The sequence below is a fragment of the Castanea sativa genome, chromosome 1 (assembly GCF_040712315.1).
Source record: "Castanea sativa cultivar Marrone di Chiusa Pesio chromosome 1, ASM4071231v1".
Lineage (NCBI taxonomy): Eukaryota > Viridiplantae > Streptophyta > Magnoliopsida > Fagales > Fagaceae > Castanea > Castanea sativa.
The window spans coordinates 61228817-61290801 of NC_134013.1; the positions used below are offsets into that span (position 1 = coordinate 61228817).

The 61985-nt window shown below is 34.2% G+C and overlaps 5 protein-coding genes across 10 annotated transcripts; 2 read left to right on the forward strand and 3 right to left on the reverse strand.

The window, feature by feature from the left end:
• The first annotated feature begins 644 nt into the window (after positions 1–644).
• LOC142627988 (rRNA-processing protein utp23) lies at positions 645–4931 on the forward strand. 3 transcript variants are annotated; one of them, XM_075801943.1, is made up of 7 exons: positions 645–1056; positions 1600–1828; positions 1928–2008; positions 2532–2652; positions 2842–3144; positions 4255–4320; positions 4548–4931. In XM_075801943.1, the coding sequence occupies exons 2-7, from the start codon at positions 1638–1640 to the stop codon at positions 4635–4637; spliced, it is 852 nt and encodes a 283-aa protein (XP_075658058.1). In that variant the 5' UTR covers positions 645–1056; positions 1600–1637; the 3' UTR covers positions 4638–4931. The 3 variants fall into 3 exon arrangements, with proteins under 3 accessions (XP_075658058.1, XP_075658211.1, XP_075658128.1); XM_075802096.1 differs by having other exon boundaries at positions 853–1056; positions 4529–4622; XM_075802013.1 differs by having other exon boundaries at positions 918–1056; positions 1603–1828.
• A 13079-nt stretch (positions 4932–18010) lies between these two features.
• LOC142622445 (LRR receptor-like serine/threonine-protein kinase RPK2) lies at positions 18011–22315 on the forward strand. Its single transcript, XM_075795908.1, has 3 exons — positions 18011–21513; positions 21867–21934; positions 22053–22315. Exon 1 carries the CDS (start codon positions 18250–18252, stop codon positions 21430–21432), a length of 3183 nt encoding a protein of 1060 aa, XP_075652023.1. The 5' UTR covers positions 18011–18249; the 3' UTR covers positions 21433–21513; positions 21867–21934; positions 22053–22315.
• Positions 22316–22536: 221 nt separating this feature from the next.
• Positions 22537–29773, reverse strand: LOC142622446 (uncharacterized). 2 transcript variants are annotated; one of them, XR_012841911.1, is made up of 15 exons: positions 29415–29773; positions 28637–28731; positions 28442–28555; positions 28114–28218; positions 27872–27943; positions 26932–27044; positions 26420–26554; positions 25903–25974; positions 25431–25518; positions 25264–25335; positions 25072–25172; positions 24554–24671; positions 23914–23973; positions 23694–23807; positions 22537–23014 (listed from the first exon to the last, which is right to left on the reverse strand). XR_012841911.1 is itself a non-coding variant. In XM_075795909.1 (15 exons), exons 1-15 carry the CDS (start codon positions 29509–29511, stop codon positions 22904–22906), a joined length of 1464 nt encoding a protein of 487 aa, XP_075652024.1. In that variant the 5' UTR covers positions 29512–29773; the 3' UTR covers positions 22537–22903. The 2 variants fall into 2 exon arrangements, 1 of the variants encoding a protein (XP_075652024.1); XM_075795909.1 differs by having other exon boundaries at positions 23694–23804.
• A 3010-nt stretch (positions 29774–32783) lies between these two features.
• Positions 32784–44932, reverse strand: LOC142621705 (uncharacterized). 2 transcript variants are annotated; one of them, XM_075795049.1, is made up of 16 exons: positions 44540–44932; positions 43850–43944; positions 43629–43742; positions 42350–42454; positions 42092–42163; positions 40136–40248; positions 39624–39755; positions 38921–38989; positions 38298–38385; positions 38110–38181; positions 37930–38030; positions 37390–37507; positions 33923–33982; positions 33695–33805; positions 33241–33334; positions 32784–33138 (listed from the first exon to the last, which is right to left on the reverse strand). In XM_075795049.1, the coding sequence occupies exons 1-16, from the start codon at positions 44634–44636 to the stop codon at positions 33095–33097; spliced, it is 1485 nt and encodes a 494-aa protein (XP_075651164.1). In that variant the 5' UTR covers positions 44637–44932; the 3' UTR covers positions 32784–33094. The 2 variants fall into 2 exon arrangements, with proteins under 2 accessions (XP_075651164.1, XP_075651165.1); XM_075795050.1 differs by having other exon boundaries at positions 33208–33334.
• Positions 44933–47471: 2539 nt separating this feature from the next.
• On the reverse strand, positions 47472–59002 carry LOC142612432 (uncharacterized). Of its 2 annotated transcripts, none has more exons than XM_075784532.1 (10): positions 58615–59002; positions 56443–56861; positions 56225–56361; positions 55403–55516; positions 55216–55299; positions 54263–54439; positions 50790–50946; positions 49917–50077; positions 49706–49832; positions 47472–49387 (listed from the first exon to the last, which is right to left on the reverse strand). In XM_075784532.1, exons 2-10 carry the CDS (start codon positions 56758–56760, stop codon positions 47768–47770), a joined length of 2895 nt encoding a protein of 964 aa, XP_075640647.1. In that variant the 5' UTR covers positions 56761–56861; positions 58615–59002; the 3' UTR covers positions 47472–47767. The 2 variants fall into 2 exon arrangements, with proteins under 2 accessions (XP_075640647.1, XP_075640652.1); XM_075784537.1 differs by lacking the exon at positions 58615–59002 and adding an exon at positions 57309–57442.
• Positions 59003–61985: the final 2983 nt, after the last annotated feature.

Sequence of the window (61985 nt, forward strand, 5' to 3'; positions counted from 1 at the left end):
TAAATTTTTTTCGAAGAGTTATTCTTAATGAGCAACTAAAAAAGTGCCCCAATTAGATTGATTTTTTAAAATATTTGTTATTATTCTTTTTAAATAGTTTTGAAAATAAAATAGGGGTATAATAAAAATATTATTAAATTAATGATTTTTATTTTTAAAAATAAGGTAATATTTTGGGACATCTTAAAATGAAATAGAGAATAAATAAATTGAGATAAAAAGAGTGTATATATTACCTTATAAAAACAATCCTATAAAAATATTATTTAATTGTTTAAATATAGACAAGTTGAGTATAGGGGAAAATGTTAATCCCTATTCCCATACCATTTGCTATGCAAAGCGGGTAAAACCGATTCAATAAGAGCAGGTGAGACAGGTACCTAAGGGCAGGTTTAAGTTGTCAACCTATTGAAAGAAAGGTAATTTCAACCAAGGGTTCAAATCCTCCCAATTATTGAAATATATTTGAAATAAAAATATATATATTAAAAAAAAAAAACCTAAGGGGCCGTTTCACACATTTCAAAGGCCCACTCATACAATTTGGATTTCAAAGTTGAAAAAAAAAAAAAAAAACCCCAAAAGCCCTTAAACCCTAAGAAAATCAGAACTTTAGTAGAACACACCCACCGCCTCGCGAAGCGGCTGGTCCTCTTCTCAATCCAAGAAACGACGTCGTTGAAGCGAAAACCTCAACACCATAGTTTTAAAAACCGGAAACCAGCCTTCAATCCGGTCCGATTATGGTAAAAAACCGAAAATAGCTTAAAAACCGGCCGGTTTTGGGCTAACTCCTAAAAACCAACCCTAAACTAAAACTCTTACTCTCGCACTCTCATCTCACGCGGCGCCTCAACCTCAGAGCGAGCTCTCTGCCTCTCTGCTCACTCTCACGGTCTGCACGCCTCTGAAATTTCTTTTTCCTCATCATCCTCTCGGCGTCTGAACTGTGGTGTTCTGGTTTTTTATTTTTTCCTCATCATCCTCTTGGCTTCTGAAATTTCGGTCTCGCCCTCTTCCTCGGAGCTCTGCTCTCTGCTCGGGCTTCATCAGGTAATAATATTCTTTTCTTTTGATTTTGATTTTGATCATTTTCTTTTTTCGGTTCCTTTTTCTTTTTTTCTTTCATTTCTCTCGGCTTCATCTCAGGTTCTCCGTTCCGTGACTTCATCTCATGCTCTCCTTTCAATTATTAGTTTACAGAGTATGCTGTGGATTTTGTGTATGCTGTGGATTTGATTTACAGTGTATTATTCTTTGTGAAATATAGTTTAGATAGTATGTACAGAGCATTATTGTTTGTAAATGTAATAATTAATGAAATTATTTATTTTGTTTTGTTAGAAGTTTATTATGTAAAGATGATTGTTTTGTAACGTTATTAGGTTAAATTTTTTTAAAATGATGTTATATAATTTTTTTTTTTGTGTGAGTCCCTCACCTGGAGACTTAAACCTGAACCCGGCTCTTGCCCTCACCCACAAGCACTTATTTATGACGTGGACCATTGGTCGGAACCGGTCTGACCATAAAACCAATAATTAGCTTCTTTTTTGTTCTTTCAAAAGTTAAACTTGAATTTCATTCAATTCACAGAAGACAGATAGCCTCCTCGAATTTGAAAAAAGAGAAAGATGAGAGTGAAAAAGCAGAAGCGACATAGGAAGAGTGTGAGGTTCTACACAGCATGCTTTGGGTTTAGACAGCCATTCAAGGTCTTATGTGACGGTACTTTTGTGCACCACCTTGTGTCCCATGCCATTAAACCTGCTGACAATGCCCTCTCCAACATTCTATCTGCCCCTGTCAAACTCTTCACTACCAAGTATTTCTTTTCTCTCTCTCTCTCTCTCTCTCTCTCTCCATTTCTTTAATGCTTGGTTTTTGATTATTTCATTTAAACCACTTTTTTTTTTTTACTTAGGTGTGTTATTGCTGAATTAAAAGGACTTGGTACCTCGTACTCTGAATCTCTTCAGGCTGCTCATCTCCTTGCTCCTGCCAGGTCACCTCCCTCTCTCTCTCTCTCTCTCTCTCTCTTCTAGACAAATGACTATAAATGTGGCCAACTTTGATTAATCTGCTGAGGATTTGTAGCCGACCCCTGAAAAATTTGGGACTAAGGTTTTGTTGTTGTATTTAATGGCTTAAAGAACAAATGACTTTGGATAGTATAGAATTGAAGAAAATAATAAATGTGGCACTCTGACTAATCTGTTGAGGATTCTTAGCCGACCCCAAATAATTTGGATTAAGGTTTTCTGTTGTTGTTGTTGTTGTTGTATCTAATGGCTTAAAAAACAAATGACTTGGATAGTATAGAATGGAGGAAAATAATAAATGTGGCACTTTGACTAAACTGTTGAGGATTGATAGCTGACCCCAAATAATTTGGGACTAAGATTTTTTTGCTGTTGTTGTTGTTGTTGTTGTTTTTATTGCTTAAACTTAGTTTGTCATGGTTCTATAAGGACTTTTTTTCTTTTTTTTTTTGGTTTTTCTTATTTGGAATCAAACTTGTATGACAGATGTGATCATGAGAATAGTACAAGTGCGGATGCTTGCATCAAGGATATTATTGGACAAAATAATTCCGAGCACTTCTTTGTTGCTTCTCAAGACGTTGATCTGCGGAAGAGTTTGCAGGAGGTTAGTCTGTTTTGTTTTCTGTTTGACGTGATAGCTTGTTTGATGTTTTAATTTATTGTTATTGATTTATTATCTATTTGAATTCTTATGCTTTTTTTTTTTGTTGATGCACACAATGCAAGTATGCAACACGTATAGAAATGTGCTCTTTATATGCATTGATTTATCACATTGTCTATTCAATTGCAGATTCCAGGTGTTCCAGTCATATATGGTTTAAGAAAAGCCCTTTTCTTAGAGCCTCCATCTTCATTTCAACGCGAGTTTGTCAAAAACTCTGAAGAAAAACGCATGCATATGACTGAGTTGGAATATAAGATGTTACGGAAGAGGAAGAATAGGCCGGCTGATGAGGAAACAAATGATTCTTTCGATGAAAATGATGATTCAGAGGATGACAACAATGGGATGGGGATTGTAACAAAGCCAAAAACTGCAAGAAAAGGAATAGATGTGAAGGATAAAGTTCAATTTAAGAGAAAGAGGGCAAAGGTTATCATCCACGCTCATTTCCTTTTTGTTTTTCTTGATTGCTTCAAGCTTGTTTCTTGTTGATTAATATCCCTTACATCCTCACTTGTCTGTACATCTTAAACTTGATTTGAAATGTTAAAATTCTTGTAGACATAGAACTTTCAAAACCTAGAGTTGGCATGGAGGTTCTAAAGAAGGATAGGAAGTTTATCATAGGGCATTCATGGTGTTAATATGAAGAGTCTTGTTGAGTGCTTCAACTAGAGATAGACCTTTTGATAAACTGGTGTTTGAAAAATATTTGTCAAGCCAAAATCATAATGGTACCTTAAATTATTACTGGGGTGAATAATTTCTAGAACTTTATGTAGCTATAATGGGGGTATATATCTTGATTGTACCTTACTAGCAGCTACTATCCTTGATTATTCAGAGTGAAGATACTTGTACTTGTATCTGATGTGTGGTATAATTTAATTTAGCTAATCATATAACAATGATATACTTTGCAGTTTGATTTATCAAAAAAAAAAAAAAAACAATATACTTTGCAGTTTGTGCTAAAAGATGCATAGCTGAGCTGGAAGTGCATAAAAACCTTATATAACCATGCTCAAGTACAAAGCTCAAATTAACAACACGATTGTTGAGAAATGATATTATTATAAAGCATTGTCAATTTTTGAGCATATTGTCATGATAAGCTAGCCGATGCCAAAGTTTTGGGACTAAGGCTTTGTTGTTGGTGGTGTCATGATAAAGCCAATTTCTACTTGTTCTAATGCACTGCTCTACCTACGTAGGTCATCAATGTCTCACTATCTCTCAAATTTTGAAAGGTATTTAGGATTAAAAATAGCAAGAAATTATTTGCTTATTTTGGGATAGAAAATGAACAGTGCTTGTAGAAGATCATTTAATTAGAAGCATGTAACAGGATATTTGAGACCAGGTTTATAGAGAATTGTTTCAATTTTCTAATATCACCATTAAATCTTACAACTCAATCTGTTTGACATTAATTATGTCAGAAAAAATTGAATTGATTGTAGTGTTTTGAATGTTGCTATAAAATGGACCTTTTCTTTTTCATAAGTGTCACTGATGCTAATGTCTTGAAAATTGCAGGGCCCAAACCCACTTTCATGCAAGAAGAAGAAGAGCCAAGACAAACCAAATCTTGTTCCAGTGAGGGTGAGCTTTGCATTATGATTTTTTAATACTTCTACACTTTATTTTTAACATTTTTGTGTAAAAAAAAAAAAATCTTTATTCTCTTTTTGTGCTTAAACTCTTGTTTATGATAGGTAAAGAAATATTGAGCTTCCACTATTTGATCTTGCTAGGCTGAAGTAAAATACTACTATCTTGATTTTTTTTTTACTCACTCTTGTGATTGAAGCATTGAAGTTTCAATACAGGAAAAGACAGATGGCGAAAATTCTATGAGATCCAGGAGCAGGCAAAGGAAGAGAACACGCAAAGCAAAAAAGAAAGATGGGTTAGTGTAAATACTTTCAACGGCGGATCTCCCTTATGGCCAAGGGGGGCCATGTTTGTTGTCCCCACTAAGTTTTGAAAATATGCTTTATCCTTACAAGGGACAAGGGTCCCTCTTTCTATATTTATAGGTTGGCTCTCCAAGATTCATAGAGAACTTACAATTGGCTCTAAAGCTACACATATCCTTCTCTTATGATTACTATTTTTTAAATGAAACATAGAAATGTTGGGTAACTTTGAGATTAAGTTCTTGTCAGAGTATGAATCTTACTCACAAGGTTAAATGTTTGTGGATTTTAGTCTATTTTTCCCCTCTTTCCTTTAAAGCTTCCTTAAGTAATTTTAATGAAAACTTATGCCTTTGTCACTATTGCCTTAGCCTCTTTTTCTTGAAGGGGTTATTCAAACCACTTACATTCCACATCATGAAATTCATAGAGAAATATTTGGGGATGGTGAGAACTCACTCCTTTCCTTGATGATTCACCTCTCTCCCTCGTATTGCTCCTTTTCTTCGTCGTAACACTCAATTTAGGTACTACTTATAGAGCCTCCTCAATAATAATTTGGTACAGTGTCAGTTTTAAGCCTTGATGGGGCTTGCAACAATCCGCACCATTGGTTTCTTACTTTCTTCTTTTCTCTGCAATATCTTCATCCAGAGTGGGGCTTGTAATTGCTTACCTTTTTATGACTTGAGGTGTTTCCACAAACCACAATCTTCTCTGCAATATGTTTATTTTAGTCTCTGCATTTGGATTTACAGTGGAAACTACTTTGTTATCATGATTCTTTGGACTCCATACCTTCCTCTTTTCTTACTCTGTATCTTACCCACATTTACTTACAGAGTGGCCTAGATTCCATAAATTGTTAGCATAGAGATTAAAGAGGCCTACTCACCCCACTGGCAACATGACTGAAATGGGTTGGGTCCAGTATGCAATTGGGAGTCTCTTGATCTTGATTTAGATTGGTATTTTGCTCAAAAATATCAAGTAGCTGCATTCCTGATTGCCGTTTACATAAGATCAAACGTTTTTTTGCAATGTGCCAGATCCGTGCTCTGACAACATTATCCTTGCATCTCAAATCACCAAATTTAATAAGATATATGCCATTCTCAAGAGAGAATTCCTCCACTGAACCATATGGACTCCATAGTGCCACAGTGGTTTTCTTGACCAGTGTAGAAGGAAGGGGTTAACCTTGAAATTGGCCTACTTGACTGGCTTCCCACTTATATGTGCTCTCCTCAACTGCCTCCTTTGGTGGTCTGACTACCATAGTTCCTTTGATCTTCTATGGAGCATGGTACTCCAGCTGCAAGATTTCTCCCTGTTCTGTCTGGACTAAGGTTCTCCAATCCTGTATGTATGGGCATTGTATCCTAGCCATCTACCTCTACATTTATATAATCTCCATCCATAACAAATCTTTCCGAGCTTCCAGACCTGATGATTCCAAGGCCTCACCTTCTTTAACGTTTCCCCTTGATGCTTCTCCAATGGAGAATTTCACATGATATTTGTCATTCCGAACTGCTTCCATCTCATTCTTTTTTTTCAATGGAATATCTTTTATTTCTTGAGCTGTGATGAGTCTTGAGATGGGTTCCTGGACTGTCCATGTCCCCTTCCATGACTTCCCTCCTCGTCATGTCACATGCAAGAAAGCTTAATCTTCAAAAATCAAAAGATGCCAGACTAACCTAGAGGGAAATCGAAAGCAATTGTCTTACTTCAGTTGCGTTATTTTTTATTCTCTGTTGAAGAGATCTCGAAAAGTTACAAAGAAATCTTCAATGAAATGCAATTCACATATAATATCTAGGTATTGTAATTCAAGCTCGCTCTCTCTTAGATATGCCTTTACTCTTGCACATCCATATTCTACAGTTTGTCGTGTTCTCTCTACTATCCTTCGAACCTTTGAGGTTAGAGGCCTTCAATTCTATGAAGACAATGTGTGAGATGCAAGTTTATTCAACATCCACCATTCTCACCATTATGATATGGGATATTGTTCTATAACATACACATACAAGATTGTTCATATTTTCTCCAAAAGAAAGGACTTATTGGAGGCTAAACTTTGCACTTTGAGCAAAACATGAAGGCGAGAGGTATAGTTCCATATAGAACTTTCTACTGAAGGAAGCACAAAGAGAACAATAGGTTATATCACCAAGAAAGTGGTATTTTGCCGAACTCCTCAACCCAACTTCGGACAGCAAAGATTATTGGTTTATATTAACCACAATGATTGAGATCTGGGCAAAATAACACGCAAGAGAATATGGGGTTGTGGAACTTATGAAACCAATCATAAATAATTTTTTTGGGTTGGTGCTGCACTGTTGCTTACTATTTTTGCAATCATCTTTGCATGATCTGTAATTCTGTATAGCTACAATCTAAACTGATGTTCTGAGTTGTGACTCATTTGTCTTCCTAGTTATAGTGGGAGCCTAACTTCTCTCAAGAATTATGACGATTTGGTCATTCTCAAAAATTATGATGATTTGATCAGGAAAGAAGTGAGTTTTCCATATTCTTTCGACTTCAAGACGGAGAGACTGGTGGTGAAGTAACATCCATCTTTATATTAGGAGTTATTCCAAGACCAACATTTACCATACAGTGGCAGACTGTAACTAGTTACTTATCACTTTAATGCTCACAATATGCCACATCAGAATTGTAGCAAAGTTGTGACACAAAAGGTCGTAATACTAGATTTTCTCTTATATTAGTAAATTATATTATAGACTAACACCCCCATTTTATTCCAAGCGGGCCCTTTCCTGGACCTTGATTTTGCAATGAGCTGTTTTTGCTGTACTTAGAGCATCCACAACAGTGGAGCTAAAAATTTAACTATTTAGCTCCACAAAAAGTTACTTTATCTATTTTACTTACTCACTTTACAAAACATACTGCAGCAGTGGATCTATTTTAGCTTTTAACACAATAAAATAATATAAACATCGCAATAAAATAATATATTTACTACAATAAATAACAATCACAACCACTTGCAACTGCTACCGCTGCCACAAACAAAAAATTCCCAATACATTCCAATACAAATACATTCTATCCATTCATGGGTCTGAGCTGATCGGTGGCTTAGGACGGCAGTGAAACAGAGAGGTGAGAGTTTGAAAGAGTGGGTCAGTGACGTTGAGAGAGTTTGAGAACTTGGGACGGCGTGGGCCTGAGGCTGAGAGAGTTGATCGGCAGTGGGTCTGAGCTGATCGGGGACTTGGGACGGCAGTGAAACAGAGAGGTGAGAGTTTAAGAGAGTGGGTCGGTGACGTTGAGAGAGTTTGAGAGCTTGGGACGACTGGTGGGTCTGAGGCTGAGAGAGTTGATCGGTGGCTTAGGACGACGGTGAAATAGAGAGGTGAGAGTTTGAGAGAGTGGGTCGATGACGTTGAGAGAGTTTGAGAGCTTTATGAGATGAGAGTGACACTGAGAGAGAGGCGTGAGAATAAAAGAATGAAAAAAGATAAACCAACCTATATTATTTTAATCTGGGACTGAATAATTTTTTTTTTTTTTAGCTCTTAGCTAAAGTGCACATGTATCTATAGATGTGCACTGTAGCAATGAAGCTAAAAAAAATAGCTTTAGCTCCATTGCTAGATGGTGGTTTTTTGTATTTTGATGGAGCTAAAATAACTATATAGCTATTTAGCTCAACTACTGCAAGTGCTCTTATTAGTCCTTAAGCCTATTATTACCGCAATTGGAAGTGACATGTTTTGCCTAGTATATTCAGCTAATTGATATTTGGATTTTAATGTTAGTATTTGTGTTAAAAATTGTGAAGTGTCATCTTTATAACGGATAATTATTTATCAAAATCTGGCAAGTCTTCCATCAAAAATAAAAAATAAAAAATCTTGCAAGTCTTGCCTTCACTTTTTGGCCTCCAATCGCAGCTGCTCACATTTATATTACCACTCTGTTCTAGCTAGTGCCCGTTTGGCATTGTTGTAAGAACTAATTATGAACTTTTAATGAAAATCTCTTAGGGTTTTGAGTGTTTGACCAATTATAGTGAACAGTGTTTTAAAGTTTTACATTGTGACACCCTTTGTGGTACCTGTCATGCCTGATGTTTGTGGATCCAACCTCCCTTTCCCCATCTAATCTATCAATCAAGAAAGAAAATTTTTGGATTTACTCCAAATTTTATAGCCTTTTAAAGTTGTTTTCAGCTTTAAGGATCCCCTTAATTTTATTTAAGAATTGCCATTTCAACTTAAGAGCTTAACCCTTGAGCACTTTTCTACCCCTCATTCCTCACCAACTTCAAAAGTTCTGAAATACATGACAATCAGATGATATATTGGATTCACTTTTTCCTCCCTACTTTTGACTGTTGCACCACTTCCTTTTGTATGCAATACCATGTCAACCAACTATAGGTCTATAAACAACTATTAAATAGACATGGTTGACTTCTTTTTCTTCTTCTTTCTCCTTTATTTTAGGGTTTGTAGTGACTAGTGAGTACCAATAGGGTTGACTTCACCTCTACCTTGGCCAAGAGTTTTTAGTCTTGCTACTTTTTGGTGGGGTTTTTGACTGTTTTTGCCTTTGCACAAGGAAAAGATGATGCAATGGTAGGACATTCTTCTTCCATGTGGAAAACCATCGCAGATGTGAACACGGAATATAGATAGTGACATGCACCAAAGCCCTATTTTTCATTGTTGTTTTAGGAACCTTATTTACTTACATTCCCTAATATTTAGTGCTTTCATTCATCATGCTTGTCACACTACTGACCCCACCCACCCATCTCTATCATGGATGTACGGCAGCCAAATAAATCTTTCATGTCTTTCATGGCTCATTGCCCTTAATGTTGATAATATCCTGTGAATATAAAGCGTGTTAGGGAGCATTAATGGTTAGTCCCATTTAGAGACAACCCTCAAAATCTTATTTTAGCATGAAAAAGGAGATGCAAATGTTATTAGTATTTAGTAAGTATGGTCCATCCATGTCAATTTTGATCCATTCAAAACCATTTAAAATTGACTACTTGTCCAACCCAAACCAACCCCACACCCCCAATTTTTTCAGACACTCTCATAGGTACACAAGATTAGTGGCCTACTCCTTCCCTGATTCCATTTTCTTTCTTCGAAGTACCAAATTCATAACACATCCCTTCAAAAAGATTACGTATAACACTTGGCATATACAGGCTCTGGTCTGTATGAGTAAGTTTACTACCACAATAATTTTCACAATTTTTACCACGACTTACTTACGTGGTGAGTTGTAAATAGTGGAAATAAAATGGTGGGTCTATGATTCCACAACTCACGAGTCGCCACATGGTAAAGTTGTAAAACTAGGTGCAGTACTAGGCTTACTTGGTCTGTATTCATCTAGCATTTTTAAGATGAAAAAACAAAAAAGGTGGTCTAGTTGCATTTTGCGTATTTTTTTCAGTTAACAAATGGAAATTGGAGAAAAGTAATACGAAATTTTATGTGAGTTTCAAGCAGAATGGATGGTTCTTGCCCAGTTTTTGATGAGCCTGAAGCAAACAGGCCCCATTCGATAAGTATGTGAAGGCCAATTTATAAATATTACCAGTTTTTTTTTAAACAAAGGATAAAGCACCTGTAGAACTTGGGCCTTCTTTAATTTTATCGAATGTTTATTAGTCATGGTATGCTACTCCTTTCTGTAAATATTTTCGAGAATTCATAAAAGAAACTAATGAAATGGAAAAGATTCAAATATTCATCTCTCTTTTATTTGAATGTTTGGAAAGAGAAATGAAATGGAAAGTAACATTTTTTGGGAGTTGAATGGAAAGGAATGAAAATCAATTATTTTAGTACTCTCATTTTTTTTTCAAGCATTTAAGAAAGAAAATGAGGGTATTATGGGGACTTCAATAAAATTCATTCCCTCTATATCCTTACAGCTTGTTTTGGATTAAAGGAATAGGAGGGGATGAAATGGAAAATAATATTTAATTCTCTTATTTGGAAGTTTAAAAATAGGATATTTTATTCCGTCCTCTTATAAGCTAATATTTTAAAAAAAAAATAAATGGCATAATAGTAATGTTTAGGTTTGTGCATCAACCCACTCAATTCACCAAATTCGTTTGAGCCGCTCTATCTTGCACCCACCCGCATGAATATGACATTAATTTTCAAGTAGGTTGGGTGAGTTCAACTATTAAAACGAACTAGTGGATGTCCCGCGCGATGCGCGTGTTCGTTATTAGTTATTTTATAATACTCATGTGTATTATAATGTTTGAAAAATTAATTTCGATTATGTATTATACATCACTAAAATAATGAATGAAAAAAAATTGTAACACAATATATACATAAGTAACAATAATTAATTAAACTCTAAAAATGTCACTACATACCATTTTTTGTTTGATCACATGTACATGTATATAGTTCTTACATTTGACTGTTTCCAATATAAAAATTTTTATTATTTCATTTTCTTTTTTTAGAAGTTTTTTTTTTTTTTTTTTAAGAAAACACATGAACTTTTGAATTCTAAACATCTAAGATTTAAGGTTTCTAATTCTTAAAACTAAATATACATGTGAAGAGATTAAAAAAAAACAATAATTGAACAGGAAAATATAAACTTATACTATTTCGTATTTTAAGTTTAAATTTACTTACATCTGAGTACCTTAATCACTTACAAAGATTAAACACTTTCCAAAAATATAAATAAAAACAAAAAACACATACCTTTTAGAAACCCCATATGTTGTGAAAGTATTGTATTAAGCTTTGATAATGTTGTTAAGGAGTTTAGAGCATATGCACCTGAAACCAAAAGCAATTTCATACTCTTTTGAGACTAATTTCTCTCTTTGTCTCTCTATCTCTCCAGTCCTATTTTTCTTTTGGCCTTTTGATATTTTGTGAAACTGGAATATATAAAAGAACATAAAAACTAACATTGAATGGAGAAAACCTTTCATTTATTAAATTAATGAAATTAAAAGTGGAGGAGTTCAAGAAGTTAAAAAAGGGAGTAGAACCAAATCTTTTAATTTTCTACATTTATGGCTTAAACTAATCATTGATAAGAAGATGAGAGGTGAAAAACTAAATGAAAAAGTACTCATACAAAACGCCACGTGGCAGAACCTCATGCACTTCTGCATGAGGTCTCTGCTTTTATATATATATTGATGATACTTTCACAACATATACAATGAGAGATGGGTATGGTATTCATACATTTTTTTTTTCTTTTAAGAAAAAAGTTAGAAAGTACTCATAGCTTAAGACATGTGTTCTTTGATTTATGGGAAAGTGAATTATGATTTTCTACAAATGGTTTCTAGAATTTAGAGGAAATATAACTTCTTAAATTTATCTAAATGGTAAAATACTTGTACAACACATAACTAAAGCTAACTTGTACAATCCATTAAGTTGAAATCTTCCAAATTTTCAACCGAATAGTCGTTTTTGAAGGTTGGTAGGTCTACAACGGTTTAATTTTTCTAACCTACCAATGGTAGATTGATTTAAAAATTTCCCTCATCCTACCTAAATTCGTCCTAGACACAATCCTAATGATGTTAGAAAATTATTCATTTCCTTTCGACTCCTAAGTTAGTGTGTGTTTGGCTCTAAATTAAGTATGTGTTTGGCTCCAAATTAAAAAACCAACTTATTTAACTATTCAGCTTATTTTTTGTGCTATTTATGGGCCCTACTACACTTTTTGGTACAGTTTATGGGTCTCACTGTACTATTTCAACTAACTTTTATCTTTATTTATAGTATTTTCAGCAAAATGTTTTCATTTTCAGCAAAATAAGCGGATCTCAAACAGATCCTAAAAAGCCAGTTTATTTTACTATTCAACTTATTTTTTGTACTATTCATGGGCCCTACAATACTGTTTCAGCTAACTTTTATCTTTATTTACAATACTTTCAACAAAAAGTTTTCAATTTATTTCATTGATAATTTCAAACAATTTTTTTAAAAAAGAAATCAATATTTAATTTTATCCTATTCCTTTTTCTTTTTTTTTATAACTCCTATCATAGTATTAGAAGGATAAATAAAAAATTTGATTAATGGGTTCCATTCCTTTTCCTCCTACTTAACTATCATAAAAAGGTTCAAACATTAAAATTTTGGGTTTTTTAGATGACTCATTAAAATAAAATAAAGGTTTGGATTTTTTTTTTTTGGAAGAAAATAAAAGTTCGGATTTTATACAAAGGAAATGGGTCAAACCGCCAAAGGCATGTGACAGCACATTTCTTTCTCACTATGTATCAGATTTTCACTATAAAATACTAACAATACACGCCAACGAGCTGTTGTCCGTCTGACAATTTCCAACGACTTTAGAATTGGATCAAGCAGACGTGATCAATTATAAACTCATAATGACCAACAAAAGATCCCAGGAAATCCAATCACATAGATATTTCATATTAGGATGCTTCAAAAGAGTAAGAAATGAGAGTAAATAATTACCTACCATTTCTATAAAAGGAAATTTTGAGGAAAAAAAAACCCTTGAAAATTTCATTGTTCCTACAATAAAACCAATCAAACTATTAGATTAAATTATCAAATTATTTATTTTTTAACAATTTAAGTTTTTTGGACAATTATACTCCATTTAAGAAGGGCAGCCCAGGCGGTCCACACGTGAAGGAGGAGTGTAGATTAAATGATTATATTCATTATTTTCAAATAACTTAAACTTTTTGGACAATTAGTAATTGAATGAAAGAAAAAAAAAATCTTTTTATTTGAATTAAGTTAAAAAATATGAGGGAGTCTAAATAAATTTCACCCAAAAATTAAAATTTTCAAAACAAATGAAAAAAAAAAGAGTCAGCATATTTGACTAAAACATCGCAAAATTTTAAAAACTAAAAAAATAGAAAGCTAGCCTAGTTGCTGTTGTCACACATCAAATCCACCATCTATTGAGAGTGAGAGACTGATAGTGGTGGGAGTGGTTCTTGAAGGATTTAGAAGCATTAGAAATTTGAAGACTTGGAAGATCAATAGAGAGATTTAAGGATTTGGTGGAGAGAGAGAGATAGAAAAAGTCCAGATTGTGATTAAAACGATATCATTTTTTAAAATTTATATTATTTCAATTTTTTATATATAAAAACAACATCATTTTACTATACTTGTCATATAATTAATAAAGATTTGTTGGTTTTGTGTTAGTGGTTTTTTGCAGACCCTCGGATTGATAATCACATTGGTCAACAATCCGTAGGCATTTCAACCACCAAACCACACCGTCTCAACCATTAGAAGTTGCTTGAATATACTTGTTATATACATAATAAAGATTGGTTGGTTATGTTTAAGTGGTTTTTGCACCCTTTGACTGACAACCGCATTAGTCAACAATAAGTAGGTATTTCAAACAACCAAACCACACCGTCTCAAGCATTAAAAAGTTGCTTGAGGCAGTCGGTTCGGTGCAAAATGAGTTTCTCAATCAATGCTATTGATTTTCTTTTTCTTTTTTTTAGATAACTATTTATTATCTTTTTTTAGGGGATATTTATTATCTATTTAGTTCTAAGATATGTTGAAAAAAATTATCAATATTTTATCTACTAATCTTTTTAAGGTGACAATATTTTAAAACATCTAAAAATAAAATAAGAGACCAATAATAACAAAATATAGAAAAATAAATTATTAAATTATTTATGATATTATGGTGGGATCAATCTCATCAAAAGTTGATAATAAGTCTAGATACACATTTTTTTTTCACAACCGAATGTGGCATATTATAATTGATGTATAAAAAAAATAATGTTAATGATGGTTCCATTTAAATGTGATGTTACACTAATTACAATTTGTCACTTCAAATATTATGAAAAAAAGTTGTGAAATTTGAAATGTATGTAGCATTATTAAAATTAAAAACCATCAAACCAATGCCTTTCCCAAATCTCATTTTTAGTCTTAAACAACAAACTCCAGCTTCAAGCCTTCAATATAGTATGCACCTCTTGGTATTAAAATATAAGTTTATAAGTCTTATGATTAATATACCATAAAAGTAATACATGGTCGAATGTGAAATTAATGTTGACCATCATTTACCATCTTAGATATTGTTGTGGATAAAAAATAAGTGATCACTCACTTGTTATTTTTTCTCTTATAGAAAAAAGAAAGAAAAAAAAAAGTAATGAATGTCTTTAAAGTAATTGATTTAGATAATATTTTTAAAAATATTATATATAAAAAGAAAAAATAAATAATTATTTTGATGGCCTTTTATAATATAAAAAATTTTAAAAATAATTTATTAGTTAAAAAATAAAAATAAAAACCTAAACTGAGCTCTTGACAAAGTCCTTAATCTTAAGGGGGGGATTTCCAACGGATCCGTGAGTCCATCGGATCAAAGCACTGTCTCCCATTATTGGTCATTTATTATTGTTGTCGTTTTCTATGACAACCTGTTTTTCATTATTTTTGTTTATAACATTTCCATTGACTCAAAGGTCCTTGAAGTTAGAGTCACGGCCTAATGCAAATCCTTATTTAGTACATTTTTTAAGCATCTCATCCAATCTCTTAAATTCTTTCTTCCAAAGTTCATCCAAAAAAAAAAATCTTTCTTCCAAATGGCGCTGTGAATATTTTTTATTAATCACAAGTATCACAGTAAAGTGTAGTTCCTTAATTTCTCCCTTCAGTTAGTTAAAAGTCTATGCCAACTGCCAAATTATGTTTTCTAATACATATCAGGTCAGGGTCCCTTTCACTCCCCAAGTTTTAAAATCCTTGTAAAATTGGATTGGCGTGAAAATTCCAAAAAGAAAGTTACAGGTCAAGTGGTCAATGATTCAATTTATTTTAGTCAGGAGGGGATGCACTGAAGAAAAGGCCAATCTTTGAGGGGCCTATATTAGTAGGTGAAAGATTCTTATTTCTTTTTCCAACTTTTTTTTTTTCATTATTTTTTAAATCAGATTTCTTTTTCTTTTTCTTTTTTTCCCTTTTTTTGAATTAATACTAAGAAACTGGCAGCTGACAAACATTCAGCTCGATTCTTGGCTCATGGTCTCTTGTGTCCCCAAGGAAAGGTTCAGCCTCCCTTGGCCTTGGGTTTGGGTTCCTCTCATTTCGATTATTGTAATCTACCATTTCACACAAATCCAAACAAAACCTCTCCCATTTTTTTTTTTTTTGGACCTAGAAAAATGAATGCCTATCATGCAATATTATGGCTCATGCATGTCTGTTGCAGCAAAAAAAGAAGAACAAAATTGATGATGAAATCTATATCCAGGTGACACACATTGATTATTAGATTTTATCATCATGTATGCAATGGTGTAAGTTGCAATGCATGCTTCTGGGGGAGTGTATGGCATTCGTGCATAATGCACGCAAGCATTTTATATACAATAAGGGTCCAGCAAAATCAATCAGATAGAAAGTATATACAGTCATTTGATTTTGGAAGACAGGTTACAAAGGGATTGGAATGGTCACCTTTTATCGAAAAGTGAAGGAACTTTTTTGATATGGTTGTTTATATGTGCATCTTGGGAAATAGAGGCTTCCATTATTATTTTGCTTATTCACACAGTGGGTCATGTGAGCCTTCTAAGCAAGAAGCAGGAAATCCACCCAATCCTTTATGACAATCAGCAAGTTGCGCTGCCTTTTGCTTGAACTCCAGGATATTTCTTGTGTTGACATCCAGGCCATTAAAACTACATGAAACCCCTAGACATGTAACTAAATGAGCAAGCTCATAATAGTTTACAAAAAAAAAAAAGAAGTAAAAGAGTGAGTAGGGAATCCCTAAATTAATATTATCACTTTTTTGGGGAAGGGGGTTTCATGGTAAATCCCTTTGATCACCGGCTCAAGAATGTAATAAACCACTTGAGATCATTCACACTAGGTTAGACGAGCCCTAAAAAAGATTCACATCACTCTATGTACCTATCAGCTTATACATGCCTAGATTAATATTATCATTGTTAGGGGTAGAGGGGGTTAATGGTAAATCCCTTCAATTACCAGTCCATGAATGTAATAAACTACTTGAGAACATTCACACTAGGTTAGATGAGCCCAAATATACGTATAATAAACCCTAAAAAAAACTCACATTGGCTTATGCACCCATTAAGCAAAATAAAATTTTGCTACAATACTTCTCAAAAAATAGAGAACATTGTAGCTTCTCTACATGAATATTTTATTTATTCATTCATTCACTCCCCCCCCCCCCTCTCTCTCTCTCTCTCTCTCTCTCTCACATCTTGAAGCTTTGAAGGACATGATGGGAAAAACAAAAGATCAAAACCTCACCGACATTCGACGTTAGATATGATGGTTTCAACAAAGATGGCAGCAGTGGCTCTAATTTTAAGGCAATATTTAAGCCATTCATCTTTTAGGTAGTATCTGTGAGTTTCTTTATCAGCAACATGATTTTTTGCAGAATTTTACTAACCCAGACCATACTTCTGATTACATTTTGCACTCTAAAATTTTTAAATGCACATTTTACACCCTAAACTATGATCCTTGTTATACTTTGCACGCTGACATCAAATTTATTGTAAACTTGGATGGAAAAATATAGTACCACATGAAAATACCTAATTGTCTATCTTCTCATTTCTTCTCATCTCTTAAAAACAAAGGAAAAATTATATTTTACTATCTTAAGTTATAATCTTGATTACACTTTGCATCTTAAACTTTGAATTTTCATCCAAGTTACGTAGCAAACTTAAAGTCAAGAGTGCAAAGTATAACAACAGTCATATTTTAAGATATATATTGCGCATTAAAAAAGTTTAGGGTACAAAGTGTAATATGAAGTATAGATTATAGTGGTAAAATATTATTTCCCTTAATTTATCCGTGGGTTTGGTTTGTGTCACGACATGTGGGCTTGATTTGGGCATAGATTTATTTTAGACTAAGGTTCTATTTGTTTGCAAATGAGGCAGAGGAAAATTGAAGGGAAAAAAAATAATGAATGTTAAAAAAATATGAATATTCAAAAATAAAATTTAGAAGTGTTTTGAAAAATAATTAATTAAATTATAAAAATAGGTTCGAGAGAAAATGTAACATAAACCAATGTGAATGCAACCTAACTTTTATACTTTCTAGTTTCTGGTAGTATTATTTTAAGTTTGAATTTGAAATATTAAAAGGAAAAAAAGAAAAAAAAGGGGGGTCGTGCATGTGAGACAAACAACGTTCTGTACAACTTCCCGGTCCTTTCGCCGGCAATTCTTTGTCTTGTTGCACATTAGCCTCTGCTAAAAAGTGCTTATCCCAACTTTAACTTCTTTCTCTCTCTCTATCTCTCTGGACACAATCTCTTTCTACACTTGCAAAACTTTACTCAACACACTAGCAAACACAGCAACACCAAAGAAACAAGAAACAAATCTTACTATAATCTCTTTCTTTCTTTCAAACAAAGCTTTACAGCTTCCCCACTTTGCTCTCTTACTCACAACAAGGAAGCACTTGCTGACATTTGCTGCAACACAACTTTCTTTCTTTCTTTTTTGACAACAATAATTACAATGCCTCTTCCATGGCTTCTAATATTTTTTTTCTCTTCCTTCACCAACCCACCTCTCATCACTTCTTCAATCCTCTTTCCCAGTGACGCATTGTCCCTCCTGAGCTTCAAAAACTCCATCACTCTTGACCCTTCTAACCTCCTCTCCACATGGACCCCATCCACCAACCACTGCCACTGGTATGGCATCACTTGCCACAGAGACAGAGTCATCTCCTTAAACCTCACTAACACTTTGGCCAAAGACTCTGCTCTCTCTGGAACACTCTCAGCTTCCATTGCAAACCTCACCCAGCTCAGAACTTTGTCCATTCCCAACAACATGTTCTTTGGTGAAATCCCAGGTAGCAGCATCGGAAAGCTTCAGTCTTTGGAGGTTCTTGAGCTTCAAGGTAACAACTTTTCAGGAAATATTCCGACCCAGATAACTCGTCTTTACTATCTTACCTTGGTAAATTTGTCCCATAATTCACTTTCGGGTCCCATACCCAATAGACTGATTGGTTTGAGAAATTTACGAGTTGTTGATTTGTCCCATAATCAGCTTTCTGATAGGATTAAAATTAGTGTAGATAGTTTGGGTAAATGTGAGTTGTTGAATCATTTGAGGCTTTCCCACAACTTTCTGACTGATTCTATTCCACCTGAGATTGGAAATTGTTGGAATTTGAGGACCCTTTTGCTTGATGGGAACATATTTGAAGGCCGGATCCCGGCCAAGATTGGCCAGATTTCTGAGCTCCGGGTTCTAGATGTTTCTAGAAATAGCCTTACTGATAGGATCCCACAAGAGCTTGGCAATTGCAGGAAGTTGTCTGTTCTTGTGTTGACTAAGGTTGACTCTGGGCCTGGTCACAATGAGGATAGCTTGGTGGATAGTTATAGAGTTGAATTCAATGCCTTTTTTGGGGGTGTTCCTTCTGAGGTCTTGTTGCTTCCCAGCTTAAAGGTTTTGTGGGCACCTAGAGCGAATCTTGGTGGCCAGTTACCTGGTAATTGGAGTGATTCTTGCTCGCTGAGAGTCCTCAATTTGGGGCAGAATTATATCACTGGTGTGGTACCTGAAAGTCTGGGGTTGTGTAAGAATCTCAGTTTCTTGGATTTGAGTTCAAACACTTTGCTGGGATACCTCCCTACTCAAATGCGGGTTCCATGTATGGTGTACTTCAATGTCAGCCGGAACAACATATCTGGTTTTCTTCCAAGGTTTGAGAATGGCAGTTGTGATGCTACCATGATGATCTCTTATGGGCAATATCCTAATAACCTAGATAAGAAAGATATTCAGAATGCCTACTTTAACATTCCTGTTTGGAGTTCTCAGAAGAATACCTTTTATGGACTGGGGTTGGGAGAGAATAATGAAATCATTCATGATTTTAGTTGGAATAGCCTCACTGGTTCACTACCTTTGTTCTCTCTGGGAGAAGGGTTGTTGGCAACCAATTTAAAGTTCACCTACAAATTGTTACTGAATGATAACAGGTTCAATGGGAAACTTCCTGGCCAGATAGTTTCAAACTGTAATGATCTGGATAGCTTTTTGGTTAACTTGAGTGCAAATCAACTATCTGGTGAACTTCATCAAGCACTTCTTCTTGACTGTCTACAGCTGAAAGAGTTTGAAGCAGCACACAATCAGATCGGTGGATCAATTAGCCCTGGTATTGGTGGCTCTATGATGCTTCAACGTATTGACTTAAGTGGAAATAAACTGTCTGGACCTCTTCCTTATCAATTGGGGAATCTGAAAAATCTGAGATGGATGCTTCTAGGAGGAAACAAGTTAACAGGAGGAATCCCTTTTCAATTAGGTAAATTGACTTCTCTTATGGTTTTGGACTTATCTCGAAATGCTCTAACAGGAACTATCCCTGCAAGTTTGACAAATGCCTTTAGTCTTAAAACCGTGTTGCTCGATCACAATGGGCTTTATGGGGACATACCTTCATCTTTCTCAACACTAACTAATCTTACCAAACTGGATGTTTCTTTCAACAACCTTTCTGGTCATATCCCACATCTTCAGCCCCTGAGTGATTGTGATTCCTTCCGAGGGAATAGATATCTGCATTCTTGCCCAGATTTATACTCTGCCCCACTTGCTGGGCTTCCGGTTTCACCTGAAGTTCAAAATTTGCCCAAACAAAGAAAATTAAAGTCTTCCATAATTGCTGCTGTAACCTCTGCTTCTGTTGTACTATGTATACTCCTAGTAATAGTTCTTGTCATTATTTTTGGGAGGAGAAAGCTTGGTAGACTCGCTAGCTTGAGAAGGAAAGTAGTAGTGACCTTTGCAGATTCTCCAACTGAACTGAATTATGATAATGTGATTAGAGCTACTGGGAATTTCAGCATGCAGAATCTTATAGGTGCAGGTGGCTTTGGGTCAACTTACAAGGCAGAATTGGTCCCAGGTTTCCTTGTAGCTGTGAAGAAGCTCTCTATAGGTAGGTTTCAAGGCATTCAACAATTTGATGCAGAGATAAGAACATTAGGAAGAATTCGACACAAGCACCTTGTAACTCTTATTGGATATTATGGGGGAGAGGCTGAAATGTTCCTAATTTACAATTATCTTTCTGGTGGAAACCTTGAAACCTTCATACACAACAGGTCGGCCAATAATGTACAGTGGCCAGTTGTCTACAAGATCGCAATTCACATAGCACAGGCTCTTGCTTTCCTTCACTACTCCTGTGTTCCTCGGATAGTTCATCGGGACATAAAACCTAGCAACATCCTGCTTGATGAGGAGCTTAATGCCTATCTGTCGGACTTTGGGTTGGCTAGGCTCCTTGAAGTATCTGAGACCCATGCCACTACAGATGTTGCAGGCACCTTTGGGTATGTAGCACCAGAATATGCAACCACATGCAGGGTTTCTGACAAATCAGATGTTTATAGCTTTGGTGTTGTTCTGTTGGAACTGATCTCGGGAAAAAAGTCACTTGACCCATCATTTTCTGAGTATGGGAATGGGTTCAATATTGTGGCATGGGCCAAGTTGTTGATCAGTGAAAGTCGTTCTTCTGAGCTTTTCTCTCCTGAATTATGGGAAACAGGGCCTAAGGAGAGCCTGTTAGGACTCTTGATGATTGCATCAACTTGCACAGCAGAGACACTTTCTGCTCGGCCATCAATGAAGCAGGTTCTTGATAAATTGAGACAGTTGAAAAATTAAAAAACGACACACATTAACTAGCACTGGATTGTGATGGGAAGGTGAAGTTGCCCATGTCTACAGGATATTCCTTTCATTGAGGTGATCAACCTCATCTAGAAGCTCGTTTTAGAAAATGCTTATGTCATAATGCAATATTTGCGCACGCACACACACTTGCATGCATACATACACATTATATACATGAAGATAAACTAGAAAATTTTTATATAACAAATTTCACGTGAATAATGACATCGGATACCTTTAAGTATTCTGCTTATTTTCTCACTTCAAATCAGTATAATAAATGCACATGTAATCTTGTTCATGTTTCATTATATACAATCTGTTGGTGTGCGTGCTTGCACAATGTTCACTTCTTATGTTAAAGTTGGGATATATTGACAGGGCAATGAGATGTGACTTTGTAAATTTTCTGGGATTGTTTATAGGTAAGATTCCAGTGGAATTGTGGCTGCCAGGACTCATGTCTTCATAATCCAGCTTGCCCACCATTAAGGTTGTAAATGGTTTCCATGAACTTTCTTTTAAGTCTTTAATCTTAGTTTGTACTATGATGATTTTCTTAAGCCTCGTTATTAAAACTTTTTACCCCTTTTCTGCGAAATCAATTGCAGGTTATTGCAGCAGTAGAGCTTATGAAATCTTCACCTGAAATTTGTGGTGTACAAATCAGTCTTTGAGACTCAATATAACCATTGCAGTGGGCCTATTTATTTCATTGCAGTGGACCTAATCACAGGAATCAACAATTTTGAACTTTAAACATGTAAGTACTCATTGTATATAGAAAATCTCTTTGTAATTACTTTCCCTAATGAAATATCACTCCATTCAATTTCTTACCCCAAGTCAGCTTTAAAATGGCTGAGTTAAGATCAATGTGCATGGCTTTGGTTTACTTAAGTAGATTATCTGCATCATATGCACAACAAGTGATAGTTTTGTTTCTCTTTTCTTGGTTGTCTGATCAAATCTATAATGTGGCAACCATTATAAAGAGATCTGGGGCCAGCAATATTATCCAATCTGAAGCCATTAAGGTGTTAGTGTGCTACATTTCTTTAATAAATGAAGAATGAAACTCAGCCAAATATCATCTTTTCAAACAAATAGATTTTAGCATTGCTGATAGAATCAAAATTCTGGGAACTTTAGACTGATGTGCTACAAAACATGTTACATTTCAAATGAACAATGAAACTTTGTACATATAGACTCATGAAAATTGAACTTCCAGTCCCTGGGGCACTGGCTTGGCAGTTGGCGGTAGGTTAGATGGGTTAAGCAAGGTCTTAGATTCAATCTCACCAAGCAAAAAAAAAAAAAAAGAAAAAGAAGAAGAGTACAAAAAACTTTATACATTCTTTGTCTGTATTGGGGTGCTTGAAAGCAGAATATCGCCTCTAGACCATCAGACTCTACGCTAAAGCAGAAGAGGAAAAAGAAAGAAGCCTTCCAGACAGCATCAAAGAGTGCTGTCACCCTGTTTAGCAGTAAGTACAACCTCCTCCGTGGTGGTGCCGATTATCTCATTAGCACGCTTCAAATCTACGCATACATAGCTTCCCTTAGAATCCTAAGATCAATTACTCTCCAAGTTAGAAGAGGCACGAAGCCCACAACACAAACACACGAACAAGCAGAGAAGGAGATGCATTACAAAGAATAGAGTGGAGAGAATTAAATCCTCTGGTTGGGACCATTATTCCTTTTGTAGATTTTAATTTAATAATGAGTAATAGTTTAAGGGGTCATTGTCTGGTATGATGTTGAAAGTCCTGGGCTGTCAAGCGCTAGTGCCCAAGTTGGTTGTTGAGAAAAGGCCTTATGTAGATATGTTAAAACTGTTGTGAAAAGGCCTTAATGTAAATATGTTAGAACTGCAGCTAGACGTTCCCTCCTACAATCTTGTTTTGGCAGGACCAAAATTGGGTAATGGCCTATTAAGTAAAATATAGGCACACACTGAAAGGAGGAATAGACTATAAAGTATACACTTCCATTGAGAAAAGTACAAAAGAAAAATGGATTAGCCCCTCCTTATTTCCATTGCTTATAAAATCACTTTAAATGAAAATCAAACGTCCAAATATATGAGATCTTTGAGAAATTCATTAAATCAATGAATATTTATTGCATGTAGAAGACAGGCTCAACGTACTGATGGTAACATTGCACTGAAATTGTCAAATTGATAAAAATAAAATAAAAAATAAAAAAGTAAAAGAAAAATAAGAAAGGAAAGAAAATCTCACCTGAGCAACAATTCCTAATTTCTCTAACTTTTGAACAGCATCATCCACATCAAAATTACAGCTTTCATTAAATTCTTTCTTAATAAGTTCCTCACACCACACATCAAGATCCTACTTAAGAAATCCACAAAGTTACAAATCAGCAATGCCTTAAAGAACCTAAATTTCCTCTAGGAATCATGAATTGAAAAAAAAAAATCAGCATCAAAGCTATGCTTACCTGTCTAGTAGCTTTTCCCCACTTCATCAGCATAAAGAATGAAAGGATTACCTCTTTGACCTGGACATACAAATGAGCTAGTGTAAGCATTTGGAGGTTGTTTTTTATCAAGTTTGAGAAACAAGTAATAGACTCGGTGGCTTTGAGAAAAAATATCACAAAAAATGCTTTTGGAATTTATTTATCACTATAACTTAAATTTGAAACACAGCTAAAAGATCAAATGTTTAGAGCGTGTTTCCCAAGCGCAGAATATGATCATTCTCACAAATTAGTTTTGACCCTTTACATAAGGAAATTATAACCCTGTTGCCTAAAATTCACTGTAAATTGAACAAAAATAAAATAAAATTGGTCTGTAATCAAAATTTGCTGTGAACAATAGGTTTACAAACACAGTGTAGAGCAATTGACTCTCAAGTCTTGGCTTTGCCATTTTTATCTTAGTTCTCCATTTCTTTTCTTCCATATGCATGTGCTTGGCCTTGGTGTAAGCTTGATATACATTGCCAGGACTGTTTCATAATAACTTGTGTTTTTGGAAAAATTGGTTTCCTGAATTTAGTGATATTATATACAAATTATAAGATTTTTTTTTTTTGTATATTGAATGGCAAAAAAATTCTAGCGTACTACTTACTTCCTGTTGAATCACCTCATCGCACAAGTGAAGAAGAGTTCCCCTTCCACTATCTAGTTGTTTGTCATACACAGACTGTGTGATTAGGCTCTGATATGTAATTAAGTTTTGCTGAAACCTGCAGGCAATATTGAAAATTAGCCTGTTAAATAGGTAGGAAGTTGAAGAAAGATTATTTTAACAAGAGCAAACTAGAGTATACAAGTAGAGGTATGTATCAATTATAGCAAGGCATATAACAGAAAAACTAGGAAATATTAGCAGAATCCCTGTCCCAAACATGATTTAGAGTAATGTCCAACCAAGGAGAAATCCTCCTCAGCAAGTTACTCTGATCTAGTTGTACGCATCTAACATACAGAAAAGGTCCAGCTGACTGTATTTTCTGAGCAGTCCCATTCGATGTCAGATGTGATCAACACCCATAATCTATGCCATATATCCATAGCATCCAGATCCAGAAACACAATCACTGACATGCACACATTTAAACACATAGGAAGAGGAAGATAATTTACGAGAAATATGTTTTGACACAGTAACCGATCACTGCTGAGAGGATAGCAAATATGACCCGGATATCTGCTTTGGGCATGCTAAGTGAACTAATAACAGTAACCTGATAGAAAAGATTATGCATGTTAGCAAGAAGAACAAAAAAAATAACAACCATGAAGTACATTAAATTTCATGGATATGCAATAACTGACCAGTCCTATTACTGCAGAAACAAGGAATTTGACCCAGTCCATCGGAGTTAAACTTGGATTTCTCTTTTCTGGCTGTTAAAGGATAAACTTCCCACACCAGGTTAGAGAGAGAGAAGTGCAGGGGGGCAGAGAGAGAGCAAGAGAAGAGAATAAAACTAAAAACTCACAAGTACAATTTCCAAATCAGCCATTGGAATGTTCTTGAAATGCTTCACATATATACCCCGTTTATTTTCCTTTTTGGTATTTGCCCGCCTACAGATTTACATTTCCATTAGAAAATGGTGATTTATTTTTCATGATATTTTAAAAATTAGAATTGCATATCATAGACGAAGAGCTGGTTAGTTTGAAGGAAATAAGAATGAATTCCAGCCCTCATGACTGAATCATCTATAAAAGTATCTCTGTTACGCAACAAGTCCTTCTCAAAGTGCCTTTATTTGGAACAGAGTGAAAATACAAAATTCTCAAAATAAGAGACAACCATAAATATGCTTTCGATAATTTTTTTGACAACCACAAGTTTATTGCTCAATTGTTCAATAAGGAACTTGATTTGAGTGAGATAAATATATGCTTCCATACAGCCATCTAAAACCACTAACTCAAGAAAAATTACATAAAAAAAGCCTATACCTGTAGACAACAATAATTCTATCAAATGTGGGTTCTTGAATTGTAATCTTGCTCAGCAGCTTTGAAAAAATACTGGGACAGACAGAAGAAAGACATCATAATTTATAAGAAATCCTAGTTAAGTAACTCCAACAACACATATGTCCATTTTTAGGTTGATAAACCAGATTGCTGAAATCATGCCGGGCTAGACTATATATGTATATAAGTACCAATGGAAGGATTTAAATTTCTGCAATCTTCCATGAAAAAATTGCAGTTTAGCCTTTGAAAAAATCTCAGCAAAATTGATGTATAACCACATATAATCATCAAATAAAATTTGAACACAAGTGTAAACTATTTCTAAGTAAGCCAATTCTTTCAATTGGAAATTTTCCATGTTGGCATTTCTTTATCACTTTTTTCTTTCCTGGTTGGTAAGTTTTAAACCTAAGACCTACCCCAATCCTTTAACACTTCAGCCAAAATCAGACCATAAATAACTAAATCTGAATTATCAAGTTGCCATTTGAACCTGAGTTTCATATTTTCAACACGGATCCGTTCAACATATAAGTCATCTTGCTCTGCTTCAGTGCTAATTTCAATAGATTCTTTTTTATCATTTTTAAAATGTGGCCTTGACTTTCTGAACAAAACTCTTTTCAACCTGCCACAAAAAAAGAAACAGAATAATTAAAGCAATTCACATAATAAATACAGAAGGATGAGAGCTCAGATTTATATTGAAACAGTTCACATACTAAATGCAAAAAAAAAAAAAGAGAGCTCAGACTTATAGTGAAAGCAGATTCACATACTAAATACAACTCTCAAATCAGGTAAGTTCAGATTTCAACAACAAACATTGATCACTAATTTCCCTAGGTCGATGTAATAGCTCAATAACACAAACAATTGAATATTAATAATAACATTCCAGTGTATCTAAATGTATGAAATAAGCAATATTGCAGACCATTTAGGTTATTGTATTGCAATCCAATAGAAGCAGTCACTTTCAGACACATCAATATAAGTACGTACCCAGTCACTTTCAGAAAACATCTCCACGCACGCACAATAATGGTATTTACTTTGGATTTGAAAAAGTAACCAGTTGTATGATCAATCCCAATGCCACGTCTGAAGATTATGTACTAGAAGGAAAAAGATGGATCGCATCAGTTCTATGAGGGAGAGAGAGAGAGAGAGAGAGAGAGTACCCTTGACTTCAAACAAGTATATAAGGTAAAAAAGGAGAATGGTATTCCATTACTACATTCATTACAACTATTGTGCCTCAAATTATCTGGGGGCCAACCATAGTACATTTGCAATTACTAATAAAGAAAATTGCATTCAACAAAGAACTATATAGTCCCTTTTTATTATATATTTAAGTAAAAGTTTTCTTAAAAAAAGAGGAGAGACTTCATGTGCACATTAATAAGATTCTAGTCACCAACATGCCAAACTTGATTGCATGACTTTCATCTCTCGTCTGGCAATAAGCTTTTATCTTGTAAAGATGGCATTTGAGTATTTGACACATCACAGCTTTTATTGTAGTTTGATATCATACAAAAATTGAAATGATGACCTCAAAATCAATTCTTTGAGGAAATTCATAGAGTTACTTTATTTCGAAAGGTGGTTATTGTCTTAGAAGTGCAGAAAAATAGTAGATGATGGTCTGGAGGAGTTTAAGGTCGGTTTTATTAGTTCATCAAACTAAGATCATTTTGCATTATTGACGTGATTTTGTGATAATCAGGTTTTCTGAGTTATATTTGCTCACCAACTTAAGCCAACACAAACTCTCCCACCACCTCTCAAACAAAATAAAATCCAATGAATTATTAATTTCCATACAGATTTTTTTTAAGGGGGGTGGGGGGTGACAAAGATCAATTCCCACAAAAATAGTCACCCAAAAGGCACATCAATCAAGTTGCAATATCTTAAACTGGATTGAAAGCAATACCTTATCAGCGAAGTATGGAAGGTTGTCATGAGGATGCTTCATAAAATACGTTGTCAAAAGCCTTTTATCAAGCTATATTCAGCCATAATAGAAAATGAAATCAGAAATGCAAAGAAAAGTGACAATTCCCAAATAAACATATTTACAGATGCTTGACTATACTGTGCATGATGTTTCAAAATGTTGAACTGTGTCTATAATGTAATGGGTGGCTCAATAGACATGTTAAAGTAGTTTCGCACCATAGATTCATCAACTACAATAGGCAGATTTAGGCGATATTGTGCAGAAAGAGCAACCTCAATCTCATCATCTGTTGTTATCCTGAAATTGCTCTTATCCATCACCTGTATAGAAGGGAAATGTTGGAAAGTTTAAATGAAAGCCAAGTGGACTCAGATTGAAACTCGAAACAATATATTATTGTAATTTTTTATGATGCCTGAAATGGTTCATTACTGGTACATAGACAACCTAATCTTTTTTCAAATTATGAACAATAGTTTCAAACAAAGAGCAAATAAGAAGACACCTTAAGAATTTCACAAGAACTTGCAGCAGCCACATTACCTGAAATAAGTACATCAGGAATTTGATTTCAAATTCATCAACTTCTTCAGGAGTTAGGTTCTGTTGCTCCAATTTCTGGGCCCCATGGATTGGGTCAAATAACGTGTATAATTGCTGCAACATAATTAATCTGATTAAGAGTTCTGAAAATAGATAAAACTTTCGATCAATGAGGCCTTGAAAAAATGACAATACCATCATATCCTCAAACTGTAGAAGATACCAAGCTCGAATTGTGTATTCAATTCTCTGGCAGAGTTTTAAAAAATTGGCTCGGTCAGAAGTTTGTTCTGCACAACATATGGAACTCAATTTCAGTTATACAATAAATAGGATATCATAAATTAATATTGAAAAAAAAATTGCAACTTGGCATGGCATAAGCGAAGATATAATTGAACCTTGTTGCTCTTGGAATCATTTAGTGTTTTCCTATACAAAGGCATAATCAAGTTAAGTAAATAGCATCTACCTTAGTTCTATACTGTCAAAACAATCTTACATCCCACGTTTTAAAAACATTTAAGAATCAATTTTGCAGCTAAGAAAACCAAAAAAATATTCATCCTTGGAAACTGAAAAGGGAGTTCAGGTATCAAAAAAAAAAAACATGTTAATATGTCTAGGTCGGTTGAGCCCAATAGCCTGTTGTACCTCGCACTAGTATTGCTTTTACCTTGTACTACCTTAACTGATAAACCTATCTAGCCAGATTATATAAAGCTGATTGTGTACAATAACTATTCCCAAATTTTCTAACTTGGTAAAACAGACAATACCCATTTATCAGATGATTCGGAAAAGAAAAAAAAAAGCAATTAATTCCAGCCACCCACAAAAAAGATCACAACACCCATTTAAAGATGGTGAAGAACAGTCCCGTGCATGTGAATATATGTATATAAATGTATGTAGGAATTCGAATGGTAAGTATGTAGTTATGAATGTAGTGTTAAAGATTTGTAGTAAATACCTAAGAGGTTGGCCAAGGAGCTTATAATCTTTGGCTTCTGGATTGGAATCACTGATTCCCTCTCCAACCGTATGATATCCTTCTTCTTTTTTCCCATCTTGTTGTTTTATTACACCATAAACATGCATAACCCACAACCTTAATTGATAAAAGCTCTCTCTCTCTCTCTCTCTCTTCAACCACCTTGAGAAAAGGAAGAAGAAGAAGAAGAAGAAGCCAAGTAGGCATTGTCTAAGAGAGACAGCCACTCTTTTCGGCGGGAAATTCTTCTCGGTAGTTGCTAATTGTTACATAGTAATGAACGAACTGGACTGCCACGTGTCTTCCTGCGGGTTCGAACACTCTCAACTCACTCCCCCAACGGTAGTTTGTTGCTGTTACTCACTTTCAAAGGCGTCTTTTGCTCTAAAACTAAAAAAGCTTCCACATATTAACAAATTCTCTTTTACAAATTTCCCATAATAAATTTATCAAATTGATGTGTCAATTTTTAAACACAAAATTATAAAAATAATTCAAAATTTTACTTATTGTCACATTTACGTTTGTAGTTGCACTCTCTTAAAAAATTTTCAGTTATGTAGTATTCCCGCCTTGCAAATAAATAGTTAATCCCACCCCAGGACTTTATTTAGCGTGACTACTATTAGCATATGAGAGGAAGGAGAACTACGAAATTACACCTCAAGGTGTTGAATAATTACTCTCGCACTTGTATTTATGCCCCAAGGCAATTGCCACTTGTTTTGCTTCTATACATAGAAGACGAGGGATTTTGCAGGTTACAACAGTGGGAGGAAAAAATATAATAAGTTAACATACGGTTGGAAGAATTGTGGAAACTTGCATCTCGAGTTTTTAAAACTCGAGATCGATGATAAAAATTGAGGATTTCAAACTCGAGTTCTACTGCTGCCGTGGAGCAATTTAGCCACATAGATCTCGAGTCTATAAAACTTGAGTTCTAAAAAGCAAAACCAAGTCTTTGAAACTCGATTTTTGTTGGACTTGAACAAGAACATACCTGAAGACGCAGCGCTGAAGAAGACGATCTGGTTGGAGATCCACAGCGCTAAAGAAGACGATCTGGTACTGGGTGGGCGATCTGGTTGGAGAAGAACGCTAGTGGACGATCTGATTTTCAGCGACTGGGTGGACGAACAAACGCAACTGGGTGAACGATGAAGAAGGAATAGACGCGAGGAAGAACAAGGAAGGGAAAATAAAATGGTGGAACTCGAGTCTTAAAAACTCAAGTTCCACGTGAATATTTTTTCCACATCAACCCCCTTAGCTTACAAATCGAGACTTATAAACTCGAGTTTTATCTTGGAACTCGAGTTTTAGAGACTCGAGATGCTAGTTTTTCAGATTATTTTGAAACATGACAGCTAACAAAATTATTTAATATTTAAGGTTAACTAGTAAGTTGCCCGTGCCATGCACGGATAATATTATAATGTTTTATGTAAGATAAGTTTGGAGAATGTTGTACATATATTATATCATAATTGCTATAGAACTTTGTTAGTAATGAATTCATTATAAAAAGTAACAAAAGCTAAACAAAATAATGAAATAGAGATGAAATTTAGAATTTTTTTAAATAAAAAAAACCTTAATGAACCAAATGCTAAAATCCTCAATTCATACATTATTGAAATTCATAGAAAAGAAAGCACACACATCATATAGAATTATACAATCATCATTAAACCAAAAAAAAAAAAAAAAACCCATTAACCCAAAACTCAATTCATTGTAGGAAAAAAGTCAATTTGTATTTCTTTATTGAAATATCAAGAAACTTACTCGAGAAAGAAGCTTTGGAGTCTAATGCAGATTGAATAGCCGTGTTGTTTTTTCTCTGCAAATTCAATTGCCATTGACTAAATCCTCTTCATCGTACCACCGTACACCCTTGGTATGATGGTCACTCCATAAGTATTAGTACTTGTGGGGTGGGATATGATGTATGGGGGCAAGGGCCGGGATCAAAGTCTCCAAGAGAAAGCTTCACACACATATACACTTAAATTTGGCTAGAGTAGAATTTTTATTTTGTATAAAAAAAATAAAAAAATAAAAAATAAAAAAAAACCTAGATGATAACTGCTTGATCCCTATAATCCAATTTATGATTTACAACATGTTTAGCTTTTGTTTATTTTGAAAAGACCAGCCTACTCAAGTCATATGCTAAGATTAAACAATCTTGAAAGGACAATGACAATGACAATGACAATGAGACTTTTACACTAAATAAACAATTATCAACTTCTCAGTTCTAGACTTCAAGCATCTTTTGGAAATCGATATACACAATAACACAACCTACAAAAGAAATAGCAAAACACAGAATTTCACGATCTTAACCCTACCGATTGTAAGTGAAGAAATGAATTTTTGAAAGTAACAAAAGATAACTTGAACTCATACATGTCAAGGCCACTTAATGTGCGATGGTTAGCCACTGGCTACAACAAAAGATCACAAGAGCAATAGGTTTCTTCCATTGACCTGGTGTTTTAAAAAATTATAAGTATGGAAACAAAATTTGAGAGTAGCAGTAGTTTAGGAAATTTAACTATTAAAGGTTTTTTTTTTTTAAGAGAAAGAAAGTTTTTTTTTAAGAGAGAAAAAGAATGGAAGCATATGGTCAAAGTTGAGAGGGGGAGGCAAAGCATGAGAGAGGTTGGGGAGTCAAAGGTTTAGAAAATCCTACATTAATCATTATAGCAGAGTTTTGATAATATGCAAAATCTGAAAACAAAAAGGCAAAAACCAAAACGTCATTTTGGAGGCAAGTTGTGATTAATGCATCTACACAATCATACAATCATAAAGGCAAAAACTTTTTATATAACTAACGTAAAAACTTGTCATACTAAAAATAAAAAATAAAAAGACTAACAGAGGAGGGAAACTTTGTTTATGAAATGTTTGTATGTAAATTCATCACCATAAAATAATAAGGATTCCCATAGAATCAAATAAATAATAATGATTATTGTAAATAAAAGATATGGATTAGTATAATTTAGGCAACAGAAATGCTAGAAGATTATCTATCTCGATCTCATTAGTTATTAGTATCCTTTTTTATTATTATAAAAAAATAAAAATAAAAACTACAACATTTTGTACACTAAAAGACATGAAGAAGAGAGTGAGTTGTGGTGTAAACTCAATTAATTAATGGGAGAGTTGGATAATTTTAGAGAAACTTCATAGGAGGTGCCACTTGGCAAAAGCTTAGACCCTCACAAAATGAGGTCTCTGCTTTTATATATATATTGATTGGAAAAAAAATTCCATAGAAGACGCTCATTGAGTTTTATCTCGACGTTGTTAACTGGAATCACTGGATACGAGAATGGTGATTTTTCTCTTTAAAAAAATAAAGTAGAATATATGTTTACATATAGATAAGATTCAATGACAAAAACAAACATTGTTCCTCTATTAACATTCGAAGCACATTACATTCGAAGACTCTGGCAAGGTAACAGGCACACAAATTTAAGGGGGGGAGTTAGTGAATGAAGTCATATATATTAACAAACGGTTGAAATAGAAGATCAATTGAAAGGCATAATTGCGTAAAGCCGCCTATCTCCAAGAACTCTTTCTGCGTCGTCACCATCAGAGAGAACAAAGAACTCTTTGTGTCGTCAGCATCAGAGAGAACCATTCATGGGCCGTTCTGAAGCTCTATAATCACCTGTAATTAAGTCTTAGAACATTACTAGTTTGAAGCACAGTTTTACAGATATAAGCAACAGAAGCTCACCATTTCCAAGATAGCATCAAGGAATAGCATTACCCTGTCTTGCCATAAGGACAAGCTCCTCAGTGGTGGTGCCAATGATGTCATTAGCCCGTTTTAGTCCCGTGCAGAAATATCGTCCAATGCTATCCTGAATTTGAAATCAAGTGTCAAGTCAGAGAAGATTCACACAATAAAGTAGCATTTAAATTAAACCCCCATAGCCAACAAAATGAGTGTAACATTTCTTAGTCCTCCACATATAGTCTTGGAGAAACTATCACTGCAATCAATGAAATGCAAAATTTGATAAACTTTAGTATGATGATTTTTTCGCACCCAATAGGTGTAATAACAGTCCCAATTATCCACCCGATCTTTTTTCAAGGTCTTTTTAAGATCATATAACTCAGAATGATGTCAACAACAAATTGATAATTTTATTGAAAATTAAATATCCACTAACAGTACACTCAAGTTTGATAAGAGAATAAACTGTGGGGAGTCTCACTCGAGCAACAATCCCTAGCTGCTCCAACTTGTGAACTGCATCATCCACATCAAAATTACAGCTCTCACCAAACTCGTCTTTTATTAGTTCCTCACACCGTAGATCGAGATCCTATTTCACATTAACAAAAAGTTACATCAATAATGCCATAAAGAATCCACATCCTATATCCTATGATTACTAGGAAAATGAATAAAAAGGGTACAGAGAGCCCAGGGTGATACATGCCTGTCGTGTAGCTTTGCCCTGTTCCATCAATACAAAGAAAGAAATGATCACCTCTTTGACCTGCATGATCATAAATGAGGGGCTGTAAGAATTTGAAAATGTGTAATTGCATATAAGATATTCCTCAATCAGGACTAATGCTCAAATAAAGAGATTCAAAATGTAAAAATGAGCATACAAAAGTATCATGTAGCGACAGCATATCCCATTATAATGGCATCAATCTGTCTAACCTTGTTAGTTATGTCAATATTACATGAGTTCCTACTCATTATATGCAAAACAAAACTCAAAACTCAAACCCTGAATTCATGCAAGTTCAGACAACTAATTCCAAATATTTATCTTGATTACCATGTTCTACACTAGTAATTAGTTCCAACATGAACCATGGATATGAAATACAAGATCCAAGGTATGACATTATAATGAAGGTTAACAACTTTAACATGTGTGCTTATTTGTCTGTCTGTGTCTATTTTGAAATTTCTAAAATATGACCCACAATAATTTAAGGGCAAAATGTAAAAATGCCCCCTGAAGTTCAATAATTATTTTATACACCCTTCTTCTCACAATATGAGTATCCCAACACTATGGGGGGCCCACATGTTGAGACAGGAAAGATGCATATACCCGATGCAAAAGATGCCTCGAATTGATGTACTCTCAATTTAGTTTTATTGACCCCTCAGATATCGTAAATGACAAAATTAATTCCTCTGTCTCAATTTGTCAATTGCAAGTCATGAAAAAGTGTTCACAAGCAGTAAAAAATCATTTTTTAATAAGATTTAAGAAAATACTCATCTTAAACTATAATATAATACAAATTTCTTTAAATTAAAAAAAAATGTGTTTTGTTAATAAGAAAACAATATGTTTGGTTATTAAGAAAATGAAGGAAAAAAAAAGGAATAAACTTTGAATCACTAAAAAACAATTGAATATTGAAGAAACGTTGATTACAAAATAATAATAAAAACAGGAACAATTTTTTTTCTTGAAAAATATATCCACATTATTTTTTTAATGAATGATAAATTTTTTCATTAAACACCAAAGATACAAGAAGTACCTTGAGCTTCAAACTGCAGGTACAGAAAAACTTACAAATAACACTGATATGAAGCCAAAAACCACAATAGAATTAACTTCAACAAATTTGAGTAGCAGCACAACTTTGAATCCAACAACCACAATAAAATTTACTTCAACAATCAACAAATTAATCAATTAATACTATATAGAACCAAACCACCACCACCGACAACAACAACAAAGCATTAGTTCCAAATTTTGGGTCAGCCACATGTAATTTTTCCTCCATTCTATTTTATCTGAATTCATACTCTAAGTTAATTCCTTGATTGCCATGTCATTTTTTACTACTTCTATTGATATTATTTTTTGTCTTCCTCCACCCATTTTTTTTCTTCAACTTGAATTAGCTCACTCTTTCTTACCAATGTATTAGTTACTCTCCTCGAAACATGACCAAACTAACTCGAATGACTCTCCCTCATCTTTTCATCCATATGGGGCTGCCTGTCCAATCTCTAAGCGAATTTCCTAATTTCGAATCTTATCTTTCTATGTATTTCCATGTATCCATCTTAGCATTCTCATTTAGATACTCATTTTTAATATCATTTTCATTCACTTTCCCAAAATTTCCCACCAACCAAACAGATCTCTCTCTCTCTCTCTCTCTCTCTCTCTCTCTCTCCTGCAGTGTGAAACACAGCCTCAACCCTCAAGAATCAACTACGCATTTAAATGGCCTCGTCGACCCACTTCACATGAAGCCCGTCTCAGTCAACATTGCTATAGACCACAACAGTCCAAAATCCGAACCTCTTCACAATCATCACAATTCAATAAGTAATTTTGTCTGTCCGCCACAAGGATTTTCTTTTTTCAATGCGTGGGTCTGGGGGTATGGGCCACAGAAAATTTTCTGAAATTTCACTTATGTTATGACAGGGTTGGTTATTGATGGGTAGTGAGGGTTGGTTTAAGAGTCTTTGGTGAAGGCTGATTCTGGTAGCTAGTTGTGACCGGCTATGTTCTGAGAAAGAGAATTAGAAGAAGATAGCGGAGAGAAGAAAAAATTTAATAACAAGGTGGTTTTTAAGCCTGTTGGATTTTTTTAAAAAAAATTCAATTTTAGAAAAAATATTAAAGTTTATTTTAAAATAATATTATTATAATTTAAAGTGAGTATTTATTAAAAATTATTTTTTAAGAAATGTGTTTTTCACACGAGCACTTTCTGTCACAATTGATAAAAATGAGACAAAATGGTTGATTTTTTCATTTTCAATACCTCAAGCGTCAATAACACTAAGGGCGCATTTGGTTGCAAATTATAATAAGAATAATAATCATTACTACTGGGAATAAAAGGTGTTAGAATAGAATAACTAAACCTATTTATAGGTTTAGTTCTAAGTTGTAACATTAGAATAACACTCAAGATCTATATTTAGCAAAATATCTTATACAATTTTATTTATTTAAAAAAAAATTTCCAAATTTGAGATAGAGGTTATTTTTTATGAATTTTTATTTTTATCATTGTTATGTGCATATGAAACTTTGTATTTGGATATATATTAATTTTATAAATGATTACACCTACTAAAGAATAGTTTTTACAACCCCTTTAGATAGTAAATAACTATTCCTAAGGAATAACTATTAATTGTAATAAATATGCAACCAAATAATCAAATAGCTATTTCACATGAATAGTCATACCATTATAGGACTTATTACAACATACCAAACATGCCCTTAAATTGAGAGTCAAAAGGTCTACTTGAAATTAACTCAAACCCCATTGGAAAGACTCTTTCATGTTTTCCCTTACAATTATGCATTCCCTTAAGAAAGATTGAATGTAATTACAAAACCTAAGTAAAGAACTGCACATTGATTGGGTATGTGCTTGATATGGGTATATGAACTTGTTTTTTCTCTCCATCTAGTAACTTAAGCTTACGGGTTTAGATGCCCAAACAGGGTATCAAAGCTCAGTTTGTTTAATTTTTGGACTCTGCATGTTGGGTCATCAGAAAGTTTGTCTTCGATTTTGGTTTCTGTTAAGCCTGGATGGGAGAGGAAGTGTTGAGAAGTCATATATCAGTCAAATGTGTTCTTAATTATAGGCACATATACTTGTTGGGTCTCCCTATCTTGTAGCTTAAACTTTTAAGCTGGATGCTCTCAGAATCGTTTAATTGGGCTTTGCACTCCTCGTTTTCTTTTTGGATAAGTCAATATTACCAAAAAGAAGAAAATGAGAAGAGAGTATCCAAGAAGTATTAGTTAACTACCCTTCCTACGAAGTATTTTAATCAATTTGAACCCTTATTGCCTACTACACAGAGAGAGAGAGAGAGAGAGAGAGAGATGCAGACAAGTACTATTGAAAATAAAAAATTCATCAAGTAGCTACTTACTTCCTGTTGAATCACATCATCACACAAGTGAAGAAGAGTACCCTTTCCACTATCCAGTTGTTTGTCATACATGGACTGTGTTATCAAATTCTGATACGCAGCCATGTTTGCTTGAAACCTACACGCAGTTGAAGAAAGGATAGCCACATTAGTAATTCTAAATTCATACATGATCACTAACTAAACATTAAAAGAAACAGCAGCACCAAGTTATTACACAAACAGCCAGCCAGTGGCATAAAGGAACTAGCGAATATGCAATCAGTACTCAAGGGAAAATACATAATCAGTGAATCCAACCCATAATTCTTTGCTCAGAAATTGTCCTAATCTGACTAACCTATTATACAGCATTCAAGGAGAGAGAGAACATATACAAAAGATAGATAATTATTTGACCAGATTAACTCCTCACACAAGGATTTTCTCAATGGAACCATAATAGGATAAATCAGAATTCAGACTCACTACCATGTGCAACATTCATTGTCATCTATATGCATCTAACTCAAAGTAAAAAAATAAAATGGAATACTTAACGTGAAGTATGTCTTAGCACAATAACCAATCACTGTTGATAGAACAGCAAACATGACCCACATATCAGCCTTAGGCATTTCAAGAGAACTAAATACTGCAACCTGTAAAGAAAGACATAGTAAGCCATTTAAACAAAATGGGGGAAAGATAAGAACACTACAACAAATGAATTACACTGACCAGCCCAACCACAGCAGATACAAGGAACTTGACCCAGTCCATTGGAGTTAATCCAGGATTTTTCTTTTCAGGCTGTAAAAGGAAAAAAAAAAGGTCCAATACTAGGTCAACAGTTGGATGAACGTCAGAGGAAAAATAAGGCCACAGAGTAGTTAATAAACCACAGAGAGTGCAGGCCAGTAACTCACAAGAACTATTTCCATATCAGCCATTGGAATGTTTTTGAAATGCTTCACATATATTCCTCGTTCTGTTTTTGATTTCGTACTTGCTTGCCTGAATTCATTTCCTCCTTAAATGTCAATACATTACTTTCATGGTCTTCTCCAGATTAGTTTCAGAGTGCATCAATTCCATATAAAGATCTAGTTAGTCCCCTCAACCCAACCCAACCCTCACCTCACATCCACAGCCACCCCACCCCCCCCCCCCCCGCCCAACCACCCACAAAAAAAATAAAATAAATAAAAATAAAAAAGAAGAAGAAGATAATCCCATATCTTATTGAGATTTAAGAGTAGAATCTTCTGCAATATTGAATGTATCCTGCCCATTTCCTCACTCAAGAAGATTAATCTTCTCAAGTAAAAAAGTTTTGAGATTTCTAACACTTTCATTACAATTTTAACAACCACCATCAATATCCATCATCAACATGCTCAAGATTAAAATAAGATAATCACCTAATTGATTTAATTTAGAATGCATAAGAACATGTATTGATTCAACGATGCAAGGAATTCTTCATAATAACATGTTGAGAAGCAATATATATAAACCCCAAAAAAAAAAAAAAAAAAAGCAGCAGTACCTGTAGACAACAATGATCCTATCAAATGTAGGTTCTTGGATTGTGATCTTGCCCAGCAAATTTCTAAAACTGTAGAGTACAAAATTAAACATGTCAGCAAGTTAATTTCAGCTTCTAGAGTCTAGACTGATATTTAACCAAAATCAAAATCTTACAACCTTGTATGCAATTGATCTTTCAGCTTTTAACTCACACAAGTTAGTGTTAATTAGGAGTGACCAATAAAAGCCAGAGAAGAGGTTATAACCCTTGATCCAGAGGTGACTAAAGCATGTTGAACGGACAAGAAGACCAAAATATTCCCAAATATTCCAGTTCCAGAGAAAAGTTTCAGTATAGTCAACAGTTATTCGTTAATTGCTTATCTCACTAATTAAATGGAAATTGCAATTCTTGGATTGACTCAAGAAATCCCAAGTGATCAAGAGCAAGGGCAGACCAGAATCATTCAAACTGCTTAGGATGGCAACCATAGAAACCCAGAGTTTTTTTTTTTTTTTTTCCTTACAACAAGTGGGGAGGGGGGATTTGAACCCACATTCTGCTACATGGGAGAACACAGTAACGCCATTGAAACACAAGGCTCTTAACAAAACCCAAAGCTATAATACTCAAACAAGCTCCATAATTACTCTGTCAGCATAATAACAGCAATATGGTATTCATTAAAAAAATAATGCAACATTGAGAAGTTATATAAGACCTTAGTTCCATATTTTCAAGACGGATCCGTTCAACATATAGGTCTTCTGCATCTGCTTCAGGACAAATATCATCTTGCTTCTTTGGATCTTTCTTATGCTGTCCACTTGACCTTTTTAAAAGCTTTTCCAGCCTGCATGCACCATACACCCAGAAAGATTAAAAATATGTTTAAAGCAGGTTAAGTTCAAAAGGATTAGAAGTAAACACAAATGAATTAATTCACATGCTAAAATAATTGTCAAATCTTACAAGTTAACAGCTTATGAACCATAATACTTACTGTCTAAGAGTAAAAGCTATTTACTCAATAGTGCCAATGCCAGCACATACAAAATTATCCCAAATATGGTGCAACTGATGTTTCATATAAAACATGGTTAAATGACCTTACAATGTTGGGTATTTATATCAAAGCTCTTTATAAGTCCATGAATGTTCTGCCCCCATTAATATATTGAGACCAATCAACAGATTTTATTTGTTTGTAATATGGTCCAAAAAATTACTTACCTAGTTAGTCTCAAAAGATATCCCCAGAAGCGACCAATGATCATATCCACTTTCTCCAAGAAAAAGAAATCAGTAGTCCGATCAATACCAATACCACGACGAAAGATAATGTACTACAAGTAAAAAAAAAACAATGCATATTAGCTTGAGAGAGAGAGAGAGAGAGAGAGAGAGAAGAGTCAATTAGTAACCCAGCATCAACATGTATAAAGAGTAGCAAAAAACTAGGGTTTCTATATATATAGTATTTACCAATGTAAAATAATTTTTGTCTTATAAGTACCAATCCAAATAAAATGTCATCTTTCAATAATTTCAGTCCAGAAACAGAAATCCTACTCTGCCACTCGTCTAAGAACATGTATTCAAATAAGTCTACATCACTACCATAAAAAATAAAAAATAAAAATAAAAAATAGTACAATCAATACAATCAAGTTGTCCAATTGAATAAACACGGTTGATTCTAGTTTTCGAATTGCTTGATGTGGTGTATTTGAATTGAAAGAAATGCTAGATGTTTTGGAGGTTGTGAGTAGTCCTTGCTAGAGATTAAGCCTTTCTTCTTACATCCTCTCCTTGTTTGGAGTGTAGTTCTATTGCATTTTTCTTGTTTTTCCCTTCCTATTTTACTTGATCATTGTAATTTTGTCTCTTGATTTTCGCCCCCACAATACATCCCCAATGTACTCGAGTTGGCTATTTTTTTTCTTAATAAAATTTTATTTTACCTATCAAAAAAAAGAAAAAAAAAAATTTGATATAACGTCAAATTACGCAACCCTCTTAGCCATTAACATCTTGAAAGACCAAACAACTTGAAACTAAGTATTGAGACATGCATATAACACGAATAAGAAAGAGAAAACCCAAGCATGGTGTCTCTCCAACTTCAGTGAGACTGTGTATTAAGATAAGCATTAAAGAAGATTAAGAAAGAAACAACCCATGCATGGCATGTCTCCCCTTTTTAAGGAGGTCTTCTGTTCAATGCATTATGGTTGTGGAGCTAGGGATTACAATTTTGTTCGGAAAAAAAGAAAAGGGAGAGGGGAGGAATGGTTCTATTATCACCCTTCCAACTGAGAACAAGGGAATCTCACCCTTTGCTTTAACTTTAGAATGAGAGTCATTCTTCTAGTAATGGAGGAGTTAAATAGAAGTTTGAGGGATGGGGTGGGGAGGGGAAGACTGTTGTTTCATCAACTAGAGGGCATTTTTCCTATATAATATTCATTCCATCCTTCTAGCAGATAAGATGATGACCATCCTATGATGGGATTTGCATGATGCTGTAGCACGCCTTGGTTGCAAGCATTGTGATCTATAGACATTTGACTTCTGACTGCTTGGTTCATTCAAGATTCAAAGATGAACACTAAAATTTAGCACAAGTAGGAAGCAGTATAATGAAGACAAACAACTTTTTTCCTTGAATTTATTTCAACCATGTTAGAATATTGGTTAAGTGATTAAATTCACAATTTCCTGACATTTCAAGCCTTTGGGATAACTGGTAATTTATCATGGTATTAAAGCAAGTTGTCTTGAGTTCGATCTCTGTCTCCACTCTAGCTCTCATTTAAAATGTCAAAAAATCCACTTATTGGGCTGCAGCGCCACAATTATTAAGGAAAGTGTTAAAATATTTGGTTAAATGATTAAATTCACCAATTCCTAAATTTTGACAACTTAAGCTTTTAGGATAATTGATAATTTATCAAACCACAATATTAGTTAGCAGTTTTATGGAACATTTTTGTGGTTAGCTCAACTATCTTTCTTAAGATCATACATATGAGCAAGCAAGACCCAAGAATGCATCAAATTCTTCCCCATTCCCCCGTCCCTTCTTCCAAACCTGTCCATAGGGAAACTTTTCCCTACAAACAATTGAGACTCGCAAACCAATCATTTCCAGAAAAATTTCCCTGTTTAAATTACTTAAAGCAATACCTTATCAGCAAAAGCTGGAAGGTTCTCATGAGGATGCTCAGCAAAAAATTTCTTCAAAACCTTCTTGTCAAGCTACACCCAGCAAAAACAGAAAACATTAGGATCAGCTAATGTAAAGAGCACATGAAAATATCCAAAGGTACCTCCTGACACAGTTATTGTGCATGTTTATACATATTCAACTAGGTAATATTAAATACTGCCGTTTATCCTCAAAAAAGCTAAAATAATATTAGATAGATATGTTTAACTACAAACCTTAGATTCATCAACTGTGATTGGAAGATTTAAAAGATACTGCCCCGAAACAGCAATATTAATTTCTTCGTCAGTCGCTATCTTGAAATTGCTCTTTTCCATCACCTGTAGAAATAATAAGAATTTTCTCAAAAATCCATTTCTAGCAGTACATTGGTAGCCAAGTTAGATACATTAAATTGTATGGTTTCATTTAGTGGAATGCAATGTTCTCAACTCAGTGTAAGTTCTCAATGATTATCCAGAACTTTATTAGCCATATAACCCTAAAACTAACCTATTTATCAGAAACCCCAACCATACTTTTTTACCCCTAATTTTCTATGCTGTGCAAACAATAAATAGGCTTTTCCTTTAGAGTTTGAATATGAAGCTTTCTTTACTCAAATCTTTATTTGAGTTGTTGAATGCCTCCCCCTCTACTTTCCGTTGATAATATGTTTGAGATGCTTGATAGTTGTTTATTTTGTGCTTAGTGCCAGTGTTCTGTGTACACATCCTGTGTAGATGGTTAACCTTTTTGAGTTATTTTAATGAAAAATTTACTTATCAGAAACATGTACTGATCAAGGATGGAAATGAAAAATGATGAAAAATTCAAAATACTCTGATGTCTAAGAAAAAAAAAAGAAGACTATTTGACAAAACGAGTCACAAATTAACACTATAGGCATGTCACATAGACATGAAATGTCCCAACAGAACTGAATGGTTTTATTGCAAACAAATTGTTAAATTACCGATTGTCCCAAAAGTTTAAGCTATTAGGATTTGGTAAATTTAATCATTTAACCACATACTTCTAACACTACCCCTCACGTATGGGCTCAAAAGTAATAATAATTTGATTTCAAAAGAGGAGATAGTTCAAGACTTCAAGTATACATTGAGCGTATCAAATCACTCCTAAAAAATTACATCTCAAGTTCAAAAGATCTAAATTTCTAATAAAGGAGAGGATGGGATGCTACCCAAGGCATGATTTCTTGTTCTATGAAGAATGCATTTGCTTTGGTGTTAATCTTTTATGCTCAATGAGGGTCAACATGTCTATACTATAAATGATAATATTGATGTAGCAATTTATGATTAGGAGTCATCACTACAACTAATGCTTTGGTAAGGGTTTCTCAATATATATACTATGAGTAAATCTTTTTTTTTTCTTTACTTTAAGAAAGACAATCATTTGGGATGATACATGCCTTTTACCCTTTCTATCTTTTGGTTGGGTTGAAATGCATTCAACAAACAAAACAAAAAGAAGTCACCATCATACCTGCAATAAGTAAGTCAGGAAATTCTGTTCAAGTGAATCAATTTCTTCAGGTGATAGTTTCTGCTGTTCCAATTTCTGAGCCCCATGTACAGGGTCAAAGAGGGAGTACAGTTGCTGTAAACACAAATTACAAGAAAATATAAAATTATAGGGGCTGAAATCAAATAATAAATATAGCAATGGAGCCTATCTGCCAAGAGGACCAAGAAACAAGATAATACCATCAAATCCTCAAATTGAAGAAGATACCAAGCTCGAATTGTGTATTCAACTCTTTTGCAGAGCTTTAAAAACTCGGCCCGGTCTGAATCAAGTTCTGCAAAGTGTTCAAAAGGCAAGGTACAGTGAAGATTAAAAAGGAACAGCATGTTGAAAAAATGAGCCAATAAACCCTTGCAATAAATTTTTTTTTTTTTTTTCAAGTGATCAGATAAAGATAAATGTTCATTGCCAACGTTATTGATGGGAACAAAAAGTGAAAGTCAAATTTAATTTTTCTATGATGAAAAACTAATTCAAACCCATATTTTGTTTTCAAGAAACAAACTCATTCAAGATTACTCATTTGTGATTCAAAAACTGGAGGATTTTCATACTAAGGCTGAATGTAATTGAGTCCTAAACAAAAGCTTATACCTATATTGCCACATTTCCTAAACCCCAAAAGTAAATATGGATAAAGTGCAAGACAGCAAATTTAGCAAACTTGTTGCATGTTAAAACAAAAACTTAAATAGCAAAATGAAGCAAAGCAATAAACTCAAAATCCAGTAGCAGACAAATACAGCAATACATAGTCAAAAAATACCACAACCCATTTTGAGTTACAGAGGAACAAACACAAATTCGAAAGAAAACCCACCAAACATTGAACAATGAAGAACCCAGAAAGTATTAAAAAAAGTGAATACCAATGAGGTTGGCCAAGTTCATGACAAGCCTGGGCTTGAGAATTGGAATCACTGATTCACGCTCTAAGCGAATCACATCTTTCGTCTTTCCACTCATTCTGTGCAAACAAGAAAAAATATCACACTGAACTTTCTCTCTATTTCAGAGAGTCAGATGCTTCAGTTTGATAAAAAGGGAGACAGAGAGAGACAGGACAGTGGAGGAAGGAAAAAGGCTTATTGAAAACAAAACCAAAGGTAGACAGTAGAATTATTCGTGAGATTTACTGGAGGGTTTTGTGATAAAATCCATTTCCATCATGAAAGGGATTGGTATTTATCTGTGACCAAGCAACATGTTTTTTCTTTTCTTTTCTTTTCTTTTCTTTTTTTATCTTTTGTTTTTGGTTCTGTAACTGACACAAGAAACCTCTGTGCTTTTGATTTCCAGAGTTTTTACTTTTTACAAATGTCGATGTTTTATGTTTTAAATGCCAAGTACCAACTCTTTTTTTTTCTTTTTCTTTTTAATAATATCATAATAGGTTGAAAACTAACTTCTTCTTTCTTTTCTTTTTTCTTTTCTTTTTTTTGTCAGTGTCCTTAGACTTTTTTTAATATTACTTTTATAATAAATATAAAAATATGTCAAAAAAAATCATTTGTTCTATATCTGTCACAACAAAAAATCTGTGTTTTTGATTTTCAGAGTTTTAACTTTTTACAAATGCCAATTTCTACGTTTTAATGCCACTAAAACTCTCCTTTTTTTTTCTTTTTGAATAAATGCCAAGTACCACTTTTTATATATATTTTTATACATAAAAGGTAGAAAACTAACTCTCTCTTTGTATCCAAAAAAAAAAAAAACTCTTTTTTTTTTGTAAAGTGTTCTTAACAGTATTTGGTAATTAATCACTTTAGAAAAATTTTAATACTAATTTTACAAAAAATATAAAATGTTTTTAAAAAAATTGTTACTTCTTTTTTCATAAAAAGTTTTTATAAATAATTCTTAAACTAATATTCTCAAAGTATCCGTTAACTTTTTCTTTTTTCTAATGAAAACTCAAAATGTAAGTAAGCTCCCATAAAAAAATTAGGCACTAATAATAAACAATTAAATTTTTTTCTATAAGAATAAAAAAGCTTATTGATTAAACTTGCAAAGGGTAATCATCCAAAAAAAAAACAAAAACGTAGGGAAAAAAAAAAGTAACTGAAGACCCATTTTTATAACGGCTTAAAAAGGGCCCCCAACAAAAAGTCACACATTTAAGCATGAGAATTAAAATGGTCCACCTCATGCATGTTATCCACCAATTTAATTATCCACCTTGTAATTCTTTCACATCACTTTCACGGTATCATATTTTCAATTTATTGCATTTATACATAAATAGAAATGTTGATGGAGAAAAAACACTCTTTCTACTTAGTTAATACCAATAACTTTTTCTTTTTCTTTTTTCATACAACAAACATGTCAAAGTTATTATCTTCAACGTCTAATTTTCCATCCCACACACGTCAAGTAATTATAACCAAAAAAAAAACCTTTGAAATTGCCTTAAGATATTCAATCTAAAATCTCATAAATTTCAAGAGAATTTAAGAACCACTAACTCTTTAAAATTTAAAATCAATATAATTGACTAGAGGTAAAAAGTAAAAACAGCTTGCTTTATTACTTTTTATATTCTTTTTGTTTCTTTTCGTTTTTTTTGCGCAAAAGCTTTGCTTTATCACTGGTGTAAAATTATCATGTTCACCACATGCACCTCGAAACTGATCATTTCAATTGATGTTTCGTGTTCTTGATACTTCTTATTATCAAGTAAAGATAAATTATTACCTTCCCTCGATGTTTGAAATGCTCTAAAAAAAAAAACAAAAAACAAAAAAAACTCTAAATTGTACTAGTTCTGAATCCTAATCCAGTTGATGTGAGTTTATGGCAATTATGCCAACTAAAAAAGAGCTGTAATTATTATTTTCTCAGCCAGATTTTGCCATGATCAACCTTTATACATTTTTAATAGAATTCCTAATGACCAATTACGAAACAGAACAAAGACTAAAAAGTTGCCCCACCCGGGCTCCAATATTGTTTATCACGTGCCCTTTCTTGCTCCAACTACTTATTAGAGACAAAGGTGAATCAAGCTACTTTTATAAATGGATGAGAGATCCTCAGAGTCCCTCCAACCAAACATCGTGACCAACTACGTGGTGAAACACCAACAATAACAAATTATATTATCATTCAAACAGGTCCAAGACATATAAAATATATATATATATATATATATATATATATATATATATATATAGATAATGCAGTAGCATTTGCAGCATCTCCTGAAAGTCTCTCTTTTTGATATACATACATACATATATGTGTGTGTAACTTCTGAAAATAATTCACTACAAAGTCGCCGAGAGCCTTGTTACTCAACTGAAACTTCATAATATTTCCACCAAAGACATCCAATTTCATATCTTCCCTTTCTTCCCATTTGCCAAACACCAACGTCATAAAAATGTCAAGTGGTGCGCTATAACGCCCACTGCCACTAGCACATCACATGGTTAATACTTAAATGTACCAAATCCGGTACAAACTGTTGAAAGGGAGATCAAATTATTAAGCAATATGCAAACGATAAAAAAATCGAGGGGGAAACATAAGAGAGCGACACCATGCAAATGCATTGTGAGGTCGATCATCTCATGGCTCATGCACATAGGAGAGAGATGGCTCAGACTTCCGAAATAACTTTTATCAACCTAAAATATAAAGATATCAACAATAAATTAATTTTTTTAAAATATATATATATATATCAAGAGATCATAGTCATGTAAAGCATTTAGTCTAACAATTTACGATCTCCTAAATTATTGAAAGACGTTTTTCAGAAAAATAGAGAAGAAAAAAAAAATCCAACAATAAATAAAAAAAGAAATTTATAACTAATCTAACAACTTTGGGAAACCTGGAATTTTTTTTTTTTTTTAAACTCCCATAAATTCCCACCCACTTGCCCATCTAACATCTAGATATATACATGCTGTTTGAGTTTGGCTCTTGTATAAGTATGTACAAAAACCTATCTTTGTATGCTTGGAGAAGTCCTAAACCAAAACTCCCATCACATGAATCTTGAACTCCATTTTTTCTTACCTTGTCTTCCAACCAAGCTCATAAATTGGAACTCAATCACCGAAAAGGGAGAAAAGATGTTTTTACTGGTTCCATGACCTCAAGTATGGTTTTCCCATTGGATCATGTAAAACAGAATTTTGATGTGACAAGCTCATCCATCCCATATCATCAGGCATCACAGAAGTAGCTGCTTCACGCCCACTCAAGAAGTCTAGTGGATGAGATGCTTGTGGTAGAACATTGCTGATCCGGGGAGTAACATTACCCCCACCCACCATTCCATAGTTCCTCGATGGAATGAACTGTTCTGTGGGACCCACTGAATCATAAGGACCACTAGAACGTAATTGGTTACAATGAGATAGGACATGGAATAAACTCTGATCTGCACCACTTCCACTCCCAATGCTCTGACTCCGGACGCTAGCACCATCAGAACCAGCCCAGCCACCATGGACTTGATGCTCACCAGGAAACCAGTTCTGACTTAACAATCCTCCACCATTTAAGCCAGATGGCAGAGGTGCTGGCATGCAGATGGTATTGACTGGCAAGTCCTGCACATTGACTGGTGTCAAGTGTTCTTGCCTCGGGATCAAGTATCTGCCTCCATCAGAGTACATGTTCCCTGAGATGTTTCGTTGCATATAAACCTCGTTCTGTCTCTTCTGCTCCAGTTCCAGTGGCATTGACTGCTGCGGCTGCTCCTGGAAATGCCCAGGAAACTGACCATTTTCCATTGACAAATTGACTTGTGGCTGGAATTCCAAACCAGTCTGTTTCTGCTCCTGATGGTACAACATCCCCTGGCTCTTAAAGAGAGATTGAAGTAACTCATTTCTGTCTTGGTTTGGGTAAGAACTGAAGGAACAATCGCCTGATTGTCTCTGCAGAAAATCTTTCCCACTCTCTTCCACTTGCAAGTCAGATTCTAGATCAATCATATGGGTCCGATGATGTTCATTAACTTGAGAATGTTCAAGTGGCAACCCACTGGCAGATGTGAACTCATGGCTTGCAGTGGAATCATAGAAAGAATGGGACACATTAACAGCTGGCCAAATGTCTTCTCCAGAAGTAAGAGGCACTCCCCTACAAATGACATCATCTGCAGTGTTCAAATCCCCCGAGTACCTAGATTTGTCAGCAGGAGCGTTATCTGACTTTGACATGATATGATTGTCTTCAGCATCCATGTCAATGGGATCAATCTCATGGTCACCACTAGGAGAAGAAATCTGCTGCAGAGACTGATTCTGTGGGGATCCAGGAATAGACTCCTGGTTCTGTGGGGAGCAAGGAATAGACTCCTGACTCTGTGGGGAGCCAGGAATAGACTCCTGACTCTGGGGGGAGCCAGGAATAGATTCTTGATTCTGTGGGGAGCCAGGAATAGATTCTTGATTCTGAGGGGAGACAGAAACAGACTCTTCATTCTGTGGCGATCCAGGAACAGACTCTTCATTCTGTGGCGATCCAGGAACAGACTCTTCATTCTGTGGCGATCCAGGAACAGATTCCTCATTTAGTGGTGAGCCAGGAACAGACTGCTGATTCCCTGGCGAGTAAGGAACAGACTCCTGATTCCATGGGGAACCAGGAACAAGCTCTTCATCATCTTCCACAGTAGATGCATTGCTTATCAATTTGTTTTCCTTCTCATCCTCGAGCATGCTCTCAAGGTTCACATTATTCTTATCCTGAATAACAAATTGATAGATTCAACATCATACCCCTAAGGATGATTCTTGCAGTGGCTCAACAATAGAGACATAATCAAAATCTGCTGGATATTAACACTACACAGACAGACTTATAAAAAAATAAAAATAAAAACATTACACAGACTCGCGTGCTCACATATACTAAATGGCAACAGAAAAAATACGAATAATAATAATGATTATGATGGTGATGGTGATGGTTATGGTGATGGTGTTGTTATGAACATAATAGCACTGATATGCATAACACCAATAATAAAACAACAATAAAGGAGACAGGGCAGAGTCATAAACCTTCATCAGAGATTTTTTATAATCTTTCACTTCTTGTGCCAAAGAATTAATCACTAGTGATCTTTGAAGCTGTCTCCCTCTCCAGTTATCAAACGCCACTGGGAGAACTTCAGTTGCCAATTGCAACCTATAAACAAGAATGCATTATGAGGAAGGATAGAACAGTAGGCTGAAGTTTAAAAAAGACATGTTTCCTTCACAATCCACTAACCAGTGCTGATGCAATTTCTTTTGCTCTTCTTCCACAAACACTTCATATGGTTGCACATGAAAGCTATCAAGATTACCCAAAACACGATTAAGAGACCTAGACTGGATGCTTTTACCAGACTGCTTCATATTCTTGACAAGTTCATGTTGCTTCTTGCTGATCTGAAACATATCGTAGGCAATTAGAATTAGTGTTTAGTCCTAGTAGTATATAAGCACACTATTTTACTTCTATGGAGACAGTTTGCCTGATTAATAAAATTCCTTTGGGAATTTTTCCCATGGTCTGGTGTTAACTTCAGCCAACCCTAGGTATTGACTCCTCAGTTTTCTATCTCGCTTTTTGGTGACTCCTAGGTTTTTTTAACTTGCAATTTTCTTTCTACATAAAATTTTGGGTATCACATCTTATTGTTCTGCAAAATATTGTGATAAGTATTTATAATCACGGAAATAATTGATACCAGTTTAATACCACCTATCAGAGGTTAAGTCATTAACTTTGCATGAACATGTAAGAGGCAAATATATCAACTTAATAGATTTGAGACTCGAAATTGTAAACCAAATTAAAGAGTTTCTAAAAATAAGTGAAAGAATAATAGGAGACTCGTATGTCCATCAAGAATCCAAGTTTATGAAAAAAGAACTGAAAGGAAAAAATGGTATTATTCCTAATCAACTTGGCCTCCAAATCTCCAATTCTAGAACAAGTTCGCTTCCACATGCTTGGGATACATAATAGGCAAATTAGTAATAACTTACAATAGAAATGATGATGGATTGCTTTTATCTGAGAAGTGACTGATCAAGTACCTAGTTATTATCCCTTCAAGATTTTATACAAACTAAGAAACAAAAAGAAAACACCAACCTTGAAATAAGACATGTATTTGGCACCATCACTGCAGTGAATATTACGCTTGTGTATCTTGTCTCCATTTCTGGGCCTTGCTCCTACATTGAGCACATTATCTGAAGCAGTCAATGGATTTCTACCTTTGTCTTTCATGAAGCCTTTCTCAGGCAACCTGTCATCATAAAGAAACTACTATGGCTCAAAATAGCTATTACAAGCAGATAATACAACCATGAGACAAAATTGGTCAAACCAAGCAAATGAATCCACTGATTGAGCATAATTCATCTTCTAAGATGAGGTACAGAGCCATAAAAATCTGAAACAAGCAGCATCACCAACAAAAGAGGGCAAAAAGGAGAATAATATGCCAATCATAGTAGAACTGAAGAAACTTCCACAAGCAAATAGAGAAATCCATTAGAGAGAGAGAGAGAGAGAGAGAGGAATTAAGTACAAGGGGGTTGGATGTACAAGAACTGCTTCAAATAATTGCCAATGAACTCTGACTCAAATGACACTTCCTCCTCCCAAAATAGTGGTCAAGGGAGAGATAGTGGGTTAAAAATTCACTGGGTGCATCTCTAACATACCAATTTAATTATTTTTAACAAAACTGCTCCAAATAATTACAATCTATAGTTCAAAAGATCAAAGAAATTCTAAAATGGAAGAGGGAATCATAACATGGTCTCAAAAACATATCATATAAAACTTCCATCAATATTACCAGTCACAAAAAGTTTTTTTTTTTTAATAGACCAAAAAAAAACACCAGTGAAAACCCAGGATAAAGATCATGTAGTGGAAGTGAGAGCATTAATTACAAATGCTATAAGGTCCAGAGTATATATATATATATATATTAAATTGACATTTTTAAGTGCTTGTACTATGTCCAGTTTTTGTTTTGTTAAGGAAAAATATTATATAAATACCATCAGCATACAAAACAAGAGGGTTGGCCTAATAGTATTGCACTGTGTTTTGCTGTTCTAGGGTTTAGGTCCCATGCTCAACCCCATGGCTCCTAAAAATTCCCCTTGTTTCATTCTTATTCAAGAAACTAGTTGATGCAGATCAAATTTTAGTTTTGAAAGTCAAATCCACAGATTTGCCAAGAGTCAACCTTCACATCTCAATTCTGTATTTTCTTTTGCTAATATGTTTGAGATGCTTGATAGGTGTTCGTTTTGTGCTTACTGTTGGTGTACGATGCGTACACCTCCTCCTGTGTACATGGGTTGCCCCTTGTGCACATAATTAATGAATAAAAAAAAATTTCAAAGATAGAAATACAAATTGAGGACTATTTTTATAATATACACTAAATCAGTATATAGTGTATATTTCTTCCTATGTTGATTTAGTGTATTTTTTGTTTCTTATTAAAAAAATTTTAAATCAACACCAGACAAATTATGCATTATAATTTTGAAGTACAACAAATGCTATACAATATAAATCAGCTTTACCCCCCACGCCTCCCCCCCCCCCCCCCAAAAAAAATAAAAAAAAAAAAAGAACCTTTTTCCAGTTTTCTAGAAAAGTTGAGTACAAATTAAGGACATTTTTTAAAGATACACTCTAGATGGCCTTCTCATTAAAAAAGGAAGAAAATACATAATATTTGAAGTACAAGAAAGCAATAATATGTATTTACTGTACCCCCAAAAAAAAATCATTTTCCACTTTTATATAAAGTTAATCTCTCAAGATAGCTGCAAGATAATCAGACTTCAAACCATGTACGCTTATAAAGAAATTCACTTTACAGCAACTAAGCATGAGAAAGAATATCAAAAGCCTAGATTAATTAAAGCAATCTCTTATCTTCTCATATCACAAAAATTGGCCATGTCTAAATCCCACTCATTAACATTGCTGAAATGGAGAACATTTGAAGAGGACAGCAAAATCTCATGGCAGAGCAAGTTGATCATCTAATATTACATTGCAGTGCGGCTTATAATTTGTTGGGTGTCATTTTTAAGATTTTTGGGATCCACTAGGTAATACCTTCTACAGTGGCAGCTTTATCATTTGGATGGAGGAATTAATTTGAGAAACAATCTTCAGCCATTTAGAACCTTACTCCCTCATGTTCGATATGGATTGTGTGGAAGGAACGCAATAAATGCACTTTTGAGAATATTGAAAGCACCTAGGAACAATTGCAATCCCTGCTAATTTGAACTTTCTTTGATTGTCCTATAGTGTGGGGAGTTACTCATTGTAATTCTTTGTTAAATCCAAGAGACTCTTTCCTTTTCTTTTTTGATAAACGAGACTCTTTCCTTTTCTGTATGATTTCTGTAATTTTTTAAACATTTTGTGTTCATCGTTGTAAGCATGAAGTCATTTTCATCTTTAACAAACTTTTTTTTTTTTGGATAGGTAATCAAAGTTTTATTAAATAAAAATTACATTGTGTTCACAATGAACACTCGATGCTTAAAACAATTACAAGTAACTCAAGAAGAGAAACTGACAAACTGTAGAACGTCAGAAATGGAAATACATTGTGTGAAACCCAAAACTCTAGACCATTGAAACAAAGTTCCAACTAGCATAGACTTTTTTGGTAAACAACTAGCATAGACTTCAAAAAATCTAAAGGTCAGTCCGTATCTTCAAAAGTATGGGTATTACATTCCCACCAGATTAACCACATTAGACAAGCTGGAGCCATATTCCAAATATTTAAAAAATATTTTCCCAACCAATTCCTCCATCCAAAGAGAAGAGAGGCAACCGTCTTTGACATCACCCATGGGATCCCAAACATCAAAAAGACTTCACACTGTAAAATTTTATTACTTATCAACAAAGAAAAACCTTCAAATTTGGTTTACATTGACACCAGGCCCAGTTGGAAATTTTCTAGTCTTGGAGTTCCATCTCAGAGGGTTCGTTTATGTTCTTAAAAGTTAAAAGCTGCTGATTAGGTTTTCTTTAAACTTATGTAATTTAAGTGCAAGCTAGTAATTTCCAAATTAACTATAATAAACCGTTGTTGAAAACTGTTTACTGAAAGTGTGCTAAAATATACTTTTACCTTGAAAAATTTTGAAAAAGTGAGAAAAGGCAGGAAAAATTGAGGTTTTAAAAAACTCTACATAAAAGCTAAAAGCTGAGCTCATAAGCTGATGCCAAACAAGGAAAGATTTTCTTTCATTAGTCTCCAGCTTAATTTATAATTTTTTGTCCCTCTTAATTAAGAACCCTACTCCCAATAGGAAAGATTTGTCACCACCCTAATGCCTTTGCAATCTGCCACCTTATTTAGGAAGAGAGATTTTCTAGCAGTTTCAGAAGCATAACCATAGGCCCCCAACATCAAGCCATAATCCCAAATACCATTAAGACGATGCTGATTCTACTGAATTAAAGATCCAGCATCAGATTTCTACAAGGACTACAATACATCCTGTACCAATATATACATGAACTAATATGGCTCATTGTGAAAAGTTCAGCTGAATTACCTCTTAGTAAGTTCTGCACCCTTCATCCCTGAGGTGTTCTGGTTATCACTACTACATGCTCTGTCATCTGCAGCCCAGGAACAAGATTCAGATGTAGCTGTCAGATCCTCCTCAGGATCAGGAAATCTTGACTCATTTCCATGTGAGGTGATTCTTTTTTCCACACCATTTCTTGACCTGCTCGGGAAACCAAAATGAAATTCAAAATATATCACCTTAGGGAATCAGATTGAGAGGGTGAGAACAATACAAAACATAAATTACAATCACTCTTTGAAAGCCAATGAGGATGCAACATAACCTCTCAATAACCAGATCATGGTTCAAAGTAATATCCCAGAAGAGTTCATTCACTTTTTTGCATTTGATAGATCTAGAAGTACTAATACTTATGCAAGTTTTACACAATTTAAAAAAGAGGGAAAAAATACACACACACACACACACACACACAGATATATATATATATCACTCCACAGTACTTCGAGAACTTTTGCACTTTGGTTCTCCATTTATTTAGAAAAAGAAAAAAAAATGATAACTGTAAAGTTTACCCATTTTTATACATACTGGATCATTTCCAAAGAATTATAATGCAATTCTATTTACAAAAATACAGACAAAACCCCTCTTAAGCTCTACCAATCTTCCAGAATTGATATGCAAACAGAGGATATATGGCAAGTGCAATATCATCAGACACGATTGAGTAGAGTATATATCCAATTTAAGAATCCATCATCAGCATATCACACTTCTACTAACGCTATATACTAAACTAGAAGCTCTTGAGCAGCACATTCTTTTGATCTGAAGAAAAAGCAGTGACAATTTTAGAAACATAGCCCTCAAAATACACATTTTTGCCACTATAATGCATTGACTGGGTTGAGCAAATTAAACTATGGAACATTGACAGCTATAAATAAATCAGAACATGTGGTGAATATAACCTCCATAATTTTTGCACAGTTTCCTTTTCCAGATCCTTGCAGCTTTCCCATCTTTCTTTCAACTTCACTAAATATCCTACCATACTGCCAAAAGAAGAATAAAGATGTTGCAGCCAAAGAATTTATTAAAAAGTAACAATTAAAACAACATCAAATATTCAGGAAAAGCAGGTAACACTTCACATACTCAGAATGATACTTCTGCAAATTTGAGTAGTATGCTTTCTTCTCAGCCTTAAGACACTGTTCCCGATGATGAATTGCATCAGGGTGAAGACCACCCGAACACAGTGAAGCACCCCTGAAAAAATATGTTCCAAAGACATTCATTGAATTAAACTCTAAACTTAGGGGGAAAAAAGATAGCTATCTTTGAGGCCTCGGTGTAATAAGAGCAAAACCATAGTACTTCGGAAATCAATAGTCAGGCAGTGGAAAGAGATGGCATAAAATAAATAAATACACCAGGTCTGACCAACTGATATCCAAAGATACCAGGCAATAGATTATCCAATCGTTATCAGTCAGCAGCAGTTTTTTTCCTTAACCTGAAGCGATTCAGTCAGGTGTCGGATTGAACAAACACCCAACCAAACCCGATCCGTGAACACCCCTACTCTACATAGATGCTAAGACATAATAGAATTGTATCTTTAATGTCAAATTATTTCAAGACAGTGCAAAAGAACAGATCCAAACACAAAAACTCACAAAATATTCCCAACTATAAAAGTTCAAGTGCTCTAAAAATATACATCTATAGATGCAACATGTGTAAAAGAGACATAGTTAAGCCATTCAATGTTGTGTTGGTTTTTTTTTTATCAGTAAGCCGTTAAACAGATATTACCGACACAAATGTGTATAACAATACAAATGCACACACGTGTTTTTTCTACAAAAACATTTACCCATACTGATATAATTAATTATGTAATCATATGACCTTGTCTCTAAAGAGGAAACAATTCAGCAGATTAATAATAAGTTATCACATATGAATACTTACCATTTGAGAAAGGGGTTCCCAAAGTGAAAGTCATCCCCAGCAAACAATGCCTGCATAACTTGCTGTGGCTCAGGTCCTCTAGGGAGAAGCTGCATAAGGGAGTTTCTCTCATTTTCTGAAAGATGACTCTGCCAAACCTGTAATAAGTTTCAAACCAAATGAATAGAGCATAATCTCAGAATAGAAGAACATTTTGCATACCATGAAACCATGGGTACCTCATGTGAAAGAACTTCTGTCAAATCTTCTAACTCAAAAATTTCTTGAGGAATAGCAAAAACATCTGCAATGGTGTTGTGATGCTCAGGAACTGAACCATTAAATGGCCTCAAATCTCTCCGACTTACACCAATTTGTTCCCTTTTAGCAACAACCCTTTTTTGATTGCAATCCCACTGAAGTGAAATATGAGCTTTTGTATTTGATTCATTGTGTGGCAATCCTAGATTCTTCCTTTTTACTTTATGTTGCTCCCTAGAACTGGAACCTATAATGCTCGGACCATGCAAGCGTTTTCTGCGCTGATCAGCCGCCATTGGCACAGATGTAAAAAAAATCCACAGCAGGAATTTACACCAACAAATTTTGAAATACTGTCTTCATCATCTTTAGCAAATATCTTCCCTTCATATTCAACCTGAAACCATTATGTATTAGAAAAAGAGGCAAGAGGATCATCATTCTTGAATTAAACAATAATTCATCAAGAACAAGCCCCAGAATTACAATTTACAAATATGAGTAGGTGTAGCCTATCCCTCCCCCCCCCCCCCCCTTTTTCCTTTTATCCCCTTTAGAGCACAGTATGCTGCTGTTTAAGAAGCATGTTATCAACTGCATGCAGTGCATTTTTCAAAGTCAGTGTAATAGAATTCATTACACTCTAATGGCACAGCGTAACCGAATCAGGATGTAGAGTTCTGTTTGAAGCACACTTTTAAGCAAATTTCCAATATTACATCCCTGTTGTGAAAACTCCACGCTAATTTTTTTTTTAAATGAATAAACTCCATGCTAATATAGATTGCTCATGGGATCACATTCTACCGTCTTTTTATAGGGTAATTAAATTCTGAATACTTACACCCATGCTACATGCATCAAACAAGATTCAATGTGGAATACAGTGACTGCTGACTAAGATGGCTCCTTCTCATCCCTCCCAGACACACACCAACAACTTCCTGGCAATATATTCATCACAATGACCATATATACACCATAATAAGATTCCTATATTATCATTTTATAGCATGGACAAATAGACCCTCGTGAGAGGCCAGGCCTTGGTGCGATAGCAAGTGCCTTCCACCAAAAGGAACATGTCGCAGGTTCAAGCCCAGGAATCAGCCTCTCCAAAAATTAAGGATAAGGCTGCCTACCATGACCTCCCACAAACCCCGCAAAAGTGGGAGTTTTGTGCACTGGGTATGACTTTTTTTTTTACAAATAGACCCTAATGGAGTGAAGGAGATTTAACACAAAAGCAACTGCGTTCTTTAAAGAAGAAGAAATCATGATTCACAAGAAAGCAATCATCCAGTGACATTGATCGCTGTCTCCCTGGTGGCATTTATTCTAAAATTTCAGATAAAACAAACCCTTAAATCATAAAATGACAGGGAAAAAGAAAAAATAAATAGTAATAACCTACAAGGCCATTGTAAATAGTCTACTTAGAACATCAACAACATTCCTACACATTACTGTCAAAATTCCCAAATTGACAAAAAAAAAAATCAAAGTTTCCTGTCCCATGGGGCAGTAATGGCGGGTTCAAAATCCAAATTCACTTTGTCATCCCTAAATTTGCAACAACCCCAACTCAAAGAAAGTCAATCCCAACCGTATATAGACAGAATAAATACAACAAACAGAGTCATTGTCCAATTTCCAACCCGGGTATATGTATATCTCATAAAGGAACCAACTTTCAAGAAACAGTCACCATCAAAACACAACATGGAAATTTTTTCACTCTATTTGGAGCTAAAAACACAAGAAGTAATAATAACCATCTCAAGCCAAAAAAATATATATATATACAAAAATAAATAAATAAACATATTCAAAGTTTCCCCTTTTTTTTTGTTTCTTTTCTCTTTATTTTAATGAATATAAAAGTTCCCATTGACATTTACAGATAAATAACAAAATTCCTACTAAGCACAATTATGCAAACAAAATTACAAGAAATAAAATAACCCTTTCCCCCACTGACATAACCAAAAAAAATACAAAACTTTATTGAAAAAAAAAATACCCTTTTCCCACAAACATACAATTATAAAAAATAAAAATAAATAAATATCTAGCCCAAAAGAAAAACTTATATACATTAAAGAAATTAGGGGCAAAATATTAAAGGGTAGAGAAAAAAAAAAAGGTACCTCTTTGGAATTGGAAAGAGCGAAACCCTAGAAGAAGAAGAAGAAGAAAAAATAAAACCGAAGCTCGAAGAGCGTAGCAAATAGATAGCTGGGATATACAGTAAAAGCCGAGATTTTTTCTACCTCGTTCCCCCAAAATAACACTTGGGCTAAATAAACCTAGAAACGAGAGAAGAAGATGGTGGTGTTGAGAGAGAGAGAGAGAGAGTATTATATAAATAAATTTATGAATTATCTGATTGGGGATTTGGGGGAAGAGAAGAGAAGAGAAGAGAGAGATAGTACGTGAATGTGTGTGTGTGAGAGAGAGAGAGAGAGAGAGAGATGGAGTCTCGTACACACGCACGGGTGTACAAGGCAGCAACACGGGTTGTATGTGTGTTGTGATGGATTGGGAAGGAAAAGATCAGACGACTGTGGTTGGTTTATCGGAACCTGTTTTTGGGGTTTTTCACATTTGCAATAGGAATAGTTTTCTTGGTGCGCACGACGGACGGGGCTTGGCTCTTTTGGCTTTGGCTTTGGCTTTAAGGGCTTTAAGCTCGAACCCTGTGGAGTGTGGTCTGTGGGTCTTTTTTGCTCTCTCTGTTTTTTTGTTGCGTTGTCGTGTTTGTTTGGGTGGCGTCGGTATGTCTGTGTGGCTATGATGTCACTCAACGAGATTGCTTTTATTTTATTTTTTTATTTTTTTAAGGGGAGCAGCCAAGTAGGGATGTACTCAAATATTACTAAAAGTTTACAGTCGTTTATTTCGTTTTGAGTTGACCTTTGACTGAAATTGCATTCTTTTTCAGTTTCATTGAAATTTATTTTATTCAATTTAGGTCTTTTATTTAATTTTATTTTTTAAAAATTATTATAAAATTATCTCACACTAAAAGAAAAATCTATACAAATATTTTATAAATCTTTTACTTGAGTTTTTTTTTTTCCTATGAAACTTTTTTATTAGTTAATAATAGCATACTTAATGGCAAATTTTTTTATAGAATTGGACAAGAGAATTTAATTTAAAATTTTTGAAATTTAGAATACACCATTAAACAATATTAAAATTAGAAGACTAAAATGAGTTTCAGTCAAACTTTGAAAATTTGCATTTTAGCCCTTTTTTTAGGAGTAGGGGATATAGTCAAGTAGAATTAATAAACTCATCAACCAAAAAAAAATAGTAATAAAAGTTTAAGCTTATTTGTTTAATTTACAAAATATTATTTTGGTTCTTACATTTTGGGATTATAGTCAATTTGATCGCTACATTTTAGTTTAACTATAATATTTTATCATTTAGATGAAGGGAATTACAAATGGACTCATCACATTATTCTTTGCTGGATAAAATCCACAAGCCCGATTAAAATAAATTTTATTAGAAAATACATTATTTCAATAAATAAAGAAAATGAACAATGATATGACTATTCTTTCCTAGTAACAATCTAAGTGAATAAATTGAAAGACTTTGACCCTTGGTTACAAACTATAGAAATAAAAAATTACAGTTGAAAAGACACTAGCCTAAATCATTCAATTTAATTTTAGAGGCTTATTTACAAGATGAAAAAATGTTAAGCACCCATCTTCTTCTTCTTTTTTGTGGTAAGGACTATAATAAAAACTAAACAAAAGGATAAGCAGCTGAAACACTGCGATCATATATAGTCCCTATTGCATCTAAACTAAGCAGCAAGGATACATCTAAAGGGGATGGGTCCAAAAAGATAACAAAATCCTGGGAAAGTCATGCCCCTCTTTTGGCCAAGGCATCTGCACACTTATTGGCTTCCCTGTAACAGTGTTAAATTTTCACCATAGGAATATCTCCCAAGCTCTTTCTATAGTCTAATAGGATGGTATCAATTCCACTCTCAAGCCTTTCATCTTTCCTCAACAAATCAACTACCAGCTTTGCATCTAGCTCAAAGATCACTGCCTGCAATCTTAGAGCAACGCATAGGTGAATTCCATCCCTCAACGCCCAAAACTCGGCTACCACACTAGTGGTAGCACCAATGACCCTAGCATACCCTTTGACCCATTCTCCATTCTCATTTCTTATGAGGCCACTGCCACCTACTCGACTTGATGTTTGATCTCTCATCAGAATTAATGGGCAATAAAGCAACTACCACAACCAAAAAAAAATTTTACTTCATGCAAAAAAAAGAAGGTAATTGGCAACAATAACAAAATAATTTTAAAAAAAATTAACAATGATAAAATCCTAAAATTATCATGAAAAGAAAAAAAAAAATCCATATGGAATAAAAAAAACTCTAAAGCCCTAAGCTACAATGACGTGTGAACATGGTTTTGATGCTAAAGAGGATTCATTGATTTATTACCAAATGACTAAACCCCAATCTAAAGTGCATGTCCATCTCATGAATTATTTCCTAACACGGTTTATCATGTGTCATATTAGCTTATCAAAAACAAAACATCATATTAGTTTCTTGATTTTTTGGTATCTTTTTAATCAAAAATATATATATATTGGAATGTGAGAGCATATGAAAAAGATTATGCAAAAGACCAATATGTTGTCATATGGCTATAAAAATAATGAAATAATATAAGGTAAAATATCATTTTCATCCCTAAACTTTTATAAAAGTTTGTTTTTCATCCCTAAACTTTCAAAAGTTCTTTTTTCATCCCTAAACTTTGCAAAATGTTTTACTTTTCATTATGTTGTTTATGTCTATTAGTTTATATCCAACGTGGCTTAACAAAGTGCTAACATGGTGTCCAACTTGGACCAAACTAATTTATTTTTAAAATTATAAACACGTGGCACACAATGATTGGCTCACGTGGATTAAAAAAAATTTGGCGAGACAACTTTGCCCCTCACATCCCTAACCCAATCTAATCCTCAATCCAATCCCAAAAATTCCAAAATTTGAAAGGCTTAAAGTAGCTTGAAACCCCAACACCACTGCCTTGCCCCATGGCCTAAATCAACAACCTAAACAGCAACCCCAACCTAGAGACAAAGTACTACTGACGGAGTGTTCAAAGGCAACTCCAACCACCAATTATAGAGAAATCCATATGAAAGTTTCAACCAAGTCATGGGTATATGGGTATAGAGCTTAGCTTTCCAACAAATTTCAAACAATACAACAAGAAATTTGCCAAAAATCAAACATTAATTCAGTAATAACTTCACTAAACTTCATAAAAAGAAAAATAAAATTTTGTCCTCTTTCAAAACAAAGCAACACCGATTCAGTATCAAACCATGCACCTATATCAAAATTTGGGCATATCATGGGCTAATCTTTAAAACAAGACAAGAACCAAGGTAAATTTCAAGTAAAGAAAAAAAGAAAAAACTCAACTCCAAGCTCAAAAACAAAGAGGGC

What these genes read in the sequence shown, in the direction of transcription:
- LOC142627988 (XM_075801943.1), top strand. Translation starts at nt 1,638, where the DNA reads ATGAGAGTGAAAAAGCAGAAGCGACATAGGAAGAGTGTGAGGTTCTAC. An exon ending in TGCGGAAGAGTTTGCAGGAG is followed by an intron (nt 2,653 to 2,841) that starts GTTAGTCTGTTT and finishes ATTCAATTGCAG; the next exon opens with ATTCCAGGTGTTCCAGTCAT. An exon ending in TTAAGAGAAAGAGGGCAAAG is followed by an intron (nt 3,145 to 4,254) that starts GTTATCATCCAC and finishes TGAAAATTGCAG; the next exon opens with GGCCCAAACCCACTTTCATG.
- LOC142622445 (XM_075795908.1), top strand. Translation starts at nt 18,250, where the DNA reads ATGCCTCTTCCATGGCTTCTAATATTTTTTTTCTCTTCCTTCACCAAC.
- LOC142622446 (XM_075795909.1), bottom strand. Translation starts at nt 29,511, where the DNA reads ATGGGAAAAAAGAAGAAGGATATCATACGGTTGGAGAGGGAATCAGTG. An exon ending in CTGATTTGGAAATTGTACTT is followed by an intron (nt 25,336 to 25,430) that starts GTGAGTTTTTAG and finishes ATCCTTTAACAG; the next exon opens with CCAGAAAAGAGAAATCCAAG. An exon ending in TTTCTGCAGTAATAGGACTG is followed by an intron (nt 25,173 to 25,263) that starts GTCAGTTATTGC and finishes CTTTTCTATCAG; the next exon opens with GTTACTGTTATTAGTTCACT.
- LOC142621705 (XM_075795049.1), bottom strand. Translation starts at nt 44,636, where the DNA reads ATGAGTGGAAAGACGAAAGATGTGATTCGCTTAGAGCGTGAATCAGTG. An exon ending in ATGATGTGATTCAACAGGAA is followed by an intron (nt 33,983 to 37,389) that starts GTAAGTAGCTAC and finishes ATGATCATGCAG; the next exon opens with GTCAAAGAGGTGATCATTTC. An exon ending in AGGGCAAAGCTACACGACAG is followed by an intron (nt 33,806 to 33,922) that starts GCATGTATCACC and finishes AATGTGAAATAG; the next exon opens with GATCTCGATCTACGGTGTGA.
- LOC142612432 (XM_075784532.1), bottom strand. Translation starts at nt 56,760, where the DNA reads ATGGCGGCTGATCAGCGCAGAAAACGCTTGCATGGTCCGAGCATTATA. An exon ending in GGGAACCCCTTTCTCAAATG is followed by an intron (nt 55,517 to 56,224) that starts GTAAGTATTCAT and finishes ATATTTTTTCAG; the next exon opens with GGGTGCTTCACTGTGTTCGG. An exon ending in AAGAAATTGCATCAGCACTG is followed by an intron (nt 49,833 to 49,916) that starts GTTAGTGGATTG and finishes TCTTGTTTATAG; the next exon opens with GTTGCAATTGGCAACTGAAG.